The sequence below is a fragment of the Leptonotus elevatus genome, chromosome 9 (genome assembly GCF_054856555.1).
Source record: "Leptonotus elevatus isolate MCC_2025b chromosome 9, RoL_Lele_1.0, whole genome shotgun sequence".
In the NCBI taxonomy this organism is placed as follows: domain Eukaryota; kingdom Metazoa; phylum Chordata; class Actinopteri; order Syngnathiformes; family Syngnathidae; genus Leptonotus; species Leptonotus elevatus.
In genome coordinates, this window is record NC_141247.1 from 14,137,487 (window position 1) to 14,209,575 (window position 72,089).

General features: G+C 39.9%; 3 protein-coding genes across 3 annotated transcripts; 1 reads left to right on the top strand and 2 right to left on the bottom strand.

The window, feature by feature from the left end:
- Nucleotides 1-404: 404 nt before the first annotated feature.
- Nucleotides 405-11,101, top strand: fgf18a (fibroblast growth factor 18a). Its single transcript, XM_086084630.1, has 5 exons — nt 405-1,894; nt 6,542-6,581; nt 7,158-7,335; nt 9,283-9,389; nt 9,513-11,101. The coding sequence occupies exons 1-5, from the start codon at nt 1,863-1,865 to the stop codon at nt 9,783-9,785; spliced, it is 630 nt and encodes a 209-aa protein (XP_085940756.1). The 5' UTR covers nt 405-1,862; the 3' UTR covers nt 9,786-11,101.
- Nucleotides 11,102-14,112: 3,011 nt separating this feature from the next.
- Nucleotides 14,113-36,411, bottom strand: fbxw11a (F-box and WD repeat domain containing 11a). The gene is made up of 13 exons (XM_086085430.1): nt 36,261-36,411; nt 27,695-27,763; nt 25,905-26,124; nt 24,535-24,721; nt 23,016-23,106; nt 22,486-22,623; nt 21,055-21,173; nt 19,582-19,831; nt 19,207-19,325; nt 17,761-17,871; nt 17,599-17,677; nt 16,211-16,375; nt 14,113-15,291 (listed from the first exon to the last, which is right to left on the bottom strand). The coding sequence occupies exons 1-12, from the start codon at nt 36,297-36,299 to the stop codon at nt 16,214-16,216; spliced, it is 1,584 nt and encodes a 527-aa protein (XP_085941556.1). The 5' UTR covers nt 36,300-36,411; the 3' UTR covers nt 14,113-15,291; nt 16,211-16,213.
- A 912-nt stretch (nt 36,412-37,323) lies between these two features.
- Nucleotides 37,324-44,303, bottom strand: LOC147168475 (eukaryotic peptide chain release factor subunit 1). Its single transcript, XM_086085495.1, has 11 exons — nt 44,152-44,303; nt 43,706-43,815; nt 41,712-41,887; nt 40,769-40,908; nt 40,530-40,668; nt 40,225-40,415; nt 39,134-39,263; nt 38,821-38,994; nt 38,672-38,736; nt 38,452-38,599; nt 37,324-38,012 (listed from the first exon to the last, which is right to left on the bottom strand). Exons 2-11 carry the CDS (start codon nt 43,789-43,791, stop codon nt 37,930-37,932), a joined length of 1,332 nt encoding a protein of 443 aa, XP_085941621.1. The 5' UTR covers nt 43,792-43,815; nt 44,152-44,303; the 3' UTR covers nt 37,324-37,929.
- Nucleotides 44,304-72,089: the final 27,786 nt, after the last annotated feature.

Here is a 72,089-nt window from a genome sequence, read left to right on the forward strand (position 1 = left end):
TCGTAATGTGGGCTATTATCTTCCTAGATTCACACCAAATTCTTCTTTCTTGAGCCATGCGTTCCAACATTCCACAGTTTTATAGAATCTTTTCCATGATGTGAACTGACAGTGGAAACAGCAAAGGTCAGAAAGTTTCCCGTGTGTTCCTCACCTGTTGAAAGTGTAATTTCTTGCCGCGTAGGACAGTCAGTATGGCATTGCCACTGACTAATCCCAATTGGATCAAATAAGTGTGCAGAGAGAGAGAGAAAGCGAGAGAGATAGAGAGACACACACACACACACACACACACACACGGAGAAGTGGGAGGGAGAGGAGAGGCAAGAAGGGAGGGAGGAAGGGAGGATTGATCCGCGTCTGTTAAAATCTTGTTCAGGTTTTCTTAGAGTGAGGTCTGTGCTTGCCGACGTGCCTCTCCCGTGCAGCCCCCTCAACGAGAGCTGTTTATGCAAAGAGTCTGGCGTTTTTTTTAAAGCGAGAAACATCTGCATAATAGCAGAAAAGTGGATAAAACCACACAGCTGGGCTCAGTTTTTGTCTTTTCTAAAGTGTGAATGAAAGAGAGGGGCAGTCAAAGAAGGAGAAGAAGAAGGAGAAGAGAGGATCTGCAGGTTTTGGACTGCGAGTGGATCTGTCAGTGTGATTTTGGGTAAACGTTTGCAGTGTTCAACTTTTTATTTCTCCACTAACCTGGCGAGCTCGACTCATCTGTTCTTGCAACGCGGAGCTGTTTTTTCTCTCTCGGAGCGGAGAGACTTTCGTGCTCCCCCCCTTCTCTCACTCTTCACAGGAACAGCTTTAACTTTCTAGGTTTAAAAAAATAAATAAAACGATCGGATTGCATTTTCCCCCTTCAAACATTTTGGAGGTGATGTCATCGAGCTGTGTTTTGGCTGGTATTGTGTCGAGGAGGCGCAGGGAGAAGTACTGCAGCCGGGCTGCAACCAGCGGCTGAGGGCAGCGGGCAAGTCCGGAAAATCAGGTGCAAAGTGCGGCTGTCATTTCCTCCCCGAGTCCGCCACCCAGTCACAGCTGCTCACATCCTCTCCAGTTACCCCCACCCCTTCCCTCGTTTTGCCCCTTCTACACACTACTCTGAGCTGGAATGCTCCAGGACCTTAATCGACATTTGTGACAGACACTGTGGTGTCACCGAAGCGTCAGACCGGCGGAAGCACCGCGGGGGAGCAGACATGACCGAAGGCGCCTTGCATCAACCTGCGGCCGCAGAGCCTCCATCTCCCACCTGCTGTGTGCGCGAGCATCCTTCTCACGTCGCCAAGAACCCCAAACAGTTACTGGACCTACTCAGCTGGGACTGAAGCTCATTTGCTGCTGTCATCTCGGAGCGAACCCACCACCCACCGCCTTCTCCTACGTAGCGCATATTTCCATTTACGCACTGGACGTTTGGATTACGCATAAGATTACGCGCGTCGTTGCACGAGGCTGCTGAGGGTCACCAATCTTTTTTCGGAGTTTGACAATCTTTAAGAAGAGCGCGCGTTTTCACCTGTTCTCTCCTTTGTCGGGGGCGCGCGTCGTCTTTCTCACAATTTTGCGCCCCCGCCCACTCGCCAACGCTGTGGACAGCTGTTCGAGGTTGCCCTGCGGTCACAGTGGCCCGACTACTCCGGCCTCAAACACCAGTTTCCCCACAGCCGCATGTTTATTATCCACGCTGTGGGAAGTGCGCCACACCATCGCCGATGCCAACTGGAGTGGCCTCTAACTGTTTGACTCTGCCTAACATCCATCGGATTTCAACCGCAGAGGGAAACTCTTCGGACTGTCGGACTGGCTCAGGCCGAGCGAGGAGACTGACTCTGGGCCAAGTTCCATAGTGGAGGGGGGAAGCGATGTGGTCCCTTCTTTCCACGCTGACCGTCTTGTAAGTGACCTTTTTCAATCTCTTTATCGCAAAGTAATCAGATCTCTCTGCTCAGTCTCCCCCTTGTGTTTAAACTACTTTCAAATAAGCCGAGCAACACATGAAGATGATGGAGGGGTTGCAGTGTCAAACGATTACATCACTCCTCATCAGTCCCCGTGGAAAACATGCCAGGAAAGTCCTGTTTTGATTGGCTGACAGTTTGGGGTCACTAGGTCACACTTGGGGCTGTGTTACTCATAAAAGCTGCCATAAACATCTCCATCACCGTCTACACTTACTTCTGGGATGGCCGAAACTGGCTCTGGAAGGCCGTTTTCCCATCTCCAATTTTTTTTTTCCTGCTGAAAATATTTTCAAGTCAAGTAACACAGACTTTATCTAGTGGGATAGGAACATGATAAAGTGCCAAAAGCAAATCTGAGGGAGGATGCATACTCTGGGGGCTGTTACTTGCCCATTTGAGGTGTGTCTTGTTAAAAGCCAAGAGGGATTTATTTTTCTTTGCTTGCATCGGCTCTACTTCTCCCACATGGCAGCTATCGCCAGATACTTCTCATTCCTCGCACAACCTGGACGGGGTGTGTTTCGTCGCCGCTGCCCAACTTTCTCCTCCCTGCATCTCGCTTTTCTCCATTTTACCCACCTAACTGCCTTCATCTGTCTCCTTGACTTGCAAGTAACTGTTTTTCCACAGATGTTTGCTGAGATAAAACTTTGAATTAATAACTGATGAATGACGGCGCCCGGCAGTATCTGAGGACGAGCAGACCGACTGTTTAGTCTGCTGGTTGTAGCTAAGGTCGACCAAAGCCAATCATCGAGCCATCAATTTTCTTCTTGCCTATCACTTTACCGCAGACATTTATGGATTTATTTCCTACGCCCAGTCTCACCCATTTTATCAAAGTGTGGTATGCAAAGGGGAAAAGTCCTAACCGCAGCAACCTGTTGCTACTCTCTTAAAAGCCGCAGCTCCACTTTGAGGCTTTCCCAAACTATTGTTCCACAGTCGGGCCTGTTCCTGCTGATACCACTCACACACCCACTTGCCTCACTGCCGCCACAGAGGCCCACAGACTAACATGCAACGTGCTGAGGCCCGCCGATGCCGTGTTGGCCTACCGCTGTAACCACTACTACACACAGCTGAAACCGCCGCTCTGTATGCCGAGTCCCAGCAGGCCGATTGCGCTCTCTTCACACTGGTCCGCGCTGAGGCTCGCTGGTTCGACCGCAGTCTTATCCTGGTGCATCTGCGGGGACGCAGGTTTATGATGTCAGAGCTTTTGCTTGTTTTGGCAGACGGCCACCGCGCACCGGGCTTTCCTTCTCCCCCCATACCTCCGGTCTGTCTTTGCTCTGCCCAACCTTTTTTGTGCTCCTATTTGTCCTTTTCTCATCCCTCCCCCACCCCCGAGCAGTCCCCTCTTTCCTCTCGCCTTCACTCTGCGGCTGGCATAACACGGAGTGTCTGTGGTTTTTGTGGGAGCGGGGAATCCAGTGTCGAGGCACTTTTCCTGCAGTGTCCTCGAAGGCAGTACGGCCGTGGTGTTTTAACAGCTGAGAGTCCTCACAATGCACAGGGGCTCAGGTTTTTTTGGCAGTGTTGGTAAAATGTGAGGGCCAACGCAGCATTTCCCTGGACGTCTGCGTCTATTAGGATGACTGAAGAGTCAACACAACAAAGTATGCGCTGTCAGAAATGGGGATACAATATGTCTGTGTAAATTCTCAGCCATCCAAGTCATGGCAATCGACTAAGGGTGAACTGAAGGCAACTGGATTTAGAAATACAGAGCCATTTGGATTAAAGGGAAAACTGAATTTGTCTTGGATACATTTTATGAGTTGTACAAAGGATGACCACACTTTCAAAATTAAAACAGGACACTATAATTTCACTGTAAATGGTGACCAAGGGTTGTGTTAATACTTTAGCTATTGCTAAATGCTATCTTGGTTGACAGTTCAACAGCGCTAAATAAGTCAGTTTTTGTTACTTTATTTTTCCCCCCGGGGTAAATACATTGGCACAACATACCTCGCGGTCCCACATCGAAACATTGGAAACGCGCCACCAGAAACGCTCAGCTCGCATTCGGTCTGACTACATTTCCCAAGATTCTTAGACACAGAATCAGGAAATAGTTCTAGTTCCAGTATGATGCAAACGTGAATGAGAAAGTCAATAGGAAGGAATTTAACTGTTAAAATTCCTTTTTAATTGGTTTACTGTATGAATCGCTATGACAACTGTGTGACTGACATACACATGGCCCAAACAACCTGCTTTATGACTGGACAAAAAATAAATAAAAATGAGATGCTGGGATGGGACCTACGTAATGAGACACAATAAATGCCAATAAATAGACCCTAAGCTAAATCATAGCACATTTCCAATGCCAGAAAAGTTCAGGTATTTTCCCAAGTTGACAGAATTATTTTTCTAAATGTTCTTACTTGACTTGATATGCGAGACTTTCTCTCTGCATGTTCTCCCGTTTTGGTGCCAACGTTAAAATGAGCCAAGTAATGTTGCCCCGAGGATTTGGCATAACGTGGATGTTGGTCTTACTTGAAGCAACACTGTTCTTATACCACAAGTTCAGTCAGATTCACTGGTTGTGGCCAAGTCATCTATTGTACAAGCTTAACAATCAGTTAATCTGTTAATTATTAAACTCATCACTAGTGCCAACCAGTTATTGTAAAGGGTAAGAACCCCCCACCCAAAAAAAAAAATTCTTTACCACATGTTTTTTGCATCCCCAGCAGTCTAAACATCTCAGGGGGGGCTGCCATTTTGCCACTTACCGTCAACTGATAATGAAATCACAGTTGCTCAGGTAGCGACCAATCAAGGCCCATTTTACGAACGTCACATAACCAAAGTCAGAAACCAGGTGAGCTGTGATTGGTCGTTAATTGATCCCTGACCAACCGAGATGTCATTTTCAGTTGGCAGCAAGTGGCAAAATGGCTGCCCCTGATAGAGATAAAAATGGTTGGATTTTGCTGCTTAATTCACATTCCACAAATGCAATATTCATCAAAATGACGTGTTTAAACTAGTGGGAGCGCATAGAAGACATCCCCTTTTTTTGAATGTGTCAAAAAGAGTAGCGGAATAAAGCAAGGGTATGCGAAGAGGTACATTTGCCAGAGTCAGAAGCTGGTGGTGACTTATGTTATGATGTGCATGACTTGTAACCTCTTCCCCTTTATATCCCATTATTTATCTTTTTGTCTACTTCTCACGCCAGACCAGACCACACTCTGTGGTTAATACTGTGTTTAGTTTTTATTCCTCCTGAGAGATGAAACCTTTTATGACTGCCCTCTTCTCCCTCTCACATAAACTTCAGATTTTATCTTCACCTTTTTGTAGTCCTTGCCAGCAGCATTCCCTGGCGATTTATTCTTGCATCACCTTCCTCTTTGTGTCCCATGCTGCCGGTCTCTCCACCACTATCTCCCAGTCTCAGAAATGGTGCACATGTCTTCGCTTCAGCCCAGCTGTCAGCTGCCTGCTCCTTCTGTATACACACATCTGTGTGCATGCCCATGACAGTGCGGAGGAGTCACCTCACTAACCCCAAACATAAACCGGGAGGCAGGAAAATGATAGGAGGTAGGGAGAGAGAGAGAGAGAGAGAGAGAGAGAGAGAGAGAGAGAGAGAGAGAGAGAGAGAGAGAGAGAGAGAGAGAGAGAGAGAGAGAGAGAGAGAGAGAGAGAGATAGGGAGGACTAAAAGAGCGGAGTACAGATGGAAGCGGCACACGGAGATGAGGTGGGGAAAGACAAGATTGGTCGAATTGCTTTTCACCTTCCATGCGTGGTTCTGAAAGTCATCAAGTAGCTAATGCAGAGCAGCTCAAGGACTACCAGACTTTGCACAATACCGATCGAGAGCTTTAAATAACAAACGATAGCTCCAAGGTTGGTGGTCTAATCTTAGATAAATAGAGATATCTTTTAATTGAAAAAAGAACCAGCTGCTTCTGTCATGAGACTCAAGTAGTCCAAAGCTGAGGCACATGGTCAGTAATAACAAAAATAAGCAGTGTGACTACACACATGACTTATGCATCACCATAATTATTCCTCCAGAAATAATTTTTCCGCACATTTGGTAGCTCATGTTCTCACTTATTCATAGCATCTCTAATTGGTACCACAATCCACTTCTAGCCAAAACCACATCACAGGCCGGTGTGCACCTGTAGTCAGGCCCAGCTGTCTACATATCCACAGCAGCCAATAAAGCGACTCATTCCCTCAGATGTCCCAAGCAAAACATATTCTATTTGTCTCGGCATGTTTGCCATTCGGGTACCGTCCAGTCGGGTCATTTGGAGGCCAGATTTTGGCATGGCCCGGTCAGACCTTTGGGATTGGAAAAAAAGTCAGGTAGAACAGCTATAAACAGGGCTGTAGCTGTTGCCTGTCTGCTGATGCCTGGACATCTGCCTGTCTTTATGTCAAGCCAACAATGTGTGCAATTGGCAAATAAGGCAAAGTGCGGTAGGTGTGGGGGGGAGGTGAGTGTGGGTGTCCATGGGAATTTTTGATGGTGTCATGCTTGACTCTTGCAGCTGTCATTGTTTTTTTTTACTATTGCTCTGTTTTGACTATTTCCAGATGTATCCAGATGTTGCTGGTGATGTGCAATCCATTACAGGTGAGAAGCAACAATAAGGAATTTTTACAGTACAGTAATAAAGACTGTACATTTTATAGAGTACATTTTAGTCTGAACAGAGTATATTTGGTCCCACTCTAAACAGAGTAAAAATTACACTCTGAAGAGGATAAAATATTCAAAGTATTTTTACTATGTTCGAGAGAATTGGCCTATGCCACGACAAAAAACTAGTAACGTTTTTTTCGCTCAGAAATTACAAGTACATTTTATTAGGACATTTTTTTAGTACATGTTGCTAGTTTATTAAAAAAAAAAAAAGAGTTACACAAGGTTTGGTGAACAAACTCACGGCCTTCAGCTTGGGAGACTGCCACTCTACCACCTGTGCTATGCCACTCCTACTGTTTGCTAATGGGCAAATTATCTTGTACACAGTAAAAATACTTTGAGTAAAATGTATTTCTAATATTTTACTCTCTTCCAAGTTTAAATTTTACTCTCTTAAGAGTGGGACCAAATATACTCTGTTGAGAGTAAAACGTACTCTACAATATTTATCGTGTAGTTAATGTAGGTACACTTTCTCAAACCTGTCTGTCGTGTTTCCAACAGGTACTCGGTGTGGATGGGGTCAACTTCAGCGTGCATGTGGAGAACCAGACGCAGGTGCGAGACACCATGAGTCGACGACACCACCGGGTATACCAGCTGTACAGTCGCACCAGCGGCAAGCATGTCCAAGTGCTGGGACGTCGAATCAGCGCCCGGGGAGAAGATGGAGACAAATATGGTAAGACAAACACACACAAGTACAAAGCCAGGTGAACAGGTGTAGGTGGAAGATGTGCATACCTCCCCAGGCTTTGGAGATTGTCTTATAGGAGTACAAAGACCTCATCGACTGGTTGCTGACTCAGTGATTCACAAGCGAGCAAAGGATGCAAAGAGAGCGAGAGAATGAAGGTGTCTGTGTGGAAAAAAAAAGTGTGAGTTAGTTAGAGGAGAAGGCTGGTAGGCGGTGTCAGACCTGATGGTAGAAACTCATCTTCCTCATCGATCTCCGCATTGATTTCTCATCCTCGCTGTTGTCTCCTCTGGATTTAAAACAGCAGGCTTCCTCTCCCTGCCTCCCTCCTTCCCTCTCCACTTCCATGCTTTAACACTCCCTGTGTCCATCCCCCATTCCATCCTCCTCTCCACCTTGAATGTAATTACGCCTAAACCCATTCTTAAACTACGCTGAATCGATGGGCAGTAGGAAGCCTGGAGTTCATGTTTCTTTACATGCTCCTTTGGTGGCTTTCATCGTATCTCTCCGCCATTCACAAGCAAATTACGAACATTCCACCTCAAGCAATCCATTGTCTACTGTAAATGCTTCAGAAAGCATTCCAAAGACTTAAAGAAATCGGGTCTTGCGTCTGATGCATGAACAGCGATGCAAGAGAGCTGAAGGGATATGAGAGGGGAGTTGGGGGGAAGAGAAAGGAAGAGGGCAAGAGGGAAGGAGCTATTGATTTTTCTTGACCCCTTTGTTGACTAAGGTCATGTAGGAACCATTTTAGGGATTTATTTTTAACCAGGCTCAAACACTCTTTGAGGATAGGAAGTGATATTGCCCGCAAGGACGAATGTATTCTATCCTGTATGTGCACAAATACAATTACAGAGACCCAGTCAGAGCCTTCTCTTGCTCTTTGCATGCTAAAAAAAACCCACCAGTATTATGGTTTGTTTTTATGAGACCAATTTGTAGGCAGCAGCCTCACATCTACGTGGACCACTTTATCTGTAAACCATCTGTTCGTCTAGAAGGCACGGAATGATCCATTGACGCCATAAAAAATGTGCTTGGGTCCTTCAATTCAATTACACTAATCCAGTACCCCAAACAAAAGGAACCAATAATTCATATATTATTGTTTTCTGTACTTAAAACAACCTTTGACAATGGAAGTGCACAAAATTTTACCAAATTGAACATATGCTTTCCGAATTGTTTCTCCGAAACAATTTGTCATTTTCATTCATGTTTTTCTGTGCTGGACAATCAAGTGGCCGCATTGATTGTAGCTTCATCAACTAGTTCTCAGTCCTGAACAGTACCCCACTATTGTATACTGCTTGATGGAAAAGGCTGAAATGGTAGTAAGTCTTGATGGTGTAGTGGTTCATTAGGCTGACTCCAACACAGGCGACGTTGATTAAATTCTCAGTGACCGTGTGAATGGCTGTCAGTCTCTGTGAGATATGACAGAAAAGTTTTTGGATTGGTGTCACAAAAGATATATTTCAAATACAAACAACACGTTTTCTACTTCAAAGTAATTCCCATAAAGTATAATACAATTTCCCAGTCTTCTCTGCCACTTCATGCACTCCTTGAAGGATTTTGCAGGATTCTCCACAGATCTGTAGTCACGGCTGTCCTTGTCTTCAAAGGGGTGGGCGAGGAAATCATACCGAGCCAGGTCTTGTGAGTTGGGAGGTTGCGCCAGCATGGCAATAGTTCGTCTTGGCCAGGGAGTGTCAGATACTCAGGGCATTGTGAGCGCACATCTACAGCTTCTTCTTGCACACTGAACAAGGCAAATGCCACAGGATTCCTTTAGTAGACGTAGATCTCAAACATAGACTAAAATAACAGATAGAGATTCTACTGTGTTGACACCCACACGTTGCCATTGTCTTCATTGGCTCTAACGTCTGTCTGTCCATCTGTCTGTCCCTTCACAAGCCCAGCTCGTAGTGGAGGCAGACACCTTTGGTAGCCAGGTGAGAATCCGGGGCAAAGAAACCAACTTCTACTTGTGCATGAACCGCCGGGGCAAGCTAGTAGGAAAGGTAAGAATGAATTTTGTTTACATCAACATGTCCAATACAAAATTATTGTGATACTCTGTTCTGACAATTTCTCTTTGTTTTTCTTTTCTTCACACGTGGTTGCCTGTGCTTCCTCTTCATCAGAAGGCCAGTAACAGAAGTGCCGACTGTGTCTTTGTGGAAAAGGTTCTGGAAAACCACTATACAGCTCTGATGTCCGCACGCTACACGGGCTGGTATGTGGGCTTCACAAAAAGAGGGCGCCCTCGCCGCGGCCCCCACACGCTCCCCAACCAGCAGGATGTACACTTCATGAAACGTTTCCCGCCTGGGGAGCAACCTGACCTCACCACACCATTTCGCTTCACCACCATCAGCAAGAGAGGCAAGAGGGTGCGTGCTACTGGGCCCCGCTAATGGTGGTTCACGCCCAAACTCGAGTTGCCCGAAAGCCTTGACTTGAGCCTGCCAAAGGCTGAACCAGTCAACCAAAAACCATTCGCATTCCACTGAAGAACTCGCTTTGTTGGGACAAACATTGACCAGAAACTTGATGAATCATTCATGGGGTTTATCTTTACACCAACCTATTTGCCACTACAGCCCCATAGTTGTAGATCATTCCTTTTTTTTTCCCTCTCTGGGACCAACCGGACCCTTGGTGGTCCATCACTGGAAGCGATATGGACCTGGTCTGCTTCCCTTCACAGACCAGAACTATTGACAGAATACCTGAAGGGCAGCCAAAAGAGTCCAAGGCTCACGGCCCCACAAAGACCTTCATTCCACAACCACAAAAAAACACATGGCCTTTTTACATCTCCTGCTGTGGACCAGCTGGACAATATCAAGAATGGAATTACAACTGGCCCATACAGAGAGGACAAGGGTGAAAAGGGGTGAGTGGGTACTCAGTCTAAAGGGAAAAGACTGCATTGTGGACAAAGGGATGGAATGATCCGCGCAGATCGAGGACCAAGAATGGACTGTTGACATGCGATGCACTTATTCCTCTTACCGCTAGATTGGTAAGATCCTGTGAGAGTGATTGGTGGATGGATCAGTGAGGGAACGGGGTGACAGACTCACTTAATACATGCATGCCTGTAACAGGGACAATTAAGAAATTAATGTGTGTGTTTGTGTGAGTGCATCAACAAGCATGTGGGGAGAAGCTCAATCAAGAGGGACTCTGGAGACTCCGACGGCATGGAGCAACTGGAATGTATAGAACAAATGTACCAAAAACAACCAGCCAATCGCAGAACACCAAAGCAGTGAGCAACCAAAGACAACTGAGGGCCTTCTTCAGGACTCCGCCCTTTTACCATGACCACAGAGGACACAACACTCTGCTAAGTGGTGTAGAGGGGCAAAGATGAGCACAGACGGGGAGCACACAAGGGAAGGTGCCTTCTAGAAGCATCACTATAGAAACAACCCCCGGGGGATGATGCTCCTGTGCGATACCGTGGATACAGAATGCTGCTACCAGGACATTCAATGGAACAAACCAAAGTCTCATGCATACACTCAGAAGAACAAAATATTAAAGGGAACAATTTATTGAAAGCTATATATATTATATATATAAAAAGAAAACAGAAACACAAAATAAGCAATCCTACTATGATGTTAGTATAATTATTATGATAAAATTATTTCATTTATTTATTTCAGCTATGTGTGCAGCAGTCTTTCTCGACTCAGTAAACCTTACAGAAACATTTCAATGTGCCTCTGAACTGATTTGTCCCCACATGATTACGCACAAGAAAAGACAATTTCAGACTTCAGAATCCTACATGAGAACAACCACACATGACTGTTGAAGAGAATGAAGCATGAATGCACAGTGCATGCAGGGGGTGTGGCCTCAATAACCCTGCAGTGGGCTAATTAGTGTTCTGTGTCCATGGGATACACAAATTGCAGATTAGAGATTCAAAGGAATTTACATTAAATCTGGCCTGGGTGGAAGGATACTAAAAAGTCAAATTACTAATAAATAAAGTTGTGATTTGCCAAAGAAAAAACAATCTGATTACTAGTAGGCCAATTTATGCATAGGCAATGACATCTAGGCACGAGTCTATCACTACTAGTAAAGCACTAGCTGTTGTAGTTAAGTAGTAGAATTGTTACGTCACTAGTAGTACCAGTAGCACACAGTCGCCAAATAGTGCAGTTCCCCCCACCCCCAGTTTGTGACGCAATTTTTTCTGTTAGTATGACCTGTATATTGATCTTAGTGAAGTCAAGTAAAATATAAAACTCTTTACAGTAATAGGTTCTATGAGTCTCCACTAGTCTAAACATGACATTCTGATTTACATTGTGTTTGTAGAATATGAATTAATCAATAAAACCCACCCGTTTGTATTCATCTAAGGGGGTGGCCATTTTTTCCACTTGCGGTCTCTGAAAATGCCATTTTGGGCTCAGATAAAGACCGATCACGGATCACCTGTTTTCTGAGTTTGGTCATGTGACGTTCACAAGCTGAGCCGTGATTGGTCAATACCTGACCACTGGGCAAAAACGGGTGGATTTTGCAGCTTAATTCATATTCCCTAAACGCAATATTAATCACAATGATGTCTTTAGTCTAGTGGAGTAACATATAACATATTATTGTATAGGAATTTTTAGACTTTATTGATCAAGAAAATCGAATAAAACGCTACTCCATCTACTAACGATGCATGCATACGGTGGTGACGTCACATGTCAAGAGTCATCTTTTCTCCAATTTTACTGTTTTCGTCCGAGATGAACTGCCTCGTTCGGAAACCGTTGCGCAGTCACTAAATAAAAGCTGCGTGTCGATTTCCTCCCTGCAGCGTGAAGCACCAACATGCCCTATTGTGTTTGAGTTACTTCTCTTCTCATCTTTCCCCCATTACCCTCCCCTTCCTTCCATATCATAGCAGGAGGTCATTGAAGAGATGTTGCTGCCAAATGATCCAATCGTACTGGCACACAAACAGCTGACTCAGAGGATTCCGATTGCAAGGCAACAGGAACCGGTGTTGAGGCGGGAGGGCAACGAGGCTGTGGGATAAAGAGGAGCAAGTCAGGGGTGCCGGTGGGCCGATTTGTTCATTTGTGGAACATTGTTCCAGCTGCACTCGGGGAATGATGGAAATATTTTGCGTAGCCAAACCCAAGAGTGGAAGGTGTATGGTAATCACGTCGAGGAAGGAATGTCAAGTATGTATGTGAGAACGGAGCAGTGACCTGAGAGCTGCAGTAATTGTGGGCCAACATCCCGCAGACCCAGCGGAAGCACACACACCCATTCACGGACATCATAATATACCAAGCACATGATTATATACGTAACATCTGAATCATAATCTGAAACATTTATGTATAAACCAAGAAATAAGTAAAACCACCCTCTGAAACACACCCCATCCCTTTTAATGTACAATAGTGAACCACTTTCTTATACAGCAGTCTTGCTTCATGCGCAATGTTGTATTTATTCAAACATGCATTCTTCTCTAAGTTATACAAGATGGTGTGTGTGGCCTACTGTAACAGGTTGTTTCTGACCACACCGTTGGGATTAACTGGGTTGATATTGCCATCTAGTGGACATTATTTTCACATTCCAAACAGCTTCATGTGGAATAAATTTTGGGTAGTTAGTTGTTCATGGAATTAGATAGTGTTGCAATTATTCACATTAAATCTGGAGTGAAATTTAAGGGTATCTTCATGAAGGAAATGACACAAGAAAGTATCAAAAGACTGTAAAAGGTTGTTACGGGTGATAAATCAGATTGGACAATTTTCAAGGTTATAAATACTTTGAATATCAAAATATGTAATAGGTTTTACTTAAATTTGTCACGACAGAAAAGTTTGTTAGAGATATAAATACATGATTTGCCATTTTACGTTTTTTTGTTTGTTTTTTAAATTATACATATCTGCAATCCTTCAGGACAGTTGAGTAAATGCAATATTTTGAATCAAACTAAAAACGTTTCCTTGTAATTTAACATAATCGAGATTATCTAATGAAATTTATTTCAAACAACAAATATGCCTGTCGGCTACATGACAATGGCCTAGATTCTCAAAGCGCCGTAAAAAAAAGAAAAAAATCCTTACAATCGTCCTCAGACACTAATTCCAATACAATTTTCCTATTTAACTTTTAACCAAGTACTTTGGCGTTTAGCAGAGTTTCAAAGTATGTAATAGATTTAGAAACGCACACATCAGATTGTACAAGCATTGACTGCAGAATAGATAAAAAATAAAATGAAATTTTGTGGCAATGTTTCCGCATGCTCTGATATATTTCCATTTATCCTGTCAGGAACACTACTGAATATTGTTGTAGGTTTTCAATGACAGTAGACGTTTGGCTAATGTGTAAAATTTGTCACACAACCTAACCAGCACGTTTACAAGCACATTTCCCAGGTATCGTTTTACTCTAATTCTACCCTAGAGTTCTTTAGATTGTTCAGCACTTACTCGATCAGCAGAGCCACTGCTTTCCTGCTTAATTTTAGGTTAAGTGCATGACTTCAATGTCCCATTTTCACTTCAGTTTCAGCATACAAGTTGGAAAATCTGTAAGATGAAAAACTTATCCATCTTTTCTCAGCTAGAAAAGAAATTTTATTTACTTCTGTATGTGCAAATGGGGATGAGCCAAAGGTCAAATCTGCCCACACTTTCCCACACAAACACACAACATAACAATAGACACTCATCCGCGTTACAGTTGGCTCAACACTCACTGTCAAGTACTTTATTCACAATAAGGTCATTTTCTTCTTTAAAAAATCATTTTAATATACAACACAATTTTTAACAAGACAAGTCTGTTTACAACTAAATTTGAATGAATTCCAGCTTCTCTCGTAACCAAAGCAAGCTCAAACATGGAGTGAGAGGAACAGACGAACAAACGAACGAACGATGTGAGGTTAGAAGAAAAAAACGATGAAAGACAGCAAAAAGGGTAGAGGACTAGTATGAATGAAAACATACTGAAATAAAATTAGAAAATAACATTTATAAAAAAAACTGTAAGAAAATAAAGAGTTAAAGAGAGAAAAAAATAGCTGAGGTATGCCAGGGACGCTGTATCCACGGCAACCTCACATGCATGTCTGACGCCTTTGCTCTGTTCTGCCAAGTCCACATACGTATGCGCACACACTCACGTGTATGTGTGCCGCCATATTCCAAGCTAGTGTGCATTTCTGGAGGAATTGGATGGGTGGGAACATGAAGCAGGAAGGGATGGTAAATGTTGAGAGAGTAACGGTGAGGAGGGTGTGAGAGGGGAGTGCGCGCGCACGCACGCACACACCTCACCCTCATGCACTCCCCCTCCATCTTTCCCATCCTTCCCTCCTTTTCCTGGAGCTGAGTAAAGAGTCTCTTTCTCCTGCGTCACAGCTCCGGCCATCCTCTGTCCAGCTGTGCCACTCTGTGTGCATTTGCATGTATGTATATGTATTATATAAATAGAACTATAAGCAATTCCTTATCTGTAGAGCCTCTTTTGGCAGGGTGTGGAAACTGAGGAGCAGAAGCTTCGTAAATTTTGGAGGCGGGGGGGGGGGGGTGGACTTGTGACTTATATAACGTCTGTTAATACTGTCATTAGTTTACAAAAGATAAATTAGTAGAAGGTGAACTTCCTGGAGAAAGTGGCGTTGGTTCTATTGCCGGGCATCTTCAGCGTTGGTAGAAAATGGGCACACGTTTAGAGGTCCGTTCAGAGTTGGGCAGAACGAACGGGAAGGAGGTGCGAGCAGGCTTAGGAGGTGGACAGAGAGATGACCAAGAGGAAGGAGAAGAGATGGGCTCCGTTCCATGAATGACGCACCCATCAGCTGAATCAGCTCTGGGCTCCAACAAGACAGGGTGCGGTGGATGGAGCCACCTGCGGGAAAAAAAAACACAGTTATGGTCTGCTGAGCGGGCATAAACACCTGCTGAAAATGATTCCACACACGACGTGTCTGAAGGGCCCACATCAGCAAGATGTGCAGCCGCAATTTCTGTTTTTACAGGCAGTGAAACAAGGAGATATTTCTGAAATTTGCTTCTTTTTTTTAATCTACCTTCAAATTGTCAGTTTTTCTGCTCAGGCAATATTGCTTTGGCACATAGTTACTATTTCAAGTGCATAGACAAAAGGTAGTCCTTTGCCACCATCTTGTGGCATCTATAGGCAATTAAAGTTATTGTACAAACACTGCGGAAAAAGGACCTAGACTACTTCCTGTTCAGTAGCTTAGCAACCAGTGTCAAATCTGGACACACTTGCTTCAAGATACACTCCACACAAATCAACAGAATTTTAAACAATAGAGTAAGGAGTTATTACGCAAATCATTATAAATGGACGCATGTGACGACAAAGTAACCTGACATCCCCGACATATATGCCAACATTCCCTTATTGCTCTTGATTTTCTAACAGTGAGCGTAGATGGAAAAAGCTGTTCACACCCGGGAGCGCCAGATGTGTGAAGAGTGAAGCGCACACTGTGGAATCACTCATTGACGGGCACAATCGTATGGAAACATGGAACATTTGAGACACTTGAAAGGAATCAGCATTTAAGTTGGCAGTAATTGTATACTGCAAAAAAAAAAAAGGAAAAAAAATATTACTAGAAGTCGTGTGGAGCGCTCTTTCGGGCCAGAAACTTAAAGCTGTGCACACAGTGTGGAAGGATCGCCTATGCATCTTTTCACCAAATCAGCATAAAAACACATCTTGAAGACACGGACTGGAATGCAGGATTTCTTTGAGACCGGACTGAATCATTGCATTAACATGTGTGCTTGCATACCTGCTATCTAGAAATGTATGTGTAGGTGCGGGAGGGGGACCGTCCCTCTGACTGGCCGTTGGTCGAGACGTTCAAAAAGTCCCAGATCAAAATGGTGTCGTCGTGAGAACTGCTGATGATCTGGAACTCATCAAACTGCAGACGGAACACACGGCCAGAGTGCTCCTACAAATAGAGATTAGGAGTACACTTGAAAAAACAGGCACATACCAGTATCAGCACACGTAAAAATCCTCAGATATTGCATGCATCAATCACCAGCCATGTGTATGTGGAGATACTTAAAGGACATGTTTGTCAAAATGTTTCAGCAACTGCAAATTATGCTCTGCAAAATGGATGACGAACTCCTATGATAGTGACAAATGTTGCCTCCCGGGAGTTGCACAGGCAACCATGGTGTGGGGGACACTCAGGGTCACGTATTATCGGGGATGAGAGGCGGTCTCGGAATGCCCACTTCTGTGATCTCCTCATACATAACTAGCTTCAAACATCTACCTGTGGAGGTGTGCTTGCAGTTCCTTAGAAACGTACTTTGTAAGCCTGGACCTGCTGCAGGACTCAAGTAAATCAGTGCCAAAGACCATAATGCACAGTATTTAAAGGATGCGAGAGGGACCGCTTTGATTGCTGATCAAAAACGTCAACTGTTGTCATGCCCACAACAGCGGAAAACACAAATTTTAAAATGTGCCATTTTTGTCCCAACTTTTGCTTTCCCGATCAAGGACGTCAATCACCCGACTATTTTATGTGTTATAAGGTTGTTATTTTAAGAAAATCCTTACTATATATGTCAGGTGTGCTTAGGCTACATTTACACTGCAGGTCTTGATGCTCAATTCCGATTTTTTGGTGAAGTGTTCACACACCTATTAATTGCAACCTCGGTCTGTCTACTGAGTAAATGTTATGCATCCGCAAAGTGACCCTCATGCGCAGAAGAATGTACGTTTTCACTCACAAAGCTGTGTTTGCAGAATACGTATAGTCCAGCGTGTCAGGGCCACAGACTTTTATAAGTCCGTCGTGAGGGGTTCATATTTTTACCATCTCATATCTACAGAGGAATGATGCGGGAGGTGGTAGAAATAATATTTTGTGAAAATGATGCAAGCCTGTTCGAGCTCCCTCATCCCACTTAAATGTGTAGGCCACTTTATGGCTGGTGAGTGTAAACGAATCGTAACACACAAACTAGTTGTCATCATCCAGTCAGAATATTTACTCCAAAATCAGCCGCTTCTTTTGTCTAGCAACACAATCGACTGTCAGTGGGTTGGACATCATGTTCCCAGGAAGGTTGCAGACATTATAAAAGTCTTTAACAGAAACTGAACAGCATAGATTATTATATACAAGCGTCAGACGTGTTGAACACTCACCACTAGAGTGCGCAGGCATAGTGTGCTTGCAGGTGCTCGTGGGTCCAAGGCTGCTTGCAAGTCCCACACTTTGATTTTACTGCAGAGAGAAACATCCCACAACATCAGACATTAGTGGGGTCGACATAAGAAAGCAGAGTGCTTGTTGAAATGGAGTCTTACCCATCATAAGCGCCACTGACGATTCTCTTGTTATCAAAGCGGATGCAACGCACCAGTTCTTCATGACCCTCCAGCACTCGTAAACATGCCCCACACTCAATGTCCCATAACCTGCAAAAGGAATAATACACTTTTAAATGAAAAAACTACCATATTTTTAAAGTGGAGTCGGTTTTGCCGGCTGCTGACATTTATATTCTCTTACAGAAAAATTCCCCCGAAAAAAATAATTTATGTTTTTGGACTGAACCACATATGTAATCAGCGTGAAAGACTTATTGCGAGTTGGGATGACCCCGGGGAACTATTACAAACTTCAAATTACAATATTTTGAATGACTTTTGCTAAAACGCCAATACGCTAACCAGTTTGTATATGTTTACATATTACATAAAATGAGAGTACGGAAAATAAAAGCAGATCAACTGAGATTTATGACTGTACTCTGTGCGCTTCTCAAGGAAGGAACAAATCCATGAAGTGATTCATTTTAGTATGTAGTAGTTCGTCTGAACATTACTCGAGCCACAGCTTTCTGTCAAAACATTCTTCTTTTTTTTTCAATCTCTGTGTTGCCCGGTGGTTGGGGAACCCTGCTCTAGGGTGTGGGTTGTGCACAGAATATGCGCAAAAAGAATCCTTGATCTCCACCATATTACACATTTCATGAACAACCCCACTGTAAACTACTACATTGACTGACAGCGGCTCCGTCACTTCAACAAGTCCATCAAATAGGATGCTCCGTGCAATTCGCCACCAGATTAATTAATCAGAGGAAACCTGAGCTGTATTTCCTGACTAGTGGCTTTGTGCTGCAAAAAATGTTTGGTAGAAATGTGCAGTGACACACTGGAATATTGTGTGTTTTTAATACTTTCAGTGTGCATGAGCACTTGCGCACCACTTATGTCCATCACTTTGTAAAAAAATTAAACGAGAGAGAACAAGATATGAACCAGGGATGTTACATCTTACCCTGTGTGACCAGGCTTCAATTTCACATGAATATGTAGAAGGTAATTTTGTACTTGACAAAAAGAATAGTGTTTAACGTGCAGGGATGAATGGACATGAGACTATGATGAGGGTTTTTTGTAATTGAGTTTTAATAGTTGAAGAAATACTAAACTAAAAGTCGTAAAAATCAATGAATAATCATTTTATTAATTTGCGATTTCAATCTCAATCAAAAATAATCACAATAATTAATTCTCCCATAAGGGTCCAGCCCCAAAAATATTTTCTCACTTTTCATGGTTATGACCCGGCAGGATTATATTTGTGTGTTGCACAAAACATTCCATCAACCCGTTAACTGCAAGTTACATTAACTGTCAACATATAAGCCGGGATGCGCAGGTAAAGTCACCCTCTCACCAAAGCCCACAAGCCTTTATGGAGGAAATAGACCCGTTCAGTGCAACATTATCAAATGTACGTACCTAATTGTGTTATCAGAAGAGCCGCTGACAACCAGTCGATCCCGGTACTGTAGACAGGCAATGCCCCGCTTGTGACCGTTTAGAGTGCGGACAAATTCACAGGTGCTGGTGCTCCATACCTGCACAAGTCAACAGATAAACAATAAAAAAAATATTTGCATAATGCCATTTATCTGTAAAGCAATTACAAACATGTTTTGAGTGTATTTCTGGTTTGACTTTTAATGAAAGAGTCACATCAGTCAAACTTTGACAGAAAAATTTATAGATGAAAAGGCTGTCTGCTCCAATGTTATTTGGTAAATAGCATTTATTTAACTCCTGAGGCAACAAGGCTGTAAATTAAAAATCCATACACGGTATTCAAGTCATTACCTTGATGGTGCGGTCCCCTGAGGCCGACACAATATATTTGTCGTCAAAGTCGACCACGTTGACAGCCGCCCGGTGTCCCACAAGGACTCGCCGTAAGCTAATGTCAGTTGGCGAGGCCATGTCCCACACGGCGATCGAGCGGTCCTTGGAACACGTGACCATGAGGCCGTTGGCGAAGCGTAAATGAAGCACGGCCTCGTTGTGGTGGATCAGCGTGTTCAGTACCTCACCTGTCGTCACCTCCCACACCCTGCAGAGGAAGAGAGGCCATAGTGAAATAGAAGCAAAGAAGGGAGAAAAGATGGAGATGACAGGAAGGAGGAAGGTTTCACAATGCAATTGGCCAGGAACGAATACACACATGAGGTAATGTCTTACACTGTGTACTGACACACATGCAAAGAATGCAAAACATTGCTGCATGTGAAGAACTGAGTACTACAAAAAGTCCCATTTTCCTAGGACACCAAGCGGCACGCGGGGAATTGGTAGAGGTGGGCAGCCAGAATAAAAAAAAGACAGCGTTGGGCTCACATTTACAAGACTTCAGCGTACATCGGTACCTTGACTTATGGGTGTAATTTGAACCATGACTAAGCTTGTAACTCAATTTACTCTTACAACAAATCAATTTTCATTGAAATTAATTTAAATGCCATTAATCCGTTCCAGCTCCCTCTGAAAAATGCACCATTTGTACATGTTTTGAAAAAAGAAAAATAGTACTGTACTGTAAACTAGGGCTGGGCGAAATAGCCACAAAAAAATCATTCAGGACGATTACGATTTTAATCCAATAAACCCCAAAAACATTTTTTTTTTTTATGTTTCATGCATTCAAAAATAATTCCTGTGCAAAATGTTCAGACAACAACAATGTATACTGATTCTAAATCAGTTTTAACATAAACTTAACATTCATAGTTTGTACTTAAATGCCACAATTAAGTAGTTGGTTGCATGTCTTGTAAACCACCCAATCCAGCATTCTATTCTGCCACTTGTACAAAATTACAACTCACAATAACATTTGGATGTAACAGAACATAAGAAAAACATCCTTTTAATAATGCAGAATATTTCATAATTTAGCAAATTTGATTTTTATAATGATTAATTAGATATATTATCCAGCCTTAATGTAAATTATAAAAACATACAATGCAAAGAAAGAAACTTTTTATAAAGTGTAATCAAGACGAAAGTTACACACATTGTAGTAAATACGTGTGTTGTGTGTGCCTTTAAGGGGTGTGGCTTAGAGAGTCTCATCAGGAGCTGCAGTCGAATTAGTTCAGTGATAAAATCTAGTCCGCACAAGGCCAGCCAGACTGTTGTCTCAAACTTAAGCAGTATGATACAAAAATGGCAACACACTGCAATAATTGTGACTGACAGCTTTGAACTCCCTGGATAATTACTTGTATCATCCCAACGACACAATTCGATAACGTAACAAGCTAAGTTTCATACCTAACAGTTGAGTCAGATGACCCAGTGACGATGACCCTCTCATCATACTGGAGGCACAACACTGAACCTGTGTGACCAGTCAGAATCTTCAGACACTCCAGTGACTGTTTATCCCATATCTGCAGGTAGAAATAACACACAGGAGCAAAATAAATGTGTGATTTTAGAATGAGCGCAGATTTAGGTCACGCAAAGAAAGGCCATTTGTCATTGTGATGCTCATGTTCTGTTCACGCCCCATTTCCCCACTGCTGAGGCGAGCAGGACGTGTGTACTTGGGAGAACAATTTAGAGCGTCCCTGGGTATGTGCCAGCCTCCTGCAGAACAATACGATGACAAATCCGCTTCTCTCCCACTACTGCTCTCCTGCTCTTCATCACCTTCTCTTCCTCCACAGAAGTGGGACACACAACCACATGGAGTTGTGCCCTTTTAAGCCTATAATTCACTTGTTTGCTTTCTCACCGTTTGCAGGTTTAGTCTAAAAGGTAGGAAGATGATGATTATGCAGATCAAGTACAATTAAAGGTTGCTTTCCTAAAAATGCAGATGCAGCAGAAAATAACCTCAAGTGTACTGTGACCTCGTATTTAAGAAATGTTGTAGTCAATGTACCAATTTGAGATTGGATGGTGTTGGTAAGGTATGTGTTTAAAAAAAAGGCTCTTGTCCTAAAACAACAACGATTACCTAATATAACTACCATTACAGTGAATCCCCACATATTCACAGCTCGGAATTCACAGATTTATTTTGGGAATCCTCTGCTATTCCCTGAAAGTGTTACAATACATACAATAATACTTTGGAGCCACCTGGTGGAATTATTGTGCATTGTGAGGTTAAATTCATTTGTGGGGTTTTTCAGTTGCTAATATTCGGTGTAGTCTAATTTGCCACTACAATTGGGCTGGGTATTGCCTAACATTTATTATTGTGTGTAAATACAAACATTTGTTTTATGAGTACGTTTTTCTGGTGCATACATTTGTTTGCCAGTGTGTGATTTCAGTTTGTTTGTGCTATCTTATTATTTAGGTTGGTATGTTAGCTAATACAACTGAGGACCCTCAGGTGAAGATGGTTTGCTTGTGCTGAATGTTAGAACTTTTTTTTTTATGTACAGTAACATGATTTCATGATTATGTACATGCATGGTGTTGTGTTATGTGATCCTCTCTTTTTGGGGAACATGTCAATTATTCACAGATTTTTGCTCATTGTAGGGGGTTACTGTACATTATTTGTCCATAGTGAAAGATAACCTAGACTCCTTGAAAACAATGCAACTGGTTCTCTATACTGTAATGTAGGTTTCTAATGATGGTTCTGGAATACGTGGCTGTGAATAGATTGGATGATATCAGCTAAATCAAAACCTGTATCATTAACAGCAAAGCAGTGGTAACATAAAAAGAAGTCACACAAACCTTGATGGAATTGTCCCTAAGGCCACTGATGATCTTGTCGTCATCGTACTGGAGACAATAAACCCCTTTACTATTTTCTGAGCGGCATTGGATCCTTTGCAAATTGTGTCTACCACACCGCCAGTTAGCCTCAATTGTCTGGAGGAAAAATGAAAGCAATGAGAAAGACATTTGTCAAGGCTAAGCGTGGGATGAAAACAAGTAAAACTGACAAAACAGCTCTTTTAGTTAGCGCAAGTACAAAGATATAAAGTCATGTTCTATATAAAAAACAAATCAAACCCTTGCAAAACAGAAGGGCGTGGTAACTTGGTAACTAAAAATAGGCTAATTGCCGAAAGAAGAATGAATCGGATTTATATAGCGCTTTTCTGGACGCTCAAAGACGCGTCACAATGGATACATTAGTCATGCACTCACACATTCACACTCTGTTGGCAGTTTATTCACGAAAAAAAAATAATAAGGGAGGAATTTATATCAACTGTATTGACCTTTGGGTATTGTCCTTTGCTTTTTAATTCACTTACCTCTATGTCTTGGATGATTTTGGGATATAGGGAGTGATAATACGAGTTGGGCGGGACTTCGGATGTGCGATTTTTGAACAGATATTTCTCCCTATAAAGAAAAGAATGATTAGTTTTCTAATTAATATTTTATGAGGTCCTAATAAAAATTAGGGCTGGGACGATCCACTTCTGTCATGATCCAATCCGGATCCCGATCGATACCTTGGTGGCGATCCGATACGTATTGCGATACTTGTTTTTTTAAAGTTTTATTTTTGGCCATTTTTGGAGGGGGGGCTACTTCAATATTAGTTATAAACCTTAAAATATATATTTAAAAAAAGGGATCATCCTGCCAGGATGGCCCATTTTTTACTCATAAACTCATTGTTTGTTTTTTTAATCAGGAAAGTGATATTAGCATGCATTTTCAATTTCATCGATCTCACTGAAAAAATGGGGATTTATATTTACTTGAAAAAAATCTATTAAAAGTATGTTCACATCAGAAATTCTAGTTAAACTTGTAAAATGTACTTAGAATTTCTGAGTGAATCGACCTTTACCAAGCGTTTTCCAAGTAAATATCACAACCCATTTTTTCAGTCCTGTTTTGGAAATTCAGAGGGAAAAACAAATGTGAATTGCGTTACATGTTGATCATGACACTTGGAAGTTGTAACGCAAATGTTTTGTTTTGAGCGTCGGTGCATCGATCGAGAGCATGGCGCCCCGGCGTTGGGCACCAGTCCCGCTGCGACCGTCACAGCCCGCTTCGACCTCCGTTCCACCAGGCGCAGAATGAGCGCTGGCCCAGCCCGCGGGAAATTTGCGGATGACGATGGAGAAGGCCGTTCTCCTGCGTTCAGCCCGCGTTGTGGCTGCGGCCACCTCGAAGCCTCTCACGCGGGGCACCACGCGGCTGCTGGTGGAGTACATATTCAGTATATTCAGCCCGCAGCCAGGGTCGCGGCCCCCGGGCTCGGCCGAGGGGGCCACCTTGAAACCTGGACGAGGCTGCGGCGGATCTCTTACACTGCCGACCGAATGAATGCTGAATTTAAGCACATTACTAAGAGGAGAGGAAAATAAACTGACCAGTTGCGCCGGTAGCAGCGAGTGAAGAGGGAAAGTGCAGTTTGTCTTTGGTTGTTCCCGGTCAAAGGCGAACATTATTAGCTAATAGTTGGTGGGCTTCACTCTTGTTCATCTCTTTTTTGAGTTGCCTCTAAATTTTGGTGGCGCAATGTTGCTCCCCCTCTGGGATTAGCAGATTAACATACTTGTAATGCAGCCGCGCTGCACGGGAATGTATGGTATCAATTAAGTATCGCGATACCACTTAATGGATCGATACTGCGGATTGTGTGAACAAGTATCGCGGTATATTGCCAAACAATATTTTGTCCCAGCTCTAATAAAAATAATAATAAAAAAGTTATTTAGTCTGTTTTATCAATGTGAATGACAAACAAGATAAGATTATTTAAAGTACACATAGTAAAAGAGGCTATATTACAAAAGTGCCTATTCTCACCACTGATGTCTTTCGGACAGTCCTTTCCATAGTGGGTCAGTGCGGACCATGCGCTCTATGAGCTTCTTCCACAGCATACCCTCAGAGATGACCCTCTGCCACTCTTTACACACCAGCTCTGCTGCACAAAGCGAACGTGCATCCAAGAACGACAAGATGTTTTCTGCTATGTGATCTAAGCCTTGGGCTGAAGAAGAAGAAGAAGAAGAAGAAGAAGAAGAAGAAGAGAGAGGGAATTAAATACATGACGTTGCAAAGTGAGAAGGAAATATTTGCAACTTGCAACGAGGGCTGGGAGATCTGGCTGAAAAAAACGTATCACCAAGTACTTCATATCGAGTCAATATCAGTAATTATTGATCATTTTTTTCCTTTAATATAATTTAGCTGTTCAATATGGATCCAGATTTATTTTTTTTATAGATGATTTTAGTTTAAAATGTAACATTTAACATTTAATAAGACAAACACAACTATGAAATAAACACACTGATCATCACTATAGATATTAAATAAACACTTATCTAAACAAAATGTGCAAAGTATTTTGTCAACAATTGCAATTAATGTCTCTTTACACCAGACATGCAAATCAATACACAAACCTGTCTTAACAAATTATAACAATCCGTGTGCATAGTGCAGAGTATTTTATAAACAGTCAGAATGAACTTCAGGTTGTCAGAACCAACCAGTTGTCAGGTGCCGTAATATATATAGAGCTATCAAAACAGCATATGGAAAACTACCTTTCTCAAATAAATTTTAACCAAAATAACTACACGACCCACAAAACAACAGTTGCACTGGATATCTTGAAACAGCAATGGCGGGCCAGGACTTTTTTTAAACTATGGTCCAGGACTGAGATGGGAGTGAAAATCCACTCCTGTGTCACCCTCTAATGGAAAAATAGAGGTTGGCCAATCTACTTGACAATTTAGTGGATTGAAATCTTAGCATAGAGTTTGCATGTTCTCCCTGTGCTTATGTGGATTTTCTATGGCTACTCCTCCCACATTACAAAAACATGCATGTTAAGTAATAAGTTTCTTGGGGACTTACTAGGAGTGAATGCATTAATGCAAGTGTAATTTTATTTTTGTCTATGTGTGCCCAGTGATTGACTGGCCAACAGTAAAGGGTGTACCCTCACCCAATATCACCTAGGATTGGTTCCCTAATGAGGAGAAGCTGTAAAGGAAATGGATGGATAGTGACGTTCATTGTATTCTCTGAGCAACAATAACAAAAATAATAAATAAAAATCTGACCACTCGAACGCAGCTTTTTCATTGAATCATTAACCAGTAAGCACCTCACATCTGCAGTGTATGCACTGTACAGGACAATCGTGTCGGTTCTCGTACCTGGCAGAGCTGTGATAAAGTCTCTCTGTAGCATGGGTTTGAGGTAGGAGTTTATGTGGCCATGCTGGTAGTGGCACATTCGAGAGATCAGGCGCTCAACAAACTCCACCTGGTCAGCCTCTGACCACTGGTCGAACAGGGCAATGCAGTGTTCCTTTTCTTTCTCGTAGTTCCCTTCTGACGGGCGCTTGCGGGACCCCACAACAGGACCATTACTAAGCTGTGAAGATGAAAAAGATGTTGAGTGACCAAATATATCAGTTCAGAACAGCCTACTACATATGTGAAACTATTCAATATTCAGTAACAGCCTGCATTGTAAATTTCAAAGTCATGTACACCCCATTCCCAACCAACGTCTGCAAAGAACCAATTACTGGATGGCGCTAAAGCTTAATCTAACCTTCATTATTCTGTGGAGCGTTGAGTGTGATTATTTCCCCCTCTATCGACATGGAAAATGCCAAATGCAAGCGCACCAATCGATCGGACGGCCGTATTATCGGCCCTGATTTTCTTTTTCTATTTTTTTAGGGGGGCAGGGGCAGTGTTGGTAATTGGCCGATCCCTTAAAATAAACCGATCTCTTCCACCGATCTCATCTCTCTCCTCAGAGGTCTGAAAAAGGATCCCCTTCTGCTGAGATGACTAATAGGTTTTTATTTTTATTTGAGAGATATACTTAATGTGAATCAACACATTTAAGGTGTCCTGGAACAAGAGTGTTCAACTTTGGATGTTCCATTGTACTTTTGAACACAACTACTTGGTTTAGATATGACCAAAATATAAATAAAAAATAGGGTTAAAAAAAGTACATATGAAAAAGATGGGTTGAAAAGTGTGACATGGTAAAAAGGAATATTTTCAGATTTTTACTCAGCCACACTAGTCAACTTGTGTCATTCAAAGTCTAGTGTGTTCATGCTTTAACCCATTACGGCCTAAAGCACAAACATGCCTCTAAAACCTATGGGTGACTTTTGAGTCACCGCCGAAAAGATGACGTTTTCCTGGAAATTCAACAATATAAAAAATAATTGATATCTCAGCTCCTGAAGCAGATAAAAACATAATTCCCAAAACATTTTAGAGCTTACACCTGTGGCGTTCATACAAACCTAAGTTTATTATTATAAACCCTCAATATATATATTTTTTTAAATCAACAAAAAAATGTTGCATCTACGGGTGTATAACTCCAAATATATTTAACTTACTAACAACACTGGAGCGCATTGTAATAACCTCGGGGGGTCAGGATAATTATTCGTCGTCCATTCCGTTACGAAGCCGTCAAAATTTTCAAAATCCTCATTGTCTCCAAACATATTTCTTAACAGTATGTCACTGTCAACTCGTTACACTGATTCAAATTTCTCCCGCGCCGTCGTCAATCGCGTCATTTATTTAATAAATCCCGCGAATCTGCGTCAACCATAAATGCTCGGATAAAATTCCAGGACATGCTATGAGCCCCACGTCACCCTATCATACATATTCTGATGCATTTCATCGGCTAAGAGATCAAGAATTGGTCAAAACACAACAAAATGACATATCCGCTCTTCCGGGTTTAAAGGGAGAAAAGCGCAGGAGCACTCCCGGCTTTAATGGTAGAAGCGCTACCGGCCTTAATGGGTTAAAATGGACAATTGCTAAAAGTTTGGAGGAGCAAGACAAAATTGTGACTGCTGGAGAGGTGAGTATGACTGTGACTGTGTCATGTCAATTTGGAAGCCCACAATAAATATGGATAAAGGCAACTGACAATAAGAACTGAAAGATACCTTGAGAACAGTGTTCTTCTTTGGCGACAGGTCATCCACTAGATTCTGTGACTCCATCCCCGACGTATTCTGTTTAAAAGGGGACAAAATAGATCAAATGTTCTGGTAAGTGCAATATTTTCTCGCAGCCGTCAGTTTGCTAAAAGCACTGTTTTGAGCCAGGACAGCGATGTGGTTACAGCTGGACAAAGAAATGCCACGGAAACAGCCAAGGAAGGGTAACCATCACGACTACTGAGACTTGCGTGCACATAGTATGCATCTACACACTCACGCACGCACAACAAACATTCTTTCTTGAAAAAGATGCCAGCTACAAAGGAACACAACAATAAATTAAACAATAACTTCGCGACCTTTTGGCATGTTAAAGAAGATAATAGACAGTGACTCTGGTAATTTACAATAAATACAAATAAATAAATAAACCCACCTAGAGCACAATTTGATATTGTGGTGTGTTGGGTTGTATTTATGTGATGCATTAGCAGCTTTTCATTTGAGGAGCAACTTTCTCATTTTGAGGAACACCCTGAAGCAAGGGTTTTATTGAACCAAAATACAACAATGTAACTCATAAACAAATTTTTTCTATTTTAAAATAACCTACAATTTTTACGGTCAATTATTGTCCTTCCAACACCTGCCAAAACAATCAGCTAATTGGGCCAAATGGACTATTATTTTCCCCTTAAAACGTTAAAATCGGAGAAAAACAATTTCTGACGCTGTTAAAGTACACTAAATGCACCATTTTGCTTGTGTGGCATTAGCAACTAGTAAGTGTGTAGCGTATGTTATTCTGTTGTTCCAAGGCATCCTTTAAGCTGTTTAATGACACCCCAGTTAGGGTTAACTGTAAAACCAAACAGACGACAGTAAGAATTACAGCCAATATATATTTAGAATACAAAACATGCTTTGTTTTTAAACATCGCTAGCCTAGTGCTAATGCTAAAAGCGAAGGGTGGATCCCAAATGCCCACAAGTAAGATAACACTACGCAAAGGCACAAATTCTTCCAAATGTGTGAAAAATTAGTTATTTTAATGGAATGCAATCATACCTTTCTTCTGTACTCACTGTAAGTGTGTACGCCATGGTTTTTTTAAGTTGCGCTATTATTTTACATTTTACATTTCTATTCTTACGATTTTATTTTGTCATCGACCTTTCAATTTATATTTAAAGTTGATATTTTAAGGATACAAAGAATTTCTTTTCTCAACGCAAACATCCAATGATTATGTTGTTGTTGTCTTAAACACACATTTCCATATGCCATGGCACAAAATACAACCCCAAGGTCCCAGGTTAGCCCATTAAGTCCCAAGACTTGTAAAAATTACACAAGATAAAAATGTATAGTAAAAAAAAAAAAGGTTAATGCTTAGAATGAAAATAAGTAATACAAATTAGGGATGCTCCGATCCGCTACGTGGATGGGGTATCGGCCCAGATATTGTGGACAAAATTGATCTGGTATCTGTCAAAATGGTCCCGATCCACAGAGGCTTATCTCATGGGCGCGCACACATTCACGTCTCCAATTACAAGGTAAAACGGGGAATGGTGAGGTAAATATTTCCTCTTTGCTACGTTGGCACAGCCCAATGTCTGTCAAAATTGCATTGAGGGAACATCGGAAGCCATTTGGCAGGAAGGCGGGGCCCCGCATTGCCAGCTAGTGGAAGCCGTTCTGCAGCGAGAAGCCGCCTCCTTGCCACCGGCTCGCTGCCTCGCCGCCGTCGGGCACCTTCACGAGAGAGAGCGGAGGCTGATTGGTCTCATCGCCGGCCAAGCGGGGACCTCCACCGCTCGACCAGGGCCTGCCTTGCTGCTGCCGGTTCGCGGAAGCCTTTCGGCATCGAGACGGGCCCCGCTCCGCTGGCTCGCGGAAGCAGCCCTTGCGCCGCCGTCGGGGGACCTTCGCAAGAGAGAGCGGGGACCTCCGCTCTTTCTCTAGCGAAGGTCCACCGTCGCCCAATCGGGGCCTGCCTAGCTGCTGTCGCGAGTGGCGAGCCGACAGGCTCCATGGAAGGACGGCCGTGTGGGAAGCGGCAACAGAGTTTGCCGAGTTGGGCGAGACAACAAATAATGTAATTAATTATGCCTGTTGTAATGACATTTTGTACATAAAGGTGGCATTTGGGGATTATCTATTTTATTAAACTATGATAAGCAAACAAGCATGTAGCCTATGAATATTTCTTTACGTGCAGACATGACAGACACTGTGTAGCCACATCGAACTAATTATATAAACAGAAGCGCTTGGAATCAGGCGAGCCTTGGCCACATTATGCACAGTTGAAACATTAACACTTCTTGAATGTAAGTGTACCGTCGCTTAAGTAATGATTACATTCATTCAATATACATTCAATACATGTATTGAAAATAAATAAATGTTCAAAAAATATTTGGAAGACATTAAAGAACATCTAAAAGCATTTGAGTTTTTTTTGTGGAAGTATATTGAATATTATTTGGGGGACTAGTGCAAAGCCAATTTAGTATGGATCGGATCGGTATCAGCAGATACTGAACCCAAGGTATCGGTATCGAATGGGTAATGAAAAAAGTGGATCGGAGCATCCCTAATAATAATGCAAGAGGCTTGAATTTCACATATTTACACGTACCCTAATTTGTACTTGACAAAAACAATCATGTTCAACTGTTCAAAGTGCAGCGATGAATGGGCATGACGCGACGACGACGACTCTATTAAGTAGTTGAGCAGCTTTAGTAGTTGAATAAATACTAAGTTTTGAAATCACAAATTTTTTTAATCATGATTTCAATCAATCAAATAATCGTGATTGCTATTTTTTCAGCCCAATTATGTACCCTAACCATATACAGTACAGCAGTTGTAAACAAGTAAGAATTGTTTTATTATTGACATAAATCTATACAATAACCTTGTATACTTCATGAAATTTGTTGATAAGGTCATACTATGGACTTTGTCATTCAAAGCAGAGTAAATCTTAATAGCAAACGTTTCTGCATAAGTGACACCCATTGAAAAGGAATGGGGGGATACTTTTATGCATTAAATATTTTCTTAAATAATCGGCAGCCTTAATTGGTAATCACTATTTTTTTCTGTAAAAAAATCTATATCTGCATCGGCCTCAAAAAATGCATATTGGTCGAGCCCTAGGTTTTATTTATTTAAGTCACATTTGTAAAACAGATTATACAAACTCATATGCATAACAGCAAACTGTATTTTCCTGTTTAGAAACATATTTTTTTTTTTAAATATGGACATTTAATTTGCTGATATTTTAAAAATGTTATCCTATGTTAATACTTTCTAAGCTTACGGGGCCCCTCTGCCGCACTTAATTAAGCATGCTGTAACATAAGATAATTAATTTCCTGTTTAACTATGTAGCGTGGTGAATAATACACTGACTTATTAAAGTGCTTGCAGTCTTACTGTCTGCTTTAATGCAGTTAGAGCCAGATTTCAGTGAAAAGTGCCCTCAATCACCCAAGCACTTAATGCCGGTGTATCACAATAACATTTTAATCGATGGTTAGCTTTGCAATCAGCATGTCTTCTCAGTTGAAGGTGATGATTACTGACTTAGGAGTGACCACTGCAGTGTTATAGACACACTAGTAGCCAGTCGAAGCTCGTTGCTAGTTAATTGGTGCGGCCTAAGTAGGCCCGAGCTCGCGCTGACTGTCAACTACCAGCAAGTAGGTGACGTGACCGCCTTGTTGTTGTTTACACGCATACATCAAGCCCATCGTATCTTTTTACGAGTTTCGGCGGTCCAATCCAATTCAAAATCTGTGAATCTCAGTTGCTATTCAATCCAAATGCTAATAGCCAATTTTGACTTGAAAACTGCGATGTGAAACCACTTGTTTTGAGCCATGACAGTCGTCATACATAGTATGCAGTACCTGTATATACATACATTAACTCATATTCAGAACTGTTTAATAAACGTGTACAATTGTGTCTTTTTCCAGGTTTGTTTTGTCCTTGTAATTTGAACCATGTGCAGTTTTGAAATGAAGTGTACAGGATTCAGAGGAGTATATCAGCAGATACAGTGCAGAATTTTGAGGTAACATTACTGATAAAATTGACTTTCAAAAGATACCTCCCTTTTTGACAATATTGGCAATTTCTTTAGAGACACTTTACACCTTAGTGTGAATGTCGTTAAATTAAAAATGGAAAATTACTGGATTCTCTACAGGTGACATAATTAAGTACACAACTGGTTAAATGGGGGGGGGGGGGTAAACCTAAAGGTACATTCATGAACTCAAAAAGAAGCTGAGTGCTATTCACTAGGTTGGAACCAGCCACCTCACACACCTGCATGCCACTAAACCATACACTTTGATGATTCTATGAATGAATGAGCTCTCTGATTCAATTACAATGGGAGGGGCCGCCATCAATGTTGAAGAAGCAAGGCAGAGTGATAAAACGGTGTTCAGAAATATGTCTCTGTGTGTGTGCAAAAATAAAAAACGCCTCTCTGTTGGTGTATTTCCAAAAGCAGACTAAAATGGTAAACAATAAAGCCCATCTTAGTTAAGCTGGCTAATTCATGTATCCATTTCTCAAAGAAACCCTGATTATCCCGCGGCTAGATATGTTTGAGTCGGAGAAAAAGTCAAAATCAATGTATCCATTAGGGGTTGAATGACCACAATTTTTTTCATAGTTGAGAATTGGGTGATGACTGCCGAGTCGGCATCAAATAATCAATGAGGTCATTGATATTTTTTCAGTTGTCAACTCACTGCTTTTGCCTCCAAACACAAGCTCGCTGCCTCACTTTACCGACCCCCGACTCATCAATCCAATTACAATCACATCCAATCATACTCAGATAGGTTCATAGCCTCACAGACAGTCAGGACTTATGTAACTAACACCAATTCACATATTAACAAAACCCTAAAGTCGATACTTGCTACAATATATGCTCATTTTATTCGGGTTAAGGTTAGAGTTAGGCTAACCCTACCCTAGCAATTAACCAAAAAAATCCTGATGAGTGAATACTACGCAATAATGTAATGTAATGTAGTTATATAAGTCTAGCAACAGTCCATAATGATATGTACTGTCTGTAAGACCACGAAGGTATACGGGGGAAGAAAAAAAAAATCTGGGGGAAAATAACAAACCTTGGAAAGGGAGCGCAGATGTTATATATGAGGATAACCTGCATATTTTGCAAGTGACCATGCTACCAGTCTCATTTTTTTTGTTAAATATTTCCACACGCTTGAGGCGCTGCTGCTGGTTTGCGATTTCAGCGAGGCATCTATGTTCATGCCAAAATACATGACTGACGATCAATTGGTTTCATGCTATAAACGTCATTGCGCAGTGAGTGACGTCAACACATTTATTAGTCGGTTTCCTATAGTATTATTGATTGTTTTTGTTAAATACAGTATTTTAAAGGGCAGGGCAATATGGTTGAAAAGAGTATCACTACCATGTTGTTCTTTAAAATCATAAACTGGATCACGCAGAATCCACAGCGCCTCTTCTGGTTTTATCCATGTTGTCTTACTTGCCTACTGCTTAAAAATGTGACTAATTAACAATCAATTCCACACAATCAACATAAACCTTACCAATTGATAATTATGTCAATCCCTGGTGAATATCGAGCAAAAAACAAGCAAACAAATCAGCTTGTTGCTACAGAGGCACCCGCACAAAAGAAAAAAACATCTGGTCCTAAAACCCAAGCGAAAGGGTCAAGAAGCCAAGATGGGCTTGCTGGTGTTGATGATCATGCAGAGCAGAAGAGAGTGGAGAAAAAGACAGACTAAGTTTGACCAGGCAGGCAGGCAAGCAAGCATAACAGTCTCTCAGGGATTGAAAGAAGACCCTCCCCACCTCAGCCCTATACCTCCAGACAGAAGAATGGAGGTGGCTGTTTCTTTTCACTTAAATGTGCAATAAGGGAATGGCCAATTGAGGAAGGCCTGATGCTAAATGCCTTTATCACACAGGGCAGTGGCCGTGACCAGTTGTGTTGTTCGATTATTATTGTGATCAATTAGTTTAGGATGCTGTTTTAGGCAGGGAGAGACTAGCAACACACCGAGGATGGACCTGAGAGCAGTGTGCTTCAAATGTGGAGGAAAATACAACATTAGGTAAAGAGGTTGGCAGGTGAGATGAGGGTTTACATGGATGCTTGAAAGTCATGTTGAAAGAAAAATAAAAGGAGATGACAGGGGAAGTTTGGGCTTTAGGTAGAGGAGGAGCAGCAGAATTAAGAGGAGAGAGGCAGAACCTGGTTGTGAGCCCGGGTGGAGGGGATGCTCTGCAGGCACCTGAGTGCACACAAACTCTCAGCCACCGAGGAGCAGCCCAGCCAGAGAGAGCGAGGCACAGAGCACTGTGTGAGAAAGAGAGGGAGGGAGGGAGGGAGGAGGAGACCCAAGTGGACAGGGTGAGGGAAGAAAGAGCAAGAGAGAAATAGATGTGAAGTAAAGGAAAAGAGAAAGGAGGAAGTGATGTTGAGGGATAATGGAAGGAGGAAACCGAGGAGGTGAGTGAACAGATGGATGGATCAATCAATTGACACGTGGATGCAATTGGTCAGGAGTTCATGTGGTGTAGATGTGTCAAAACGCAATAAAAATGAATGAATAAATTAATTGTGTTTAGTTGGGAATTAGGAGGTTGTGAGTGTGTGTCCATCAAAGGTGAAGGAAAGAGTAGGGAAGGAATTGGGGGGGGGAATAGTGAGGGGGGAAAACCAGTATTAGAGCTACACACACATTGCACAGTGAGCACAGGAACACACACTCATTCACACACAAAATACTGACAGATACGCACAAAAGCAGTATTAGATGTGAACTAGGTGTGTATGTATAGAAGAGCGGGGGGAGGGGGCATTGTGATTAGCCAGTCAATTATATTTATTTGAACCCTGTCAAATGTTCTGCCATGAGCTGTTACTGAATAACGTTGTGGCAAAAATCACATACTGAAAGAAAGCAAAAATAAAGCACCAAACCATGAATGAACAACACAATGGTCCGAGTCCTGCTTAATTGAAATTATGTAAATACCCAAATAATGTAAAGATGTCAAATAAATGTACCCAGGTCTGAGGTTTGAGCAGTACTTTTAAACTTAAGTGTTAGAGCAATAGCATACTAGTTCAGCATCCCTTTTGTACAGCAGTTAGACTAGTCTCCAGCAGTACTTTTAGATCAAAAGCATACGAGTTTAGCATTACTTTTGTACAGCACTTAAACTTGTCTAACATTCTAAATGTGCACATCAACATTTTCTTTTATCACTTTGTTTTAACAATTTCTGCTAGTTGGACTTTTAGCTACTCACCAACAGGGTAATAGACTCACTGTCCTTATTAATCGACATATGAGTTCGTCCAATGAGGCTGACACTTAAAGAACATTACATGTGACTTCATAGAGAATGATATTTTCGGTTATTTCTGACTGGCACCTCCATCAACAAATCAACGACTTTTTTGGTTCTCACAGTTTTAATTCCACGTAACTACACAAACCAACTAAAGTGAAACAAAGTGGACCAAGATATAGCGATGATGTAGTAACAATCAAAAAGCGGTATAATGCCTTTTGAAATCCTTCCGTTTAATCAGTACAATCGTAGCAATAGCTTTTGTTAAGCTAACGATACATTAGCCGCCTAGCTTTTGAAGATAGCCAATCGGTCTGACATAAACATTAATACACGCGCTAAATAAATAGTAGGTAAGCCACATATGTAAGAAACTGGATTTAGAATTGTGGTTTATTCGGCTATGTTTAGTAGGCTAGTCCAAACAGCTACTCCCGTCTGAACTAAATATCTATTTTGATATGGAAAGGAATGTCAAGTAGACCTAGCAAGCTAGCTACATGGCAACTTGCTGCCTCGCTAACTGTAATGCTAGATGAATGAAAAAGCAGTGCACTTCCTTCTACGCACTTTAAAAATATAAACAGCTATGCTTCACTTTAAAATCATTTTAGTAATATTCCCACAGGCCTCGGGAACTACTGAACATCCCCACATATATTTTACCGTGATGGCTTTTAACACACAACAAATATGTAAACATAAGCGTACATTTTAGTGGTTCACCGCTCCCTAGCCAGTGCTAGCTAGATGGCTAATGCCCAGACAGGGCCCAGTTGAAGTGGCGCAGCGTCACCGCAGTGAACACTACCCCGAGAAACCTCAGCTGTCTTCGGCCGACGGCTACGTGAATCCGCCGTAGACAACGCAAATTGCCAACAGTAGTCGAATCGATATGTTGTTCACAACCACCCGGCGACAACAAGTATAAATTACATACGTAATAACATGAGTCATCTATGATACAACTAAAAAATGTATCGCTTATTTCAGGCCCTCCTTTAGATTCCCGGTCCCCACTTTTCTCCTCCACCTCTCCAGACAAACCGCTTCGGTTTGTTCTTTCTTTGGAATCAGCGCGCAACGGTTCCCCCAACGACTCGGACAACACCCCGTGTGTCCGTGATGCCGCGTTGAAACGCATCTTACCATCAGATCCAACGTTTTGTCCTCCATCTCCGGCTCCATGTTGACGATCCCCCCCGAAACTCGCTCTGAAAATGGAAACCCAGCCCTGCGTCGGCGGCCCGCAAATGCAGAGACGTCATTCGCTTTGCTCAAGCCTCACAGCATTGGGTAGGACAGTGTGGAAGGGAGGTGGGAGGATGGGAACGCCCATGCGTCGAACCAAGGCGGTGATTGAACCATTTCTTCCTAACGGGGCGTGGTAGCATGAATTTAGTGGTTGGTTATTGGTTTAGCTAGCTACTAAGGCTTTCCCCGGTGACTCCCCCAAACAAAAGGGCATTTGCTCAAAATGCTGTTGCTATCCTGATGAGGAACCAGCTAAAGCAAAATCAATCATCTTCATTGCTTATTGTCAGTATTTAGGTAATTTATTGTCGTGTACGACACATGTTGACAGTGCTTGATTTCTCTTCCCTTTACGCACTTTAAGAATTAGTCAGCAACATCTTCAATCCTCTTACTATGTGGGTGATCAATATAAAAAACGTTTACATTAAATTTCAATTAGTGTCAATTTTCACCTTAATATAAAGCCCTAAACGTGCATAACATATGGAAAGTGCATATTTTTCTTTAGCATTTAATTTAAAAGTATGTTTTCTGTCTACCTTTTACCTTGACATTTTTGCCACATAGTGGCTCAAAAATGCTGAGTACTTTCTGATGATTTAAGATGCAAGGTATTTAGAAATAGGTACACAATTGCACAATCCATTTGAAACACAAACACACCTCACTAGTGGAATATATGTTGGGATTGATATTCAAAAATATGAGGGATTTAATCTTGGTAGTAAAGCAAATCAAACAAGGAATTCTTCCAAAACTTATTTCTGCTGCCGGAATTTTGGAAACACTGATTCATTTTCAACAAAAAGTTGGATAATAATGACTCAAACATGTGGAATTACTGTGCAGTCATGCATACATCACATCTGACAACTGGGAAATCTTCTGGTTTCTTCAAGAAGATGGGCAGGCTGACGGCAGAAGTTTGAGAGCACAGGAGATGAGGAGGTAGCAATGGTTTTCAGCAGTTCAAATTTTAATACGTTGTCCCCCTTTCTCTACAGAAACCCAGGTAAAAAAAAAAAATCCCCCACTTTCATAAAATACAACAGCAGCAGTTGCCAGTAAAAAAATGAAAAGAAAAAACTGATTAAGCATAGAGGGGAGGACAGAGGGATGGGAGAAAAGGAAAATACTTTTTGTATAGTATCTGAGTTCGTCTTCCAACCGGGTTGAGGGCAGCAAACACTCTGGGAACTTGCTGTTGTGTTCATTCAAAATGGAGGGAAACGGGGGGCTATAAGGAACAAAAATGAGTCGAGTCCAATCCAACCAGGGGAAGGAACCAGCACTCTAAGGCAGGGATTTATTCAGGAAAGGCTTTCTCCCTCTCGGGATGAAAGAAAATTTCACTCCTCTTCAGCCTGTGTGATGTACTTCAATGTGTGTACAGATGAAATGTATGTGCAAGGTTGTGTTTTCAACAAGTAAATTGGAAGTTGGCTGTCATTACGTGGTCAACACAGTTGAGCCCCTCACTTGCTGCAAGAGAGGTGGCATTTTTCTTTCCTTAATTCTTCATTCCTTTGTTTTTTTTCTCTCCCAATCAGTCCCCGACTACCTAGTAGTCATCCAAATCAAAGAACTCATCGTCCTCTCCTTGGTACTCCATGCCCTGGAAGTCCACCCTGTACCTCAAGATACCTGGGAGGACGACAAAAATTGACAATATTATTGCTCATCAATGAGCGAGCTGTACAGTTTGCCATGATGTTCATCATTAATTTGTCATAAAATTTTAATTACAAAAGTATTATTTCCATCATAATTGTATTTTACAATTGGCTTTTTGTTCATATTGTCGCTGCTACATAAAAAAACACGTATGCCCGTTTCATTTTTTTTCTCGATGTCTGCATTCAGTTTCATCTAAAAACATACAAATAAAACACGTATGTACCCCCCCCCTTTTTTTTTTAAGTTTTTGGGATGAAACTGAATGCAGACACCCCAAATAAATAAAATTAAAACAAAAGCGACTATATACTTTTGGTATTAGAATCTCCATTCATTGTAACCAGCATTTTCTAATGCATCTGCAGATTTAAATTTGAATCTTCTGCTGTGACTCAAAAATGCTCACCCCCGATGCCTCCAAAGCCCTTGACAAACTGAGATCCTTCTTGGCTCTTGTCTGTGACAATTTCCAGCGTGGCTCCAAATTTCTTGTAATTGTTGGCAAACCACTCCAACAGCGGCATGCTCTCGATCAGCTCGTGTTCTTGCCCCGTCTGTCGAAATCAAGGCAGAGGGATTCAACAATTTAACTCAACACAATTTAGTCCAGTGTGTGCAGTCCTCACCTCTTTGTCCGTGAAATGAGATTTGTCTTTCTCCTGTTCAGGTGTTAAGTACAAAGTCTTCTCATCTGGGAATCACAGAAACCACATTGAGCATTGAGGTTGCACGATTCACATTTAGGTGACTTCTGGCCTATGCCGTCTATGTGTACCATTCTCAGCTCCGTTGCTCTCGGCCCCATGCACACGTAAAATGTAACGCATGGTGTCTAAGTTCTCGTAGACTATGAGGATCTCCACCGCTCCCATCTCCAAGGCTTTCAGTGTGTCCTCCACTCCAAAGCAGTACTTCCCCGTGTCCTGACTAATCTCATCAAAGTATCGTCCTGCACAACCACAAACGAGAGCCTTTTTAAATAAATAGCTTTTTAAAAATATGACAGGGATTTGGCAAATCTCACAGGCACCTATTTCTCTTGTCAGGAACTCTGAAAGTTGCCCCACCATGTTAATAAAACAACTTGCCTATTAGCTTCTTCTCTTGGATGAACTTGACATTGGAGAGAACTTCTGCTGAGAGCTCAATGGCCTGGTTGAAGCCATTTTCTCCACCATAGGAGATATCCACTAACTTCAGAACTTTGGCCTGTAACCTCTATTATTAAAAAACAGATACGTCCAATGGTTAAAAATAGAAGCGACAATGTCAATCAACCAATCAAATAAAATATGTTGCGTGTATATTGCTAATTGTGTGCAAGTTAGTTCCGACCAAGCATTTTAATTGGACAAGAGTCATGCCACGAGTAAAGATAGAGCACAACAGCACTGGGACTTTAGACTTCACATATGACAAACCAATGGACAGTGGTAATCGAATGATTGTGGGCTGTAAAAAAAAAAGAAAAAAAAAAGGCTTGCAAAGATGGACACATTTCTACATATAAAATTTTATCAAAGAATAAATACTCTTCGATACGGAGAGAAGCCCGAAGATGTCACCGCAAACCCCCAAGCGTGCTCATGTGAACCAACGACAAATTAATGCTTGTGGAGATACTCATTCATACAGTTTATGTCATTCTCAGGGCTTAGAATCGATTGCAACTGGACTTAATGACACATCAAGTGTACAAACAGGAGCTGACACTCGGCTAACATGCTAATGCAAGTAATGAGTGCACAGATGTCACATTTGTTTCGTCACATCAATTGATTTCAGTTTGCATTTCCAAACTACTTATTGTAACTTGATCATAGTGGAGCACCCACTAAATGGCATAATAAAGTGAAATGATGACTTGACGTGCAGTATAGTGGACTAATGCTCCAACATGCTCTGTGAGAGTAAAAATGTAAATCACGTCTAATATATCAAAGATTTATTTTCAAATAAAATATGAAACTATTTCAAATAATTTCCAACTAAATGAATACATTAAAGAGTAAATCACACGGTGAATTTAAAGTAACTAAACCATAAGTACACCCTCCCCAGACATATTTTCACCAAGTGACCATGTTAACTGTAACATAATATGTTAACATCGTCGAATGAAAAAAGAAAAAAAAAAGTTAAACTTAACATACTTCAGATAATTAGAGCACATACTTACGGGGTCAAACATGTCAGACTGGCTGAGCTCAGTCTTGAAGTCGGCAGAACCAGCCAAAACCATTCCTGCAACATTGACTTTGTCGTTGGACACAAAGAGCTGGACAGCCGTTTCAGCCACTTTCCTCACGTAGTTGTGCCTCTTCTCCATTCGTAGACGGGCAAAACGCAAAGCTGACTGTCCTCCTCTGCCTAAGACAAAGATGAGAAGTGTAAAAGTTCCACTGAGGTTATTCATGGAAATAAAGTCCTTGATGGGTTGAAGCAAATATAAAAATCGGTTGCGTGAGTATTGTGGTATAGTACCGTGCTTCTTAGGTAGGTCCACAGTGAACTTGTGCAGAACCTCTCTGGTGTTCCCCTGCAGCGTGCCAAAAAGCGCCCCACTACCGTCAATCACAATAAAGCCAAACTTACTGTCATCAGAGAGCAGGGCTGTCAATGCCTACGTTTAAAAGGAAAAGATGGAGCGCATGAGACAAAATGGAATGGGTACAAATTCAAAACGATATGGCAATCCAGCCTACACAAGAGAAAACACCTACCTCGGTATGGAACTTGTTGTCACAGAGGTACAGGGAGGTGTTGATTGGCTTAAAAGGCTCAAAGTCTATATTAACTTTTTTCTCCTTCCCTTCGTCTGTAACAATGGTGCCACAGTACACAACTAAACCATTGGGTGGCACTGTAGAGAGAAGAGTAAAATAACACATTCATTACAGCTTGAGGTAATGATTACACATCAAATGTTGCCTATGCTCAGCCATCCAACCATTTCACCCATATGCCAGAATATTGTTGACATTACTACCGTATTTCGAAAGGGTGTTTCCCATTGGGTAAAACATACTTCAGATAAGTGTTTTTAAATGTCTACAGTCTTGCCCGGAACAGCATGTTAACAATTGCTCAGTCCTTCTTGCCCCACTTTCATCAGGTCACCCTGTGCATACTCCATCAGAACATAAACATAAACAAAGGAAAGCTTTCTACAGACTGTTCCCATTAAAAAAAAATCTAAAGAGATGAGCTCTGAAATGTAAGAAGGTCAAGTAACAAGAACTTTAACTCAAAACCTAAAACGTTTACATTTTGTCTCAGTGACAACTTAATTATGTCACCTATTTATAAATGATGGGTTGAGATATCAACACAAGTGTAACATTGCATTTATAATTGATGAGAAAATGCATTACATTTGTGACTATTTTGAGTTGACATACACAGCCTGTAAGTGCTCAGATAGCAGCACTATGAGTTAAAGTACCCACGGACATCATCTTATACCCGCACAAAAAGTTGCGGACTTTGCTCAAAGCTACTGAACCCACCCACCCCCTGCCAATGAATGCGGGTGCCGCAAAAAAATATATGGCGGTATGAAAGTTGAATTCCACCCTGAATTTGTATCACCAGTATAATAAATTAAACAGAAATTAAAGATGGCAAGATATTACGGTAAGTTTCTATTGAATGTGTTTGACCTACCCTTGTTATAGAGCTTTAGTCTTTGCTGTACAGAGGTGATGGCCCCGAGTACGGAGAGTCTGTTGACTCGACTCTTGATGTTGGAAGCGGTACCAAACTCATCTGCCAACATTTTGGCCACTCTGGAAATCTGGTCCTTGGGTGGGATGATCAGAGAGATCATGCTGGTGCCATTACTAGGAAAAGGAAAAAAAAAATTGAATTAATTTTTTTTTTTTTTTACCTATTTGTCGACATATGGGGGGAAACCTATCCCCTATTATTTCCTCCCCCCACACATTTATTTCTTTTTTTCACCCAATCCATCACTTCAGTGTTAAAAATAAAAAATCATTATAGCAATTATAAGTGACAGTTTCGTGTAGATTTTGGCTTTTTGCGATCAGACTGTCCCTAGCACCCCCCCCCCCCACCACCACCACCACCCCCACCCCTGAATAGTGTGGCTTCAACTACATACACTGTAAGTAAGCAAGTATTGTACTGCCTTGTCAGTTGTGCGATGCTTCATAATGAATGCATAAATTCATGACACTGTTTGATTCAGGGAGAATAAAGAAACCTAAAAAAAATCCTCAGCTGATCACTTTCTGAAGTTTTGCCAAATTTGTTCAAGTGAACACTCTGGTTCCTTCCTAGCAATGGGCATGCTTTCACAGTGGCTGGAGCGGCAGTCCTCAACGGCCTGGCAACGGACAATTGCTGGCTGCAGCGGTGGGGAATTTTTGGCCTAATTTCTCGCCGCCCGACTCAGCTCAGTTCAACAGGCCGTTGGCAAAAGCAAGGTATACAGTGGGCAGTGACATGATGAGGATCGTTTAATTTCACCCTCTTTTACTTCTAAGTCAATCTTACTCCAAATTCCAAGGCAGCCACCATTACGTACCAGTTGTTGCAGCTGATTGGTTGGATTAGCTTAGCTAGAATTATATTATTATATAATTTATGTTATACTGTATGTTTTTATGAAGTGCAATACTGGAGAGTGCTTTTTTTTTTTTAAACAAACATTTTTGCTGTTGAAAAAGATTAATGGCATTTGCGTTCGTTTCAATTTGGAATGATCACAATAGAATACATCTAAACATCACATCACTGTTATGGTTTCCAACTACAACTGTACAAAATTGTATTTATGCGACTACACAGACAATATGTATCGCTTCAAACACTATAATGTGAGACTCAAAAGCAGAGGACAGATTTTTCAGGCACATAGGGCTGAATACAAGTTCCACTTCTCCCACATTATCATTTCTCCATTCACTGGCCACACAAAAGGGCCACAAGCAGGCTGACACATCAGTGAGTGGCAGGTAGCAACAAGCAGGGTGGCTATGAAGGAAACGACCACTGTGTATGGAGGATGGACTACATTCAATAAAAAGTTGCAAAAAGTTAAAATCATATTATCTTCACGAGCGATTTTGTAATCTTTGACTATGTTGAAACTATTACGTTATATCGACGCTACTGTCATGAATTAAGCATAGCCTAATGGTCTTTTAGGACAGATTCCCACCAACTTTGACATTACTTGGAAAAAACATGCAAGTATTTCGGGTGACTAATAGATCGAGTGGAAGCGAGCCGACCTCCCATTTTCATCAACTAGCTATCTCGCTAAAGACATCCATGGCGGCCTCTCTCCAGAAATGACGTTTATAACGGCTGTCTTCAGCATCGCTGTTCTTTATCTGATTACAGTACTGTCTATTCTCCCCTCGTATGCGAAAATGGGCAAAAACGTCGACGTGGTCACGTAGTTACAAACGTTGTTCTTTTTTTTTGAACGCGATGATGGCACCCATTCACTAGCAGCCACAGCGGCAGAAAGCTAGCAATGCTAAGCTAACCACTCCCAAAGTCGGCCCTTCGTAGCTGATGTCCAGCTGTTGGGACTGGGCACGTTTAACAGTAACCTCAGCCGGGTAACGCCGTATTAAGTCACCGCGGCCGACGTCTACCGCACGGACACAACATCGCGTCCTTACCCGCGGGCAGCTTCCAAACTTTTGATCAGCTTCTTGATTTTCCAGATCTCCACGTTCCTGTCCGCCGCGCTGGGGTCGTCCGCCATCTTTCTGCTGTAGTTGATCAGCACCTAAAATTAAGGGAAATTGTTGTAAATACGATATAACAGTCGGCACAACCAAAAAAGATTGGCACACATTCATAGTCGGGTACCTCGCCAAATGAATGGTGCGGTGTCTTTTAAGGCACCTGGCCAGTATTGAAGCTCCGACTGACAGTAGACGATAGCTTCAACCCCGGCTCCTCTCGCTCAGTAAAGTGCGCGGAGAGCTAACAGGCCTACAGTCTGCCAGGCCCTAAAGTCCACCCCATTCTTACCTAATTCGACCTAATTTTCCCCCCGTTCCTCTCGGCAGCAACCGCGGTGCTTCGATTCAACCAGCAGAAATCACAATGAATCACATACCTGCCTCGGACAACGGCGCTCCGCTCGCTGTTTTCTACTCTACGTCGAGTCGGTGGTCCGAGGGATGACGTTGCCTTTCCGCCGGTTTCTCTCCTCCACACGCCGCGCGTGGTGCCGCCGACTGAGCTCACATGTAGGAGGTGGTTCCAAGTGGTGGCGTTCACTTCCTGGAAACCGCATAGAAACCAATGGTAGCATGTGACCTGTGCGTCAATCATCATACGCGACGCAACCATTGGATGACTCATGGCAATAGCGCGTCATAGAGGAGAAGGCGCATTTCGCAGTTGTTTGTGGGATATGTAGTGAATGTTTTAAGGATATTAAACCAGGCGAGTTAATTTGTTTCCCTCCAACGACCGCATACAGACTAATCGAAGGATGCAAGGGCCTCTTTGATATTCGTTACCTTTACTTTGTTTAACACGCTAAAACCAAACTGTTAGTCTAGGAATTATGCTATATGTCATTCCTAAGCACATATATATTGTATTATCAGTGGTTCTCGAATTATTATTTTTTTTACACCAAGTAGCCTACACCTAAAAAAAACATTTAGTCCCCCAAATACCACCATTTTGACTAACATAAATACCATTGGCTCTGTTCAGCAAAAACGAGGCAGAGGCTTTAATTCTAAAAAATATTTTAATATTATTGTAAACCATCAATAGTTTAAACATCAACAACACTGCACTTAAATATATATAAATAAATACAATTAAAAACAGTACTTAAATCATGATTGTATCAAAATCTTTTTTTGTTTTTAAAGATTTTTAAAAGAATGTATATAAATAAATAATTGAAGTTTGAAAATACTACATTCGACTTAAAAGGTAAACACATTGCAACTGTATTTAACAAATAGGATTCAAAAACGTTTAAGATGGTAACATTATGCACATCTTGAGCATCAACACTGCGCAAATGTATGAAGAAACTGTACTTAAATAATGATTAAATTACAGTATATTTTACAAACAGTAAGTTAAAAAAAATCCTAAATAAATCTTTGAGAACAAGCAGAAATTGGTTAAATACAACTGTACTGTACTTATAAGTTAAATAGACCTGAAGTATATATCTTTTTTAAACTGTCCTGCATTACAAAAAAGACAAAGTTTAAGACATGCTAATTAATTGGTCAATTGTGCAAACTTTGCTAATTTTGCACATCCGTGTGTGGACAATTTTGGCACTGTTGTAGTGTCAGCCCTTTATTTAGTATAACTGTTGTGATTACTACTCCACACCACTGGACACGTTAAAGTACTTATGTCCATTCATCGATCCATTTTCTGTACTGCTTCCTCACTAGGGTTGAAGGTGTGCTGGAGCGTGTCACAAATACCAACTGTTACATCCTAAATGTTATTTTTTGTTATATTTGCTTGTTACTGTAAAACTAGTGTGGCTCAAACTAATGAAGACAAATTCCTTGGGTGTTTTAACCAAATTAGCAAATAAAGAAGATTTGGATCAAAACATGATGATTCTGATCAAACAATTTGCAGTTTGAACTAATTCAGTGGTTCTTCACATACCACTAGAGGGAGCCCGCGTACCACCAATGTCACTTGTACTGTAGGCCTAATCAATGGTTCTCAAACTTTTTACACCACCATGGTTTATTCTTAAAAAGCATATGCATAGTTTGAACGTCTCTCCTGTAGTAATACCTGTAGCTTACATAAGTAGAAGTAGATACTTGTGTTAAAAAAACTCTTGTAAAAGTAAAACACATATTCAACCCTCAGTATTTGTACTTATTAACCACTTGTCCTCACAAGGGTCGCGGGGGCACTGGAGCCTATCCCAGCTGGCTTTGGGCAGTGGGCAGGGTACACTGTGAACTGGTTGCCAGCCAATCCAGGGCACACAGAGACAAACAACCACCCACACTCACAATCACACCTATGGACAATTTGGGGTGTTCAATTAACCTGCCATGCATGTCTTTGGAATGTGGGAGGAAACTGGAGTACCCAGAGAAAACCCACGCAAGTACGGGGAGAACATGCAAACTCCACCTAGGAAAGCCAAAGCCCGGACTCGATCTCACATCCTCTGCACTGGGAGGCGGACGTGCTAACCAGTCAGCCACCAAGAAGCCCTGTCCTGTATAAATTGACAAATTAAATGACATTTTACATCAACATTCAGAAAACATTGTTTTTATTGTATTTGTAAAGTAGTAGTACCTATTAAAATTCCCCTAAGCATGCAGTATTTTCATGCCCTTCAAAAATCATTCACAACATTTTCAATACACACACGATATTGTGTTTAAAAGGCTAATTATATATAAACCAAATCTGCCAAATGACAGAATAGACTCTTTCCGTTCTGCCTTGTCCAGTTCTTTTACAATCGACAGACTATCAAACTGTGTTTATTTAATATAAAATGGGGCTATGATGTCATCCTCTGGTGGTTGTGCATCAGTAAAGTTGTTTCCAAGTTTGACATTTACAGTGGAGTATAATCAGATTCTCCCCCATCAAAGCCCCATAGGAAGAAATAAAAGAGGCAAATGACAAGTATACTTGTCAAAGGCAGTGAATGTTAATTCCTTTAAAAAGAGCTTGTGCTTTGTTGTATTTGAGCACCCAAAAATATGCTCCTTATGTTTTGCAAAACAGGATACAGGATACATCCAGCAATAATGGTGCACATACGGTAAACCGGCTTAACTCAAACATAGCCTACTTTATATTGGACAGAGAACTAAATCCTGGCACTAGTACAAAGATACACCTCTAGATGTCAGCATCACTCAACAGACAAAACGTAGGCCTTCTTTTCTGACGATGTCATTCATTCATCAAGGCGCCTTATGAAAGCAGATCTATTTACTCAATTGCACTTTATGGGAAATAGGGGAAACAATCTTCATGGCATAGGATACATTTAATTATGCTGTATTACATTGCCATTTGTTCAGCATTAGTGCTCTGGTCAATTTCCTCTGTGCACAAAGCAACATTTTCAAAATTGCGTCTGGCATATTCACATTCTCATGAATACATATAATTTCTGTCACTACTTGCCACAGGCTTGCTACTTCATGAGTGAAATGTTAGAACATTTGTGAAAATGACGGCCTGCAACATTTTGTAGCATTAGTATTAGAGCCAATTTATCACCATCTGTCAGCCATTAGAGCTGTGATAATCTGTCCCTTGGAAATATGGCACATGCTCAATTGCAGCGGGCTGTCCTTAAGAGGATGTCTTTTGATTACATAGCAGGGATGTTGCACCGTTGGGGATTGTGGATGTTCCAACACACACACACACACACACACTTTTCTGTCACACCTACGGAATTATGGGTGGTTCAACACCACTTTTGTCAGTGAAAGACATGTTTCACTTTATCTGTCATCTGCGTGTTACGATGTGTGTGTGAGTGTGTGTGTGTGTGTGTGCGTGCCTAGGAGAAGAGCAGAGTTGAGTGTGGTATGTGTGTGTGGGTGGTGGTGGTGGATGCAAATGGTAGTGTTATGGAGCATGTGACTGAAGGCAGCTGCTTCCAGGTTCATCCAGTTTTATTTTTTTCCACCTCTGGCCATCTGCTAAAGTAGTGCTGAGCGGAAAGAGGGGAGAGTGAAGGTGGAACTGACGACTGTCAGGGATATTCAAGGACACACTCTTGCTGGTATTCATAAATTGAAGTGTATGATATACAACACAGAAAAGATAAATTAAATATTAACACTTTCACTTGCAAACATGCATACTGCATTCCAAAATGTGAGACAGCGAACTTATTGAACCACTGCTTTCAGGAACATTCAGGAATTTGCATATTATTCACTGATTTTTTTTTCTTTTTGATTGGAACATATCATCCATTATTTGCTGAAAATCTTGTCTATTTTTTTTGTGCTAAAGCCAAATTTAAATATGTATGTATATATATATATATATATATAAATAAATAATCACCCTAGGGCCTTCTCATGGAATTGTGTTGTCCGTTCAATGGTGATGATTTCATGTACCATTGAAAAGTCATGTTTTATTGATGGTCTTTGAATGCATCTCTTGCACCATCACAAGCTTTAAACTGAGGCTGTTCCACACGGAAAGCTGACCTTAAACAGGTCAACAAGAGATATGATGCATATCAGCAGAGCACAAGCAAGCAACAATTTAACTTGATAAAACATGAAACAACGTGTCTATTTCACACCAAACGAGTCACAATCAGAAAATAATTGACCAACATTTTCATCATATAAATTGCAGGCAATAATATTGTTGTCATGATACAATTCATACCTTTTCTAAATCCATGTGGGTTCAGATCCTGACATGTCAGATCTGCAATCTTTAACCTTGGGCATCCACCCTCTCGAAAGATTTAGTTTTAAGGGACTTCATTGAGTTATTTAAAGTCTTGTCTAAAGTGCTAGTGTGCATATTTGATGTCACATCAGTTTATGCTGGTGCGTTGTTCAGACTATTTTGCTACACAACACTATCAGTGAGCCTCATGTGAAAGTGCTTTGTTTGTGTTAAATAATTACTGAATAAAGTTGTTTATGTAACATGAGTATGTGATAGTGTGTACATTCTGTACCTGTTTTAAATGCTTTGCCACCATCTTGTGGCATCTATATGGTATTACAAACCCCTTTTTGTGTGGGGATCATGTACTTTATGTACAGAATTCACAGATGTTCACTTTTCTACTTTTCTCTGCAGGGCTCGTCCCTATCCCTCAGTATATATCGCTGTAATACCCCAAACTGAGTAGAGATGAAACAAACACACTAAACCATGTTAACACTTACTTGACTAAACACTCCTTTCATCATTTTTTGTTGATTTTGCTGCGTCCCGACGCAAGCAGCTCTCCTCTTCACGTTGAGCGGTGCAGCTCTCAACAAGGATGAAGAAACCTTTCAACTCCTCCGAGGGAATTAGGCAGCATTTACTCTCTGCTGACTTGCTAATCTGTGACTCACTATGTGTCTGTCTCTCTAAAAGAGGATCATAATCATCGGCACTTCAATGGCTTGCTTATGACCTAAACCAGTCTTATTGGGATGTGCTTGAAAACAGGATTGAAGCCGTGTGACAGCCATGTGCTTTTACCATTTTGTCTCGTTATCCAAGGGGCAAGTGAGAGGACATACGATTCGGAGTAGGAGAGCTCTTTAGGTACACGCTTTTCAGTTTGCAAATCACAGAGTTAGCAATCAGATCACATACTGTCTCTACACTACACTGTCTCACGCCTCAAAGGAGATTTACGGATGTGCAACCTAATATTAAGTGGATTAATCAGGAATGGAGATTCAAGACTGTCATAAATATAAATGAGGTCTTTTTGAGGAATAGGGCAAGCTATGCTTCATGTCCACACAATTAAGCACATATGAAGTTTATCAGTGAGGTGGATTATGACCAATAACCTCAACTCAGAAGCCAGGATATTTAGTCAGTGGAATGATGCACTGAATTTGGATTAAATCGATAAATTGTCAGGATCACCAACTCAACCTATACACAGCTCAGCTGCCAAATTAAGTTGTAGTTTTGCTTTGTTGTTGACTCATGTAAGAACGTAGACTTATAATTGCACTTAAGAGAAGAATGTGCAACATTCAATATCTGTGTTGATGAACATGAAGCTGTTAGGGCCTTGAAACCTGCACATCCTATCCTTGCTGATTCTTTAGACTAGATATGAAACTTATTTTGGAAAACATATACTCAACAAAAATATAAACGCAACACTTTGTTTTTTGCTCCCATTTTTTACGAGATGAACTCTGAAATCTAAAACTTCTTCCACATGCACAATATTACCATGTCTCTCAAATATTGTTTACAAACCTCTAAATCGCTGATTGTGAGCACTTCTCCTTTGCCGAGATAATCCATCCCACCTCACAGGTGTGCCAGATCATTATGCTGATTAGACACCATGATTAGTGCACATTTGTGCCTTAGACTGGGTGGTCTGGGGACTAACAAAACCGTTTTCTGGATCCCCAGAACCCCCCCTAATAAAACAAAACTGTACCTTTCATAGTGGCCTTTTATTGTGGGCAGTCTAAGGCACACCTGTGCACTAATCATGGTGTCTAATCAGTATCTTGATATGGCATACCTGTGACGTGGGATGGATTGAAGTGCTCACTATCACAGATTTAGACTGGTTTGTGAACAATATTTGAGAGAAATTGAGATATTGTGTATGTGGAAGAAGTTTTAGATCTTTGAGTTCATCTAATAAAAAATGGGAGCAAAAACAAAAGTGTTGCGTTTATATTATTGTTGAGTATAACTACAGTCAAACATACAACAAACAACTGCTGAATAAAAATATGTTTCATCAGTAAATACTCTAAAATGGGCCATAAGAAAGTATATTTAATATTCTATTATTAAAAATAAGGTATTTTTGATAAGCATCCCTCATTTGGAATGGTGTCCTTTGTGAGGAAGAAGTCTTACAGTAGATGTCATTCTTCAGGGAAATAAAGATTTTATACTGATTAGTTTGGGGTATGCGATAATCCACGCCATCACTCCTACAGCACGGCTTCAAGATAGATTAGATCAGAGCCACCACCATGACAATCTTGAAGATAGATGGATAGGCCAAGGAAGATGGGGAAAAGAGATGAAACAGGGGAGAAAGATGGTGGAAAATTGATTTTCTTGGCGTTGCATTAATCAAATTTACTACTGAAAGGGCATTATCAGTTCAGTGGATTTAATACGGCGTGTTAAAGGAAGACAGAGGCCTATCTGGTGATGCAAGCACAGTTTGAAGGATGATGGAAGTGATCAAAGGTCGACAGTGCTTAGATGGGCTTCTGCAATGTCTCAAGAATGACATTTTATTACAAAAACAACAACTATTTAAAATTGCATTCACGAGTCATGGTTTTGAAACATACTCTGCTCAGCTTTGTTTTTGTAAAAAGCCACAGACGTCTATGACTGGCTGCCATGTGTGAAAGCATATGTGCGTGAGCACCGCTGTATAGAAAACTGTCAGTCACTCTGCGTGTGTGCGCTGACTGCTGGCACATGTAGCCAAATGTCACTGACATGACGAGACTGAACAAAAAACACAGGAATGGAATGAATTTATTCAAGCAAATACTGTGCAGCTGTCAAGTTACATTCAAATCACATTATCCTAAGTAACCCTATGACAATCAAACATGAAAGAAATGGCAAGAATAAAAACTTTTGCGCTTTCAATTTTGTGGGAGAAATTTGGGTCTTTCCTGTTGCAACAAGACTGTGCCCCAATGCACAAAGTAAGGTCACAAAGGAAAGGGAAGTCATCTGTAGGCCCACTTAGCACATTCTATAAGCTAATTCAATGTATTTCACATTGATAAGAAAGGGGAAGTCAACCTTAAACATTTCTTGACAGTAATATGTTGTATGTGACCTCATTAGTCTAAACATAACATTCTGATTAATATTACGAGTTATGCAGCAAAATCCAGCCGTTTTTATTCATCTCAGGGGGTAGCCATTTTGCTACTTGTTATACAGTTGTACAGTTATATATATTTATATATATATAATAAGAAACGAACGAACGAACGAACGAACGAACGAACGAACTAACTAACTAACTAACTAACTAACTAACTAACTAACTCACTGACATAGTACAGCAAAGTTCCAAAGTAACTGTCCGAGAACGGAGACTGCAGGAGGTCATCCTGCATTCCTCTTTGATCCTGTCTCCTGACGTCATCGCATCCTGTGTGAGTGGAGGTCGCAACTGCTCATATTTGTTGCCCTTTGTTCCAGCAAACAAACACATCCTGCCCAAAGGCAGATGCTATGACAGCCACCATCTTTTAAGACATTGATCAAGAAAACACAAAACTGTCACTGACTTGTATAATTTCATAAATCAATTGTTGTATAATTTAAATATAGCTCATAGGCTATCATTATTGTTAGCTAAATGGAAAAAATATCACTCCTTTAATACTAAATACTAAATACTAAAATAATTTTTTTTAAATATATTTATATTTAATGCTACATATTTGTAATAGAACTGAACACATTTTCTTCAAATAGCAGCAGATGATGTTGTTGTAGTTGTTTTACCAGTTATATTGGTGATAACTTTAACTGATCTTCACTACAATCTATGAAAAAGTACACCTCTTATAAATCACAATTTCATAGGAGATATTGGTCAGTCAGACTCTCCTTTATTTCAATGTGCTAGACAAAAAAAGTATTTCTAGAAAACGGGGTAAAGTAAAATACTCTATAATATGAAGCTGTGAATTGAAGTAAGCGCATGACTGAGCTACAAAAATGGGAAGAGAAGATAGATGTAATAATGCTGATAAGAAGAGAGAAGATGACTGGAAAGGTTGGAGGAGCAGACTGAGAGGTTATGTGGAAGACTAAAAGAGCTGAAAGGCGAGTTTCTAAAAAAATGACAACCAGGAGTGAGGAAGATACTGTCAGATGGGAAAGGTTGATACATTTCAAACTAGAGTGGTCACAAGACACTTGAATGATAAGATCACTCAGCCTGTTTCCACAATCTTTCCTCACACTTCAGTTTTTCACTTCATGTCTTCTTAGTCAAGTGAGTGGTAAAGTGTTCACATATAAATATCACAGAATTTAACAAAATACTGGTCGAGAGATTACTTTGTGGCTGACTTGAATAGAGAATTACCATATCAAATTTGCAAGTGTCGTCATAAGTGTCGAGTGATCAGCTTGCAATTTTTTTTTCTCAATAAATATTTTTGCATTGATTTGACGCTGTATGGTGGCTGTGAACTCAACTCACTACACAAAACGCAACATTTTGGCAGATAGGGAACAATTCGTTTAAAAAGAGGCTACAAGCTATTCATTGTTGCTCTCATTTGTGGTTTACTGTCAAACTACATGTAACAAAGACAATTATAAATTGTGTTTTTAAAACAACCACATAGCTTTGCCTTAGGAAAGTCCCCTTAGTTTAGAACGTTTAACATTGCTGCTGTTTATTTACTGAGGGGTTGTGACTATCTCTATAAATCTGGACGTCTGTACTATACTGCCCACATGTGGCCATGGTGCACACAACAGATGAAGCGGCACAATGGCTATTGAACTAAAAATGGGCAAAAGCGGTAACATTTTGTAAAGTTTTCTTGTAGGAGAAGGAGGGTCTTCAATGGCTTAATGGTATTTCCGTTCATTGCAATGGGCAAATTTGATTTGTGGTAAGACATTTTTTAGTTACGAACATAGTCACGGAATAAATTGAACTGGTATCTCAAGCAAGTATGCAAGACTATTAACAATTTCTCTAACTTCATAAACTAAATTTATTAACATATTTTTCTAAAATATTTTAGAAAAATGTAGCAAATATTGACTTCATGCGGAAAGGCCAATATGGAATTAAGTTTTTGTATGTGATTTTAGCATTTCAAGGCCAAATTTAATTTTAATACCATGCCCATATGACATTGTCAAAGACAACATCAGAAACATCCATCCATTTTCAATAGTGCCTATTTTCATTAGGGTCACAAGTGTGCTGGAGCCTATCGCGGTTTAGGAACACTGGACACTATTTTTGAAATGGAATATATCTAAGGAGGTTTAACTATACATGTTGAGTCAATGTATTTATTTTCTTTGCACAAAGTTCATTTAATAGACTTCTAAAGTCATGATTAACTCAATTTTTTTTTTGTAATAAGGCTAAAAGTTATGCTGCTATTATTTATTTGGCTGTATGCATGCCTATCTAAATAAATAAATAAATACATAAATAAATAAGGTTAAACAATGTCCAGAAAATTGAATGTTATTTCAATAGGTTTTACATATTGAGATAATTACAAATCAAATACAATACTTTATTTTGGTCTGACTCTCTATGTATTGCATGCTCTTCTCATGTTTGTACATGCTAAGAATTTGAAGGCTGTAAATGTGTCCATAATTGTGATTGTATGTGTCTGAATGGTATTATGTGCCTTGTGACAGATTGGTGGTTGGTGGCTAAATAGTAAATACAAATTTTTACTCCATAAAAAACAAAAAACACCCAAATTTTTTTTGACACAAACCTCCTCACCTCTTACCCATCTTTTATTCCCCAGGCAAATTAAACTCAGTAAGAATCAATGCAAATTTCACTTCTGTGTTAATTAAAGCACAACTGCTTGACTGGAAGTCAGCTTGGCCGCAGGCTGTTTTTTCTCTCCAGGGACCGTAAAGGGCTTTAGGGCTGGCCTCAGAACTCGCCTCAAAAGCTGAATGAAAATCTCCTCATGCGTTTCTCTGCATATATATTTTTTTAAAGATCTCTGAAACTTTCTGCCTAATTTATGATTTTACAGAGAATGCACAAAGACGACACACAACTGAACTTTGCCATGAGCTGACCTCTACTGATTCACTCTCCCGGGACCAACTGTCTTTTTACACTTGCTGTCAATTAATTCCTCTGTGGGTTGGTCACTTTGCTGACAACGTGTGTGACTGAGAGATTAGATGTGCATGAACTTTTATATGAGCCCTTGTTTTGCATTTGACTCACTCAAAGATGTCTGGCTTGCTCAGGGCCTCAGTCTATGAATATACAGTAGTCCTTTGTTTATCATGGGGGTAACGTTCCAGAACACCCTGCAATAGACAAAAATATGAAAATATGTGCTGCTTTTAATATTGTGACATGACGACGATGATATATTGTTGAAGTTTTAATATTGCGATATCACGATATTGCCGTTATCGTTACATCCCTAGTAATTTGTGGCCATCGCAAGCTCGTGATTGAATGTGCTTATTAAATGTTTTGTATTTTTTACCTTTTGTTCATAAAGTGATTAGGTCAGCTGTGTCTTATTCCGTTTTTTAGTATATTATGAATAAAATGAATATTATGTGGGGACTTCAATATTGATCTACTAAACCCAAATGTTCATCAAAAAACAACAGACTTTATCAATATAATACATGGATTGGAAATTGTATTTTTCCTTTAATAATAAAACATATTAGAATAACAATAGACACAGCCACATTAATAGACAACATATTTACAAATAAAAAAAAAGAAAAAAAAAGAAGACCCCTTATAAACGATATAAGTGATCTGTCTTTGCAGCCTTTTAAGATCATATTGGTAAAAAAGTGAAGAACACAGCCTGTACATCAATAATAAGAATAAGAACCTAAAGTACTATTGTTGCCTTAAAGATGGCTCTAGAAAAACAAAACTGGTCTTAGGTCTACTTAAATGAAGACCCAAATCTAGCATATGAAGCATTTCTGTCAACTATAAATTCATTATACAATAAACACTGTCCATTCAAAACAGTTACTAGTAAGAAACGAGGTTTTAATAAGCCATGGATGACACAGCGGATAGAAAATGTATGCAAAAAGAAAAACTTGTTATATAAAAGTTTTTTAATACGAAGAACTAAGGATGCTGAACTAAATTATAAGAAGTACATAAATAAAATTAGTAAGTATTATAAGAGTAACTCAGAGAGAATTTTACCATGCATTATTAGAACAGAATAGGAGTGACACAAGAAACATGGAGAATATTAAACAGCATAATACATAATGGCTTTAGAAAATAAATCACTTAGAACATTTTATATATGAATATAAGTATTGTTATTGATAATATTATAAATGAAGGCAATTAATATTTTATTAATGTTGGTAGCAAATTAGTGAAATATATCCCAAGTTAGCGATACTGATCCGATATCGATACCAGAAGTGTTTTATTTTTATTTTTTATTAAATGCACAAATCTAAAAAAAAAAAAACCACACACCTCTGCGCTGCCGCTGCGCTCACACCAATGGGGGCCCACACATCTTCAGTTTAACCAAACTACCTAGGCTTCAGTGCGCCCACGACCATTGTGAGGATTTGTGGTCCGGAAAATTGATTGATGGACTGTGCACACTGACAGCCTGATAAGTTGCCGTTCTAAGGATCACTTATTAAGAAACCAGGCTTACTATAATGTGCTTTTTATCTAGACGGCAATTGGTCTGACGTCACTTTAGTTCCATTAACCAACATTTGGAAAGATTTGTCTAAAATCTCACTGTTTCAGAGAGGAAAATAGTTTGCTGATAAGCACTGTTTAAGTAAAAAAAAAGAAAAAAGTTGATTATCTAAAAATGAAAACCAGTTGGTTGTTCATTATTACATGGAAATGTGTTTTTTGTCTTCTATATTTATAATTGTTCTTTAACCGAGAAAGTATATACAGGTATATATTTTTATTTCTATCCCATTACCCGATTATTCGCTAGAATTTTCAGTAGGATACCCGAATACCAATATATTCGATAGCTGCAGCCCTAATAATATTAATTTTGAGTTGTTTTGAGGCATGCACACACGAGTTCTTTCATTACACCCTCCCTGTCAAAACTAGCTTGCACACCACAAGCCATGCTGCTCATGCTGCACCCCAACTTCCAATTTTTTTTTAACATAAGTATTATATATTATTAGAAATTCTGTTTGGTCCAAAAGGAACTTACATAATTCTAGTGTTTCAAATAATTATATTTGTATTAATACTTTTAAATGGTTAAACATTTTCTTGAACAAAAAAATAATCTGTTGAATAATCGTGATTTCAATTATTACCAAAATAATTGTGATTATTATTTTTTCCATAATCGAGCAGCCCTAGCCATTAAGAATGGGGTGGGATGGTACAAGGCCGGAAAATGTTGTGCTGGTGTGGGACTGGGCGAAAAGTGCCCGGATATAGAGGCGTCTATGTGGGCTGAGAGAACTGGTAGTCACCCCCTGTACATTATAAATTCTATATAAACGAACAAATCAAGCAACATCAATTTGTTTTGGAGCAAATGTCACTACATTGATTTGCAATTAAGCTGTAACATTTTGTGGTTCCTCTGCTCCCAGTCAAACTGATAGGTGATAAAACCTGATGCCTGGATGCCACTACTCAACAAAAAACTATTCCACCTGACTGTAATACAAAACCTTGGCTGATTGATGACCCGTGTCAACACAGTGTAGCTCAGCAATTGCCTATGACAGACAATTACACCATTTAGAGAAGCATTTCCTTCGGTTGATAAGAAGTCTGAATGTCTGTGCCAGTTTGACTCTCCTCTGGACTGGCTGAGATAGTGAGAATATGCCTGTCGTTTCTAGATAATGCGTTAAAAACACAATGGCATAAATCTGCAGGGCAGAAAAACATACAAAAACTCACACACAAATTTTCCTAGTTGACAGCTCAGTTGTTATCTGCTCCTCGGGATCCTTATTTGAGGCTGACCAGAAAATATTGCAATTTAGTAATTTATTTGAAATTAAAAGATGACATGAAACGCTATCATGGACAGAATGAAAATACACTTGGCAAGGGTCCAAAGGGTCTGCTCAAGTCTGGATTTCCAACCTTTTTATTTTATTTTTCCAGGTAACTGTCCTATAAGAGCATAAATGGTGAATGTCAGGATGATAGGACACAATTGTGAACTTTCACACTTGCACTCACCTTTACCTCCTTTGTGTTTGCATAATTGTCTGATTCAAGAATACTGTTTCGCTGTGAAAAAGCACAGACAGTTCAATCTTCCACCTTCTCTCGGTTCTGTGCAAAAGACAAAGGTGACTAAGATATTTTGAGTGCATATCCAGAATGACCTCGCCTAAGGACGAACTGTCTCCTTGCATGCAAGTTCTTATGACGTTGTCTCTCATTGGTCATTTTGTCTCTCGTCTACAAAAAACTTTAACATAATTCCTTCATATCCTTAAAAATAACAATGAAGTGATGACAAATCAACATGTTTATGTCTCCCATATGATATTTCCACACAGTTGACAGTTGAAAAGCATCATTTGTGAGTTGAGCTGCATTGAGTCAAGGAGCGATACATGCAGCGAAAAAGGGACAATTTAACGGTCAAAATCACACCTGCTAAAAAGTCGCTTTATTGCGTCCTTGCATGTGACATTGTTTAAGAGCTAGTCAGTTTTTCACCTAGCTGTTAATAGAAAATGAAGTAAATATTGATACACGGCTGACATTTTCATGGCAGCCATGGCAGCCGCTCCAAGCACTGTCTGTCATGCTTGGCTGGCACAGAGCAAGGACAGCCATGTGTGTGTGACACATGTTGTTTATGTGTGATACCTTGTTGTGTGGGGGTCAAAACGGTTATGACTGCGTTTAATTGTTTTGGATCATGAAAAACATACATGATAAATTGGGCATTTTGAACCGACTAAATTGTGCCATTTTCATCCTGTCAAAAAAAGAATGAACAAACTGTTTATAGGCTTCACTTAACAAGGTAGGGATCTGATACTTTTAGTGTAAAAATGACCTTTGCAGACTTCATCTAAAATCATTTTGTGTCACCAAGTTTAAAGCTATAATTTGGAAAAAAAGGCTGATAACATAAAATGTTAGATTTAAAGAGGAAGTCAACCCTATTTTTTTGACAATAATATGCTCTATACAGCCTCACTAGTCTAAATACAATATTCTGGTTAAAATTGCGTAAGTGGAACATAAGTTAAGCAGCAACATCCAGCAGTTTTTATCCATCTCAGGGGGCGGCCATTTTGCCACTTACTGTCAACTGAAGAAGACATCAATGTTGCTCAGATCTCAGGTAACAATCAATTACAGCGCAGCTTCGAAAAACATGTGAGCTGTGATTGGTCGTTGCCTGAGCTCTTCATAACCCATCTTCAGTCGACAGCAAGTGGCAAAATGGACGCCTGATTTGGTTTCATAACTCATTCCACAAATGTAATATTAATCAGAATGTCATATTTAGACTAGTGAGGTCACATATTCCACATTATTGTCAAGAAATGTTTAAGGTGGAAGCAAATAAGCAGTTTATTAATGTTAAGCGAGCACTTGATTGCCACTCTGAACTTATGATTGGAAGTGAATGACAACATCATATGCAAGTGGAGATCAGGCTATTGCCAGGTTATGAAAATAGGGCCTTAAACCTGGCTTGAAACCCTAATTTAAAACTGTTTCACTAACTTGAAACTATATATCAAAATTTTACCTTGACCGCATTTTAATCTAAAACTCAGCACGGTAAATCTATGCTTCACATTTGCATCTTGGTGTTGGCTATATATGTATGTGACAAGTTGGTTGTAAAGTGTAGCTTTTCTAAATCAGCACACAGAAACATCATCAGTATTTAAAACAATTGTCTAAATACTTTTGAGCCCCCAAATTCAGCCATGCAATAGCTGTAATTACTAAAGGATGACACTTTAGTCAAAATCCACTATAGAGGTTTGTAAAGGCAAATTTATACAGTATTTAAAAAACAACAGCCATAATCCAAATATGTCTGTACCTAACTGTGTCACCTTTTGATAGAATCTTAAATTAATTTCTTAGTTCCAACAAGTGTGTGACATTTTGTTCACGTCTAGTTAATGTTACGATCTTGCCATAAGCTAACTTCTTATTCAGCTAGTAAGAAGTGACCTTTCCTTCACTAAAACCCCATCAATATTTAAGTGTGCTCATCTCCAAAACATTTCCAAGACTTTGGCACAATCATTCAAACCCTTCATGGTAATTACAAGGAAATAAAACTGTCACGTTTCTTTCTTTATTTCTTTATTTTATCATGTCCTTGCTTTATTGCTGCTTGCTGTTTCCCCTCTCACAACAAATAAATTACAGAGTTTTATCTATATTTCATCCCACTACCTTTAAAGCCTAGCGAGGGAGAACTATAATTTAGGGTTACATTTTAGGATGTCATCAAATTGAATGATGTATTTGCCATCCAGGGATACGAGCACAGTGAAGGGAATGACCTAAATAAACCAAGGAACACCGGTAAAACTTACTCTGCTGTTGACAAAAATTTACATATATTAAAAATAATGATACAAATAATAATATTACAAAATAATGAAGTGAAACTCCCCATTAAGATGAGTGGTTAAAGCAATGTCACTGAAAGCTTCCGACATGCAAACATGAACATGCTGCGCAACTGCTGGTTGGTCTTTTTTTTCCACACCTCTTAATGTAATATCAATGTTGCAGCGTCTTAATACAGTATTTATGTTCAAGCACAAGAATGTGATTAATGTCACCTGGCACCAACTTAATTTGTAATGTGCAGTTGCACAATAGGTAACCCATCAAGCTCAAGTTATAGCTCACTATAACGACTGCCTAGTGACAGTGCCTTAAGTTAAGCAGAGAATGAGGGTGCACCAGTGTGTGTGTGTGTGTGTGTGTGTGTGTGTGTTATCAGCGCTGTGGTAATGGCTGCATTAAATATTAAGGCTTCAACAATGCAACTCACAGATTTTTATTGTTATCACCGTTGCTCTGTTTGCCACAAGCACAAACAGCAAGAAACTGTATGCCTGCTAGTTTCACAATCGTGCGCATGTATTTTTAGTAGCAGAGCTCAATACACAGCCATAAAAAAATTGAATTAATTTAGAAGAGCTATCAAGAAAAGCTTTACGTTTGTGGCTTCCCAGCCAAAATATCTGATGACCAAAGTGCATGCTAATCGAAAAAAAGAATACAATATTACCTAGGCAGGCTGACAATTAACATGCTGGATGCACCAAAAACCCTGTTGACAAAAAAAAAAGAAAGAAAAAGACTGAAATGCAATAAAAATTCACAATAATAAGCACGTAAGGTAACATTGCTGAGAAAAAGTGTTCTGATAACAATGCTGTGATGATAAACCTTGGCGTGAAACTAAAACAAAACTGAAATATTTGTGACAGTTCAGCAGTAGCGTTTTTGCTCTCTGGCTGGGGATCTAATCTATATTCTTGTCCACTTTCCTGTCTGCTCCATAATGTCAAGAGATGAAGGCTGAAAGTATTTTTATGTTTTTATGTTTTTTAAAGTTAAATATCAAGGAAAAGTTTGAAGACAAACTTGCAATGCAGTAGCCTCTAGAGAATTTTAAATCCAACTAGTTTACATAATACATCTGCTTATAAACATGCTGTACATGCTTTGACCTCCTGCATGGAGTCCAGCAAATCATTCTCTCCTTCCGCCATGTCAATAGTTGGGTTTCCATCCACCCATTTTCATTCAAATTTTCAAGAAATGAAAAAATAAAACTGAATGAAAACGCTAGAAATTCAAAAAAGGGCCCAAAATTCACAAAAAAAGTTTTTACGCTTGGAGTGGGTGGATTTTGAAGTGTATCGAATAAAGGAAAATGCGAATTTTGGCTATGGAAACAGGTTTTTGTGAATAACCACTGGCAAGAACGGATGGATACATGTCGCATGTATGTTTGTAGTCACAAAGCAATGTCGGATGATAAAGTAAGGTATGTTTGGGGGGACGACAAAACAGAAATATTTTGGGAATTAATTAAAGAAGCGAATACTAATGCTATTTTAGATGGAAAACAGCAAAGAAACACTACGGTTTATTAAGAATTACAAAAGCAAACTCATACGAGGTCATCGAACGGCGCAGTCACTTCTTGATTTCTTCTTCGTTTAAATTAATAGTGGATCACATCTCTATGGTGTATACCGCCACCTACAGTGCCGGAGTACCTCTCAATATTCACAAAAGAAGAACAGATGGAAACAGGCATTAGTCGCATGTCAGTTATAAGCATTTTCAGTAAATTTGCTTATAAAATTGGAAACAATTGGATGGAAACCTGACTACCGACTGTTTGAAGCTATTGAAATAATGGCGGTTGTGTTCATGCCAACAAGGGCGCAAAACTGTTTTACTGCTCCAAGCTGCATGTGTCTGTGAAAATTCCAAAACAAAGTCTTGCCCACCCTTGTGCAGTCTTACACAGCCCCTTGCGCCAGACTTGCACTGCTCATGAAATTAGAGGCTTTAGACAAGTGGTGGGCAAACTTGGTCCTCGAAGGCCGGATTCCTGCAGGTTTCCCTTCTGCAACACAGCTGGTATATGATCAGCTCATCAGCAAGCTCTGCATAAGTCTGATAACGATCCTGTTGATTGGAGTCAGCTTGTGTTGGAAGAGGGAAACCTCCAAAACCTGCAGGACTCCGGCCACCCCTGCTGTAGACTAATACAATTTCATTTTATTTCATATTAAATAAATATTACAATCGTAAATAAAATATAGTAAATGTAGGTATGTGCTTTCCTGGCCTACCACTGCTCTATACCAATGAGTTAATAGCGATAGGAGGATAATGTTGTTAGCATCACAATCTTCTCTCTATGAGCACTTCTTCAAATTGCGTAGTTAATTTTCTGCAATGCTTCCATAATCTTTCAATGATGTGCATCAAAGTTACAGCTGTCTTTTCCCCATCTGTCTGTCTCCACTCCCAAAAGCATTTCATTTAGCTCATTTAGTTTATTTTAGTACATACATTTCCACTCAAATCTGCAGTGACAGATGTTCCTTTAGCATCACTTGTGTTCAATATAAGAATCTTTAGATTACAATTCATAACACCTGAATGGGGGCCGTGTGTGTGAATATTCATTCTTTTTCACCAACTAAAGGGCAAGATTGAAACACAAGTGATGCTAAAATAAACTTAAAACACAAACAGACACAAATAAGCAGAAAGAGCATGGTTTCAATATATTTTGCAAATGTGCCAATGCTATGCAAACTATATCATGATAACCCAAATAGATGTTGCACTTTTATTGTTATTGTCAGCACACATAACCTTTAAACTTTTAATTGGTGTCTGTCATTACACATACTGTAAATCTATGACATTTTGAACTATGATATTTAGTTTTCATTTCAAATATTTTCTTGCATATATTTGAAAATGTTGGTTTAGATTAGAACTGCTTTCCTATATCTTTTGCTTTAGCCAATGTGTTATCCTGTTGGAATTTAGCTTGCAGCAAAGTTGTGTCCAGTGTTTTTTCTTCTTTTGGAGAATGTTTTTTTGCACAGAGAAAAGCTGTTTTCTTTGCTGTACTAATATATTAAAATTGATTATTGTAATTAGGAATGGGCAAGTATCAATACCAGGTATGGTATTAGGCTGGCCTTATTTCAAGGTATCGGTACTCGTGACAGCATGGCCAATACCTATATCAGGTAAAGTTCAGTTGTAAATGTTAACACGTGTCTGTACATTTTGTTTTATTTGAGTGAAATTCAGGAATTCTAATAACTAGTATAAAATATTTTATATAAATACACAATCTCTAGCAATGAAGGAGGAATGCAACAGCTGCGATGTTGAGACGGACGAAACGAAAAGTGATCTATCTCATGTATTTTCCATTCCCCGTATCAGGGTCATGGGGAAGATCGAGCCTGTCTCAGCTGACTTTGGGTGTACATAAATTACAAAATGTTAGCAGTGCCATCTCTTACACAGCAGACATGATGTAATTTACAAAAGTCTAAAAAGATTTCATTTAATGCTATTTTAAATCAGTTATCAAAACAGTAATTTGTCTTATTTACTGTAAATACTTAATGAGAAGAGAAATGAACGTCCTTCCTATTATTCAGAGAAATGTGTCCTATGTGTCTGTCCTTGTCAAAAAATAAACCATTCATCAATATGACAGGAAGCAACTTGGACCACTGCTGTCCATCTATCAAGTCGCTGTCCGGATGCCCAATGGAAAGCAGAGTGACAGTGATGATCCCACCCACTTTGTTAACGAGACGACCTTCAACTTGACATGACAAGGTGAGACGGATAACGTGACTGACTAATGACTACAAATACAAGACAAGCGTTTGCTGCTGGCATTGCAGTTTTTTTTCCCTAGTCCAAAAACATGTACAGCGGTATCTTCTTGACTTTTGTGTTATTTGGTCTCCACCAAAAATGTCACCGCAAAAAAATAATATATATTTTTTTAATTGTTTTTTTGTTTTCAGTCGTTCCTCACACCATTGAAGGTGACGACTGATCCCCACTGACACAAGTAACACCACAGCAATGTTACACAGCTGGAGTCTACCCATGGTTGGTGGGACAACACTTTTTTCTTTTTTGAAAGGATTGCCTTCATTTTGTGTTTTGCACTGGTGTAGTTTCATGAATTACTTCTAGATAATTACTCTTCTTCTCCATGTTTGGTTGATACTATCCACACAACATAGGCCTACTAATAAAATGAGAAAATATTCTGGTCATTTAATTCAGAAATAAGGGTGAGAGAAATATCTAAAATAGATATTTTTTTTCTCACTTGAAACAGGCGAGTAAAATGATACCACTATAACTGCAGTGGCCATCTGTCTCATCTTATTTCAGAGGAAAAAAATGAATTGCATTACTATATTAAATATTAAAGTGCTCACAGTGGGTTACATCAGGTGGGTGAGAATGTCTTTCATCAGGTTATATGCTTTGGTGTGCGAAAATTTAGAGAAGCTTAAGAGCACCCTTGTTGACACTACAAAGCAATGAATAATGCATGCAGTTGCGTCATCAGCATAGACGGAAGATTTATGTCCATTTTACACATACAGTGAAAAGTCAAATGCCTCTATAGTCATAAAGTTTAGACTGATTTATTGGAAAAATGCCTCAAAATAGGAATGCACCGATGCCATCACGCCTTGCAAATGTGATGAAAACGTGCTTTATTTTAGCCAAATATTGCTCAGAAACTAAACTTTTCTTGAAAATTGCATAAATCTCACTCAACACTTTTCAAGTATTACTGACATTTTAACAACCAGCTGCATGGTTTTATTACAGTCTGGCTGCACTTTTTTTTTTTTTTAATTAACCGCTGATTACTCACAACAAGACTAAACTGCTGATTAACAAGTGAGGTTGATACAACATGCACCGCGGGTGATTTTTTGAAAATGTTATCTTTAGAGTTATTCTGCATGGACTTTGCATACTAATTCTCTAATTTACGCTTAGCTGGAAATGTGCGTTACAGCCTGTGACTGGGGGTACCTAAATGCTGGAAATTGTCTCCAGGTTCAATATGTCTTCACGATTTATTCATATTTACCAACACCCAGGTGCCTCAGATTATGCTGTTTTCACCAAATAATTGTTTATATAATAGCTCGAGGCGAGCTTAGAAACGCATCAATTATGGAGAGCATTCAAACTTCAAATATGAACTGAATGTGAGATCAACTTGTGTTGAGTGGAGGTTAAATATAAATTAGTCAAAATGTAAATAAATCAGTTTGTTGACAATTACTCAACATCCATGTATTTGTATTTATACCTGTGCACTGATGAAAGATTCTTGAAGCTGCTCTTTCCAAGTAATGTTTTTCTGACTAGATTGATCAAATGATTGAATTTGGCTTTTGACTTAGAACAACGTTTTAAGACTGTATATGCACCACAAACTAGGGCTACTATGTATGTGATAAACTGAAAAAACAGCATTTTCACATTCAAGTATCATGTGCAAGAATTTGTCAATGTGCATGTAAAATAGTACTGGTTTGTTGATTTGGGAATTGATAGTGATGAAATATGTTGTTGAAAAAGTTCCTAACCAAAGATATGCGAGAGAAATCATTGACTCAGACGGAATAAAACACGTCTCTGTTCAAATGTCAGGTTTTAGTGATACAAAAACATGAGACCATGATAAACTATTTTAATAAAATGGCTGGTAGCTTGTACACCACCATACAAATAAATAAATAAATAAATAAATAATTTGCAAAATAAATGACTGAATTGATGATGTTGAACAAGTGTGCATACCCTCTTACAAGTGTGATCTGATTGCATTCAGAATTAACCAATCACCTGCCACTATTAAAAATGCATCTGATTAACCTGAAATAAATTCCTGATGCTCAAGTATAGGCATTTTTTTTTTGCTTTACAATTTTTTTTTTTTGTTCAGATTATAGGTCACATTAGAAGTTGAAAAAGTTTTGAAATGATTTATCTTGGTCTCATGTTTTAAAATATCACCAACACAGAAAGGGTGTGTAGACTTTTATATCCACTTATGTGCACTTTATTTTTTATTTTTTATTATTTACTTTGGTCCTTTTATTTTCTATCCTGTGCCTACTTCTAATATTAATCTGTGTCCCACTATTTTCTACCAATACGTCACACCTATTAATAAACTGTATATTAGTACCAATAGTGCACCAATAGTGTCTATTCTGTGATAATGTAATCATTATGCACAGACAATTATCATGATTAACAGTGGAAAATAAATAAAAGTATTGTCTATCGATGTTTATACATAATTTAATATTGAATGGAAGTGAGACTCATGAATGACCCTAGATTTTTTGGATATGAGATCCATCTTTGGCCATGTGACCTGTTTTTAAGGCCTAATGCTATATATTCCTAAACTGCTTCACATTACCGAAGTCATTTTGTATGTAATGGGTCGGTTAAGTTCACTAATTCACAAACAGCCCTCATCAAGATTGGTATATCTTTCTTTGAAATGCTTTGCTTTTTCTTTTAAACACTAGCAACATGAATATCATCCTGCCTCATTCCTCAAAGTGAGTCATTTGGAAAAAAGCCAACATTATGACAAGGTCAATGAAAAGTCCATGACAAGATCTCTTTTTTATTACTGCAGTAAGAGGGGTCTAAGACATTTCAAATGATTATTACTGTATAATGATAGCGTAATTGAAGTGAAGCAGCATTCAAATGTTCCTAGGTCACCTTTCTTTTTTCAAGAAAAATATGTCCCATGCCAGAGGATGCATCCGGTCGAATAGATTGACCCTAATGAGGATAAGATCAAATTGAAAACGGATGTTATACCTCTCGAAAAAGTCTTCCATTGTATTCAAACTACACAAATGTGGAAACTTTTACAAACAGAGATGTGTTTGTGTTCCCAAATACTGCAGTGAAGAAGTCTGTAAGTAACATCATCTTACTGCACAGACAGGTTGACATTTCTACTGAGGCGCCGCAATTTTTGTGTGCGCGTAACAGCCCCCACGGCGAGCGTGGACGGATAACATTTGAGAGCCTTCTCCATTTCTGTGTGTCTGACAAACGCACGCACAGAAAAGGAGCAGCATCCCACCAGCAGAATATTATCTTCCTTCACCTCCTGAATATGATTCTACCTCAGGCTCAAATGGCTCCATGGTTCGTTTTGGACTTGAGCAAATCGGAGTCCTTCCTCTGTTGACTCATCCGCTGTCTCCTCTGTCACGCCATTTCAGCTTCTCTCTGCCTTTGCCATTCCTCCATTGTTTCTAAAATGATTTCTTTCTCCCCGTATTGTTTGTCTAATCTTCGTTTCTTCCCTTTGACTGTCAATCTGTTGCTGGTCAATAATTATAGGGCAGTGCACTCTATCGTGATTATTTCTCTCATTTTTCACAATGTGTGATTGCATTTCTTCCTCCCCGTGTTCACTTGTGATTATCACTGGTGCTACAATTCAATTCCTCCTCTCGCTGACCCACCAATCGTTGCGTTTGACTGCCAGGGGAGAAAATATACTCAGTAAATCTGCCTGAAAATGCTCACTCTTTTTCAAATTACAGTTCATTTGTCAAAATTGTGCCCTCACGTCATGATTGCAGGCTTCCTCTTAACAAAACTGTTCTGACGCCTTTTCTGCGCCTAAAGCCACCTGAGATTTTTGCAATTAACACCCCCGCCATGCGATCTCACCTGTTGTGAGATAGTGTGACTGCTTGCGACACACTATCACGACACATTTGAAAGCAGTTAATTGATAAAGTTATCAATAAAGTTCCCTGTAATGATTTGTTGAGAGACGAGACAAAGAGATTCCACAAAATGGCGTCAAAGCACTACTTTCCAGTTAGATAGGACTATGGCCTGATTGAATGAATCTCCTTGCCTCATTTCAACATAGTTTCTTAGAACTAAGATGCCACAAGATGGTGCCAAAGCACTATCTTATATTAGAAAGGACATAATGAACAGGTGATCATAGGTTAAAACAAAAATGAATATGCATAATGCACTTAAAAAAACTGTCTGATTCAAGATGTATTGACTATCTGACTGACAGTATATGATAGCCAGATTATTTAAATTCATATTTTGTCAGCACTCTATAGGTTTGACCTTTCAACCAACTGCACCCATAGGAGGTACACATTTTTTTTCCAACTTTCTGTCAGTCACTTTGCAGATTTATTCCCATTCACTTTATTTTAAGGAACAGCTCTATAGCAGCCAAGAGGATGCCCCAGTGTACTGCTCAGCCAGCCTTTCATTCTCTTTCTGTTTCTCATATTGCAAGCTATCAATCAGCGGCAGGTCACAAAAGAAAAATGATTTTTTTATTTTTATTTTTTATTTGTATATCCCGTTCTCTTCCCAGACTCCCTTGCTTCTCGTTTCTTTCATATCACTTGCCTCAGATCAATAGAGGCTGGTTAGGCACAACGCTGATAGACATAAAAGCACAGGATTCCTCCGTCAGCTTAGTGGATACACAAACGAAAGATACTGCACAAAAAACACATCAGTAAATATGGCTCAAAGGGACACCTTGCTCTCACCAACTGATCTCCATCCAGCATGTCTGGTCTTTTTCTTATTTAATTCCAATTAATCAGTCCTGCCATCTTGCTTTCCTACCGGTTATTCAGAACTGCAAAAAAAGAAAAAACAAAGCAGATCATATAGTTAGGTCCAGTTAGGTCCGTATTTGGATAATGGCAGGTTTCTTATTGTATAATTTCGGCTTCATACACTAACAATGGATTTAAAAGGAAATAATCAATATGTGGTTGTGATAAGAGTAGACTTTAGACATTTTTGAGTGACAGTCATGAGCATAAACAAAAGTACAGATACTCCACTGTAAGACGGAAACCACACAAGGGCAAGAGAAATAGGAAGACGTGCTGAAAAAATACATTGAAACCCCTCCCCACCCCAAAAAAAGTTTTAAAACACAGATGAGCCAAAGTGATGGAAAAGATAAGTTTGAAATGTTTTTGTTTATTGGTCATGTTTTCCTTGTGTGTCTCCCCTTGTCAATGTTTCGTCAAGTTTGTCATCCCGGTCCCTGGTGTTACCCAACCAGCTCCCCAAGCCACGTGTGTGTCATGTCCAAGTGTCTCTCGTTGTCTCGTTACTTATGTGTATTTAGGCCCCGTCCAGACGGAGGCAAAGCCGGCTTTGTTCCTCAGACAAATCTCGTACACACAGAAGCACATTTCAAGACTTGTGTGTGTCCAAAAGAAGATGCTGAGGATGTTTATAATGTATATGCCAAGTCTGGAGTGGCGCTGTAGCGGAAAGCGTAGAAGAAGAATCAGCGAAGAAGACAGACACTTTTTTTTTTTTACTTTATTGCAATCTACAGAACAAACATGGCTTTGCATTGCATGTATCAAAACATTATGAAAAAGACGAACACATTATCTATCTATCTATCTCGAAACATTACTGTACTATAGTGGGAGCAGTATTAGCAGCTTAAAGACAGCTCTGAATGAAAGTGCATGTCTGAGAGATTTAATCCATTAGCAGGGACTTAATAGGGTTAGAGGGAATTAATGTTGGAAGTAATTAGTGAGAAAAGTCTGTTTTTTGAAGTCAGCAAACAAAACAAGAACATTGTTTTGACTTTAAGTGCCCTATTTTGGTAGACGGGCGCAATAAAAATCGGAGCAAAAACTGGCACATCTTTATTATCATGCTCGTTTACCATGTTTGGGAATTTTATTTACATGACCCGGTGCACCTGACAATTTGGTATGTAGGAAACTAAAAATTTTGACCAGCAGGTCTAAATTGTGGTGCATGTGGATTTGATCAATGCACAGGAAGACAGATTCTGAGATCCCCAGATGTGTGTGGTGGATGTCATGTTTCATAGGCAACAGCGTACATCAATCCTTCTGAATCGTTGCAGAAATCACTCCTTTTTTTTATGAGATACAGAAATCAATTCATTGAATAAATTATTATAATCATCTTAAACAAATTTGAATCCAAAAGGGCTGTAAATACATTTTTCACTGAGTTAAAGGTAAGGTTATTGAGGTATGTCAGGCCGCATGCAATAATGTTGTAATATTCAAAACAAAATGCAACTTTTATTTAAAACAATACACGTTGAAATAAAATGTAATTCCATTTTGACATAAGTCAAAATAAATAAAACAAAGCATGAAAGATGTAATGAATCCAATTCCAATAATGAAGGAAATATATTTGATTGGTAAGTGAAGCCAAACACAGAAAAAAATAACAATAATCAAATGTGCAGTACGCTTACAAATGATATTAGAGAACTACTTTGCTCTTATTCTGAAAAACAAGGCATAGCACTTCTGGTAGCAGAAGTAGCTTACTAATTCTAATACGTGAATTGGTCCATTCAAATAACAAATATATGTTTTAAACACAAATGTAATAAAAATCAAAGCACCTATAATATACAGATGAACATATTTTTCCTTTACAATGAATGACTTTGGGACCTTTTCTACAGGCTGTCTGTGTGCTTATGATAAGTCTCAGTCTACACCTGCTGACCCAACCAAAATACACAGTGAAGGAAATTTTTTTTGATTAGAGCACACCTACCACGTTATTGGTAGTGACCTCATGCGAGCAAACCTCACATACACAATAAACGGACTTGCCGTCTTGCTGCAATATTACATTGCCGGGAACGGTGTATGGTGAACTTGAACAAGTTACAGCCCGTACAAGCATTTCAAGGAAGCTGTTCTGAAGAAATTTGGAATTGGAGTCTGATGCTCGTGACCAATAAAAATGGAGAAGCACTTGAGGTGGCACTATCAACCTCTAAACCACAATAGACAACTGCTGAGGAACGCAGACTCCGTTGCCATACCAACGCACTTCACATCCACAGCAATGCAGGTCATGAATTGCCCTGCACAGCCTTTTGAGAATTTATAATTTCTAGAAGTTGTATTTAGTTGTAGTTGGACAACACGGAGGTCACAAAAGAGGCGGCTGGCAGTACCTATTCACCCCTAATGTACAGGTTTAACCCTTCACCTCAGCTACTGAAGTCATTTATTGCAGTGACGAGACAAAAACACCTGAAAGTAGACTTTTACTTTGGTAGTTTGACCAACAGCTGAAAAGAACCACCAATGCGGTGAATGTGGTCCAAACAACTATTATTCCCATGATGACTTTCCCTATTCTCTAGCTTTCTACTGATGCTAACTCAGGCCAGGTGCTTTCGATCTTGTACAATGTTCCCCAAGAACACAAACAAACTGCCTCAATTTGCTATTTTTAGTGCTGGCAGCGGCAGTCCACTGGTATCACTAACAATGTACCACAACACTTAAACTAACACTGCTTTCCCTTCTTTGGGTGAATGTGCAACAAAGGAAATTGAACTACTACAAATTGCAATTTTATAGCTTCTCTCTAAACCGACATGAGCATGTTGTAAGATTGCTTGGTGTGGAAAAAAAAGTAATGCAATTTGTCTTTTCTTTCAAGAATGGAAATACGTTGTGTAAACAAATCCTCTAAAGTGCCGAGGACGAGCAATGTTGTCGTGTCGAGACGCAGCACCACTACTCTCGCCTTTCTTTCACCTCAGAGATTTATTTTCTCACATTTGAATTCAAATCACTTCACTTCCTGTCACCTCCACTAATCTTGCTCAGTAAAACTGCAGAGAACCAGCACTGATGAGCACAGTGAATTAAATCATGTCTCTGAGGATGGGGGGAAAGAGGCCACCCAGGACAGGGATAACTTCTTCCACTTACTGGTATGTCATGTTTTTCATGATACTTTGTCACTTGTGTGTGCTGTAATGCACTGTCATTGGTAAGTAATGAATGGGGTTTAGACTAAAAACAGCCGCATAACGAGAAGGTAACATTTAGAAACTGGGCATGTGTATCTTTGGGTTAATATGGTTTTGACATAACGTTTTAATGCAACATTAACAATAAATTGGAAAGAGGCTGAGCAGGAGATGA

Excerpts from the sequence above, each read along its gene's own strand:
- fgf18a (XM_086084630.1), top strand. The coding sequence starts at position 1,863 with ATGTGGTCCCTTCTTTCCACGCTGACCGTCTT. Across the intron at positions 1,895-6,541 it reads CTTTCCACGCTGACCGTCTT|ATGTATCCAGATGTTGCTGG; the intron begins GTAAGTGACCTT and ends GACTATTTCCAG. Across the intron at positions 7,336-9,282 it reads AGAAGATGGAGACAAATATG|CCCAGCTCGTAGTGGAGGCA; the intron begins GTAAGACAAACA and ends TCCCTTCACAAG.
- fbxw11a (XM_086085430.1), bottom strand. The coding sequence starts at position 36,299 with ATGGAGCCGGAGATGGAGGACAAAACGTTGGATCTGATG. Across the intron at positions 23,107-24,534 it reads CTGTCCGAAAGACATCAGTG|GGAGAAATATCTGTTCAAAA; the intron begins GTGAGAATAGGC and ends TTTTCTTTATAG. Across the intron at positions 17,678-17,760 it reads GTCAGTGGCGCTTATGATGG|TAAAATCAAAGTGTGGGACT; the intron begins GTAAGACTCCAT and ends TTCTCTCTGCAG.
- LOC147168475 (XM_086085495.1), bottom strand. The coding sequence starts at position 43,791 with ATGGCGGACGACCCCAGCGCGGCGGACAGGAACGTGGAGATCTGGAAA. Across the intron at positions 39,264-40,224 it reads AGTCTGACATGTTTGACCCC|AGGTTACAGGCCAAAGTTCT; the intron begins GTAAGTATGTGC and ends TTTTAATAATAG. Across the intron at positions 38,600-38,671 it reads CTCATTTCACGGACAAAGAG|ACGGGGCAAGAACACGAGCT; the intron begins GTGAGGACTGCA and ends TGATTTCGACAG.